Here is a 72,089-nt window from a genome sequence, read left to right as displayed (position 1 = left end):
TCAAAAAAAGAACTGATAATCCCAGTCACGGTCTTTTTGGAAGAAAGGAACTATGACCAACTCAGTCCTTGGTCCATGTATTAAATAAAAGTGAAATAGTTAATTAAAATTAAATATTCATTTGAAAACACTGGAAATCATTAATAATTAATTTTAATAAACTAAAGGCAGAATAGTAAAATTAATGCAATATAATGAAATTAGGAAGAAATGTAATAAAAAAAGGTGAATGCGGTAGTTTCCCTCCAAAACGACTAGCATTTCAAAATGGCTGTCACTGAGCTCTGATTGCTTTAGCTTGATCTCTTTCTGGAAAGAGTAGATCCTCTCCATGGCAGAACTGGAGGGTATAGGCTTATTGAATTTGATGAACAAATCCTTCAATGCCAGGCTAGAGAACAAGCCCTTGATGGATTTATGTTTGACAGGCCCCTCTCTGAGAAATTTCTCCAATTTAAAAATAGACTGTCCAGATTTGCTTTAAAAATAGGTTGTTGGTCCCCACTTTGATCCTTCTTGGAAAAAGGATCGCTGTTTCCAGTCACGGTCTTCATAATGGACAGAGTTCCAGGAATTAAAAACTTGGTCCTGCCCACCTTTGTCAGTACAGTACAACCTCAATTCAATGAAGTATATGGGACCAACTCCAATCTGTTGCAACCGGAGATGCCTCTAGGATTTATTTCCCATGTCCTGTGGGCTCATTTCTCTTAGCAAAATTTACATTTCAGCCTATAATATAATGGACAATTACTAAATGAACATTTTAGCAATAAAATTTAACCACATCTAGCTTATTTCTTACATCCTGAGCCTCATAACTCATGCCTGAGTAAACAAAAACCATGCCGGTCGGCCGAGCGGACAGCACGCTGGACTTGTGATCCTGTGGTCCTGGGTTCGATCCCAGACGCCGGCGAGAAACAATGGGCAGAGTTTCTTTCACCCTATGCCCCTGTTACCTAGCAGTAAAATAGGTACCTGGGTGTTAGTCACCTGTTACGGGCTGCTTCATGGGGGTGGAGGCCTGGTCGAGGACCAGGCCGCGGGGACACTAAAAAGCCCCGAAATCATCTCAAGATACTCAAGAAGATAACCCCAACACCACCGCCGCCACCCCAACACCACCGCCGCCACCCCCAACACCACCGCCGCCACCCCCAACACCACCACCGCCACCCCCAACACCACCGCCGCCATTCCAACACCACCGCCGCCACCCCCAACACCACCGCCGCCACCCCCAACACCACTGCCGCCACCCCCAACACCACCGCCGCTACCCCCAACACCACCGCCGCCACCCCAACACCACCGCCGCCACCCCCAACACCACCGCCGCCACCCCCAACACCACCGCCGCTACCCCCAACACCACCGCCGCCACCCCAACACCACCGCCGCCACCCCCAACACCACCGCCGCCACCCAATAGAACACTGCTTGGAAAACCTCACAAATCCAGCCCCGAACATCATCCTGCTTGGGGACTTCAACCTACGGCACCTGAAATGGAAGCACCTGGCTAATACAGTAATATCAGAAAGAATACCAGGAAGTAGCCTAAATGAACAGGCACATGCAAATGACCTGCTATGGATGTGTGACAGGTTTGCCTTAAACCAGCAAATAGTAGAACCAACTAGGAAGGAGAACACGCTGGACCTCATTTTCACTAATAATGATGAATTGATCAGGAACATAATGATTACAAATACCTGTTACTCAGATCACAACTTAATTGAAGTTATGACAACCATGGGGAGTAGACCTTCAAAACCAGTCCAGATTCCCGGTGGAGGAGATGTCAGCAAATTCAACTTCAATAATAAACAGATAAACTGGGAGCAAATAAACCAGGACTACACAGAAATAAACTGGGAAGAACAGCTAGAAAATGCAAACCTAAACCAGTGCCTGGAAAAAATAAGCTCAGTAGCACTAGAAATATGTTCAAACCGCATACCCCTAAGAAAAAAGAGGAAGAGATGCAGATTGGAACGGGAACGTCGTTACCTATATAGGCGAAGAAAACGAATCGCGGAACAATTTGAGAGCTCTGTTCAGTTAAAGTTGTGTGTGTTTGTGTAAACTAAAGTCTTTGAAAATGTAATAAGTTTTACGAAACGCGCTCAAGTGTCGCGTCAGACTAGAAATAAAAATGAATTTTGGAGAATTGATCTTTGAATTACCATCAACAGTGAAAAGAAACGTAAGAAAGATCGAGAAAATTTGTGTTAGAATTATTAATCTTACTTTTTCGGTCATATTTAATAATATATGTCTACAGGAAAGACTGCTACCAAAATATACTAATATATATATGTATATATATATATATATATATATATATATATATATATATATATATATATATATATATATATATATATATATATATATATATATATATAGGGAGATATAGGGAGAGGCCTAGGCCTCTCTAGAGAGGCCTATAGAGGAGAGGCCGAGAGGCCTAGCATATATAGGGAGAGGCCTAGGGGACGGACGTGTGGCGGAGGAGCTGCTGCCTTCTCAGCCATTACCCTGAGACATCTTGGCCTCACCGTACCAAGACTCAACCATATTCACCGTGAATACACCAAGCAGACGTGGGAGTGGCCGGAAGTGCCTTCGGTGTACCATCTATGTAAAAACTTATCAAAACAGGTGGGTTGGCAGTGTGGAGTCATGGAGGGTGGAGTGAGGGGCCAGGATGGACCCTGCAGGCCTCCCATAGTGAGGGGATGTGGGGGGTGAGTGAGGGGTGTTGTGTGGTCAGGAGAGAGAGGTGGGGGTTACGCGTGTGCCAAACAGTGTTTTGTGTTTTTCTTTTTTGAAAGTTTTGTTGAACAAGTTACGTTGTCAGCGATAATTGGCGCAACATATCTATCATATTGTGAGTACATCACACGTGCAGTGAGTCAGATTACAAGTGTGTGATTCATTCATTATTGTGCAGTGATATACGGGGAAATTATACCAGTGTTAGTGTCGCCCTGACCCCCGCCCCCACCCAGCGCCCAGGCCGGGAAGCACCTGCTCTCCCCCTCCTACCCACCCCACCACGTCGCCTCCCCACCCACGAGGCCACCTTGCCACCTGCCCATAGAAGCCGGGAGGCTCCCATGTGTGTCTACGCTACCCACCCACCCAATGTATACCCACATATTGTGTAGTGGGTGTATACCCACACTTTGTATAGAGGTGGTATATGTATTACCACTCACCTGAGTAGTAAGTGCCACGGCCAGCTGATCACCCCCCCAGCCTCCAACCGCAGCCCACCCTCCAGTCTCCACCCGCCGTCCACCTTCCCGCCCAGCGCCCGCCCAGCGCCAGCCCAGCGCCCGCCCATGTCGCAGCTCCCAACAGATAGCCAGGCTTCTCCAAGCCAAGATGAGTTATCAAACAGGGGTAGACAAGGTAGATGTCAGACGTGTGACCGGGTATGCTATATCCGGTTGAGTGACGATAATGTGCGCATTCATTACCACAACGGAGCCAGGTGTTTGGGTTCTGGGCGCCCTCCCAGGGAGAACACCAGACAACAGCCCACACCGCCCGTAAGGCAAAACACCTCCCAGACCTTCATTCCCACAGAAAATTTATTAGAAGCTATCAAAGCAACATCGGCTAGAACCTTGCAACACATCCCTAAAGCAGCCCGCCCCCATGCAGCAGCCAAATTATCTGCCCTCCTGAGAAAGGTCAACGACTCTCCTGGAACGACCCAAGCATGGCACAACCTCCTAATGTTTGGCAACATATGTCTAGCCACCCCTGCAAGGAGAGACAAAACCTTAGCTGCCTCAGTCATCAAAGCTATAAATGATTTTCCCAGGGAGGACAACCAGGTGCGCCTTCCCACTCGCGCGAGAAACACCCACGGCAGGAAGAGCAACAGTGGCATATCCGAGACATCAAAAATCAGAACATCAGTCACCAAGAAAATAGAAGAAGGAAACACTATTGGCGCAATACGAGTCATCACCAGTGAGGACTCAATTGCCGACAGAGATGCCGCAACAGCTCAAGCCCTAAGGGAGAAACACCCACCCAGGGCTCCGCGTGAGGACAACATTGTACAAGTGGGGGCTACCGGAGCAGAACCTCTCTGGGTGGCTGAATCTGTGGTCCATAAAGCAGCCATGTCCTTCCCTACAGGATCAGCAGGTGGGTTCACAGGACTAAAACCCAACCACCTCAAGCAAATGCTCAACCCTGCACTGGGTGACATTGCAAAGAACCTCTTGGTGGAACTAACCAGATTCACCAACACATGTCTAGCTGGCAACATACCAGCGTCCATAAGACCTATCTTTTTTGGACCATCTCTCTGTGCTCTAAAGAAAAAGGATGGAGGGATCAGGCCAATAGCTGTGGGCAATTCTCTCCGGCGTCTCGTCGCAAAGGCAGCTGCAAGAACAGTTAGTGATGCAGCGGCCAACATGCTGAAGCCAAAACAGCTCGGGTTTGGCATTCCACAAGGGTGTGAGGCGGCAGCCCATGCAGCTCGAGCCTTCATCGCCAACATCACAGACGAAAAGGCCCTTATCAAGCTAGATTTCAAAAATGCCTTCAATTTGGTGCGGAGGGATGCTGTACTCCGTGCGGTTCATAGTCATTTCCCGTCCCTCTACCCTTTTGTACATTCATGCTACAGTATGGATCTTAAGCTACTTTTTGGCGAACATGAAATTGACTCGCGAGAAGGCGTCCAACAGGGTGACCCCCTCGCTCCTCTCCTTTTCTGCTTAGTCATCAAACAAGTCACAGAGGTCCTGTCCAGCGAGCTTAACATCTGGTTCTTGGATGATGGTACCCTAGCTGGTTCCCAAGACTCCCTCCTGGAGGACATCAGAAAAATCCAGGAGCAAGGTGCAGTTTTAGGCCTCACCCTGAACCCTTCTAAATGTGAAATAATATGTTCCAACCAGGGCATCGTAGAGAGAATAGAGGGTCTTCTGCCAAATATCCATAAAACTAAACCTGAAGACAGCACACTCCTTGGAGCTCCCCTGGGGTTGAAAGCCATCGATGAGGTCCTTGATAAGAAAATCGCCGACCTTAAGAGGATGGATGGGAGGATTGAGGATATTGATGCTCATGATGCACTCTACCTCATCACCAGATGTCTGTCCCTCCCCAGGTTAACCTACTTTCTGAGGTGTTCACCATCTTACAGTAGCCAAAAACTAAGTGAGTATGACCGGTTACTGAAATCAATGCTAGAAAAAGCCCTTAACCTCTCTCTCGATGACCTACAGTGGAAACAAGCCTCTCTTCCCGTAAGACTTGGGGGCCTCGGAGTTCGAACAGCAACGCAAATCGCTGTTCCAGCCTTCCTGTCCTCCTTATCAGCATCCGACGACCTTGTGAAGGAAATTCTACCTGCCCACTTACATCAGCTGGCAGGTGTACATGATCCCAATTTTACACGCTGTGCCACAGAGTGGGCCTCTCGTGCAGGCCAATCACCTCAACCACCATCCCCAAAATCCCAAAAGCAATCCAGCTGGGATGGTCCCATTGTAGACCAAGTTGCTGCAGAGTGCCTGGGTGCTGCAACAACACAACACGACATTGCTCGCCTCACAGCAGTAGCAGCACCACATGCAGGGGATTTCCTGTTAGCAACCCCAATGTCGGCAACTGGCACGCGTCTCACACCACACGCCCTCCGAATTGCTGTGGCCCTCCGCCTTGCTGCCCCAATCCACACCAGATATAGGTGTATTTGCGGCGAGGTGGTGGCTGACAGGTACGGTCACCATGGCCTACTCTGCCAAAGCACAGGGGGATGGCACTCGAGGCACAGTGAAGTTAACGACATCATCAAGAGGAGCCTCACCACAGCTGGATGCCCAGCTGAAAGAGAGCCCCGTTACCTAACGCCCCGTAACTCTGATGCTCTTATTGGTCGCCCGGATGGTATCACAGTGAACCCCTGGAAGAATGGCAAGCAGTTGGTATGGGACTACACGTGCGTATCAACCCTGGCTAACACCTACATTAACCTCAGTGTTGCACAACCAGGTGGCGCTGCCACCCACAGGGAAGCAGCCAAATCCCGTAAGTATAGAGAACTGGATCACCACTACAATTTTGTCCCCATTGCTTCTGAGACGCTCGGCGCCTGGGGTAAAAGTGCTACCAGTTTTTTGAAGGAACTGGGTTCTAGGCTCATTGAAACAACAAGGGACCCGAGAGCTGCAAGCTTTCTTTTCCAGCGCCTCAGTGTGGCGATACAGAGGGGAAATGTGCACTGCATCCAGGGTTCCTGCCCGCCATCTGAGGAGCTGGAGGAACTCGACAACCTATGACAACCATCTTTGTAACCCATATGTAACTCCTTTTTTGTAACAAAGTTCAAATAAAGTAAATATATATGTGTACATACAAAAGAATGGGGGTGGTAGGAGAAGAAAATATTAGTGTTCAGTGAGAAACCACAAGGTCTCCTCTGAATACTTTTTATTTTCTTCTCCGAGGCTATGGGTCCCCACATTGGCACCAGAGGTGGTACCCTCACAAACTTTTATATATATATATATATATATATATATATATATATATATATATATATATATATATATATATATATATATATATATATATATATATATATATATATATATATATATATATATATTTGCGCAGTTTAAGGGTTAAGAGCATAGCTAAACCTAATGCCTCTTTCTCCACTGTACTGTATGCCCGTTGATACTTCTCAAATTTCTTGGAGTAGAGCACCACCGGCCTGTGTACTTCACTTCTTTCCTGGACCAACATTGCTCCTACTCCCAATTCGCTAGCGTCGACATATATTATGAATCCTGCGTCGAAATCCGGGGAAATTAACACTAGGGGCCTCTGTCAACAACTTCTTCGTTTCCTTGAATGACTCTTGACAGGCCTCCCCACACTTCCGTCTAAAATTCTTATATAGAAACTCTGTCAGAGGGTGTGCCACAGTCGAGAAATTCCTATAAAAAACCCTGTAGTAGCCTATCATTCCCAGGTAGCGTAGCAACTCTTTCCTCACCCTGGGCGCCGGATACTCCTTGATTGCAACCACCTTCTGATCAACCGGAGCTACCTTTCCTTATTTTACTAAAAACCCTAAATACTGTGCTCCAAAAAAGCCTTTCCGAATTCGCTTTTAGCTAAATTGACTGTCAGGTTCGCCTCCTCCAATCTTCTGAATAATTCCTTTAGCTGAGGCATATGCTCTTTCCACCTGTTGGCGTACACTACAATTTCAACGATATACACTGTGAAGCCTTCAGCTCCTCGAACCACTTCGTTCATCATTCTCTGAAAGCAGCTCCTGCTGTTCTTCATGCCAAATAGATGCACTTTGTACTGGTATAGTCCATCCAGTGTGACAAACGCAGAGATCTTCCTTGCACTTGGAGACAATAGTATCTGATAATAGCCTTTCAACAGGTCGACCTTTGAAACGTACCTGGCGTTTCCCACCTGGTCAGCGCAATCATTCACTCAAGGCATAGGGTGGGAGTCTGACATGGTGATGGCGTTTATCTTCCGATAATCTGTACAAAAATGGTACGAGCCGTCACCCTTCATCATCAACAATCAGGGTGAACTTCACTTTCTGTTGCTAGGCTCTGCAAGATCATTCGCTAACAAATACTTCACCTCTTGCCCATGAGCTTCCTTTTCTCTGGGGCTGACCCAATAAGCACTCTGCTTGATCAGTTTTTTGCTCCTCACTTCCACCTCGTGCATCACGCTCTTATGCCGTCAGGATACGTCCGTGAAGTGTGACTCATTCTCCCTCAGTAGAGTTACTAGGTCGTTCCTCTGTCTCACTTCCAGATATCGTAGTCTCTCCTCGATGTGTATTAAACTCCCGGTGTTGGAGAGACGAGTACCATTAGCACAGGCCCACTTTCCTTCCTCCGCTGGCAACTCTTGGCTCAACTTCATGCACATGGCTATCTTTTGCCCCTCCTTCTAGGCACGTTGTCTTCTTCCAGTCTGCGACTTCCTTCTCTTCTTGGAAGTATGGTTTCAGTCGGTTCACATGATGCACCAGTGTCTTGCGTGGGTGGTTTGGCTTGCTGATCTCATAATTCACCTTGTCTATTCTCTTGACGATCGAATAGGGACCGCCAAAGCGCGATTCCGTCACTCTATCCCTTCTGGGCAGTAGTATCATTACCTTGGTTCCTACTTCAAATTCTCTCGGGACAGCATTCCGATCGTACCAGGCCGACACATCTTCTGTGCTGTCCTCAGGTGTTCAGTCGCAAACTTCTTCGCCGTTTCTAACCGTTACCTGAACTTCCGTATCCACTTCTCCGCTGTTAGTAAGGTTTTCCCTGACGTCAGCTGCTCTTTCAACATTACTAAAGAACATCTCTCTTCATGGCTATACACTATATGGAATGGTGAGATTCCCAGAGATTCCACCACAGCATCTCTCATCGCAAACAAGGCTGGAACACAGCTTCGTTCTATTCCGCCCCCTGCTTATCATAGTATACTCAACACGGTTTTCAAAGTTGAGTGTAACCTCTCAATTAAACCCCCCCCCCACCCCCCCGCGTGCGACTGAGGCCTGTACGGCGAAGATCGTAATTGGGTTATACCCCAGCTCGCGATAGTCTGCCGAAACCATTTTGACTGTGTTATGACCCTGGGTTCCTCAGTGGAAACCAGAGGTCAAAAGTGAGCTATTAAACTTTCTTATAGTACAGTTGAACGCATCACGAGTTGAAATTGTTTGTATCTTCCCTGCCAGACGTAAGACTATTCTTGCTTCTCAAAGAGCATTTAAAGACTGAGCTTGGGGTTGATTATTAAATAATAACATAGGCACCAACTATGTTCACTAATACTTTAATCATTTGTAAAGTAACAATACGTTGCATAGGGGAAGATCTTTAATGTGCTTAGCTGCACGATCAATTAGGCTCCTTCCGGCACCACCACATGCGGGAGGCCTAAGCTGGTCGCTGGGAGCGTTCTTCTTCTGGCTGGCGTTCGTGGGGACGAGACCTACTCTGTGGCTGCACACCTACTCTCCTCCCTTCTCCTCTTACTTATTTCCCTTACCTTAAGTTCCTGTACCATTAAGTTAAGTACGGGGCGTTTTAAGTGTACCTACTCTGGTAGTAAATATTGGTGAGACCTGGGGGTAGTATTTGCCAGTGTTTTGGGTACCCCCTAAGTGTTGTGTTTTGTATTAGGGTCCCACGTGGTTTCATTACCCTAAGCTACATCCAGCTTCAGTGCTTATCCAGTAGTACTTTACCCTAGCTTGTTCTCTGTGTAAACCTTGTATCCTGCCTACGTGGACCAAGGCTTTAACGTAAGATAGGGTGGTACAGTAATTATTATTATTGTTATTGGTGTGAGTGTGTATGGGGGGTTGTTAAGGGGTTAATAAATAAGTACCTTAGAACAGAGTATCCTTTCTTCCTGTGTGGGAGTGTATTGGTCATCCCTTAGACTGACATGGTCTAGTAGCAAGTATTATTACTGTGGATAATTTAGTTTGGGGGCCGGGCCTTTTAACTCTCCCCTATTTGATAACTCTGTTTTCTAACTACCCTTACCCCTTAATAGTACCAGTTCCCCCATAGCAAAACCACATATTTATTTATAACAGACTGGAACACACTTCCACAACCTGACTGGATATTTTTGGGCACTTCTATCCAAGAAAAGAATTGCTGAAGATGTCCCATAACGGTTCTCGATGTCAGCTTATACACTGGGATCGCTTCTGGAAACCGTGTGGAAGCATACATGATGGTAAGTAAATAGTTGTTCCCCCTTCTTCGACCGGGGTAAGGGTCCCACAACGTCGATAAGTAGGTGCTCGAACTCCTGTTCGAAAGCAGGAACAGGTGCCAGAAGGGCCTTCAGTATAGCCGAGACGTTTTTCCCTGCTCTCTAACATGGGAAACATGTCTTGCAATGTCTTCTCATATCGGCGTCCATCTCGGCTAATAGAAATGTTCCCTGATCCGGTTCAGTGTCATGGTCCCCATCCATGCTCGAGTACCACGCCCCAACATCGCCTTGGCACTATCACTTGTCGCTTTACTCCCAACACTTTATCATCTACCTCCATTTGCACCGGTCTCCACTGTCTCATCAACACTCCTTGCTCTAAATAGATGTGTGTCGGCGACTCGAGTCTGGCGAGACCTCCTTCGGCCTCCCATACCAACTCGGGAAACTCCTCACGCTGCAGCTCGAATGAAAAAAAAATTCAAATTCAAATGTTTATTCAGGTAAAGTACATACGTACAAGGTGTGATACAAACATTGATGGATTTATAGGTAGAGCTAGTACATACAATGCCTAAAGCCACTATTACACAAAGCATTCCGGGCAGCTCATTCAGATGGACGCAATCCACTCCAATAGGACTGGTGAGAGTTACCTGGATACCTCTATCCGGACCTTCTCCACCTAATACTTGTCCTCCGGTCTCCTCCTTGAACAGACTATCGAGTCTCAGGTGATCTGGCATATCCTCTCCAGCATGACCAGACCTTCTCACATCGCCATCGACGCTCCGTCCTGACACATTGCGAATACTGGGAACGCCACCTTCGCATTTCCCATTGCTTCATCTTTGGTGTCTGTTGCGCTGCCTCCTCTCCAATAGGGCTCCACACACTTCTTGCCCCTGATGAGGTTTGGGAGAATGCATCCTGCACAGGGAGTCGTTTCCTAAAATTACTCGGGCCTCCATCCTAGGAAGTGAGGCACAGACCTCCTCATCATTAGGATCTGGCAACCGTAGTCTGAGTTCAGTGGCACTTCGTGGAGGGGCATTCTCATTGCCCCCCCCCCCCCACCATACCCACCATGGCTACTCCCACACTGGTGCTCTCAAAGCCCACAGGGAATAGGGTCTCACTAACTAGAGTAAAATCTGCCCCAGTTTCCCTCAACATCCTCACTGGGACTGGGTCTGCTGCACCTACTCTCACAGTACCCTCACCTAAAAATGGGTGGATCCTCTTCTCCCTCTCTATTTGGAGTCTTCCTCAAAATGTCGTCGTCTTTTTGGCTTACCACTCTGACCAAGGCCATGTTACCACCTTGCTTGGGGCGGCCACACTCTCGCACAAAGTTTATTTATTTATTTTGTATTTATTTATAGACAAGAAGGTACATTAGGGGTTAAGAGAGTGTCCTCGCCCTCCACAATTAAAACATCTGCCACCTCTCCAGGATGACTCCCCATTAGTCACCCTGGCTACACTCCTGGAAGACACCATTCCCTGGGTCCTCCTCCTTGGATCATTTGTCGCCATCTCCCTGGCAGCATTTCCTGCTCCTGAGTTAGATCCGACATTCCATCCTTGGGGTCTCCTCATCATTCAACCCGTTCTCACACCAGGCTGTTTAAAGCAGCGGCCGTCCTCCCAAGACGCATTCACCAATTTTAACATAATGTGTATTAAAAATCGGTGTGTTCTCATATATAAATTAATATTCTTATACATAAAAATTGTATGTATAGTTTGGTGTAGGTTAGGTTAGGTTTGGTGTTTAGGTTCTGTTGGTAATTATTTGTATTGATAAGTTCGTGGGTGAGGCATTTATAGAATTGTGGTTCGAATAGAAGACGTTAGCGAAGCACTTGTTCCGGAAGTGTTCGGACGTGCTGAATGCTTCCTCTAGCATGTACACCCTGTCCGCTGCGGTCTTCCTCTGATCCTCAGCTCTGGGTGGAGTACAGACATGAATTTCTCCATTACCATTAGCTGTTTGAGTTCCTCCTCCGTTTCCGCTCCCTCAGCTTTTAACCATTGTAAGAATTTCCATTCCATCTCTCTGACAGTCTCGGCGTACGTCCTTCCCGGCGCTCTAGTTCATTCCCTGAAACGCGTCCGGTACACCTCTGGAGTCTGCCAGAAAGAATAGAGTACTGTATTCTTTATCGCCTCATAGGTCGCACATTTTTCGAGATCCAGCATGTTGTAGGCCTCTCGGGCCTCAATGGTCAGCCTACTCTGCACCAATGCAGCCCAATCCCCTTCTGGCTATCCTTTTAGTGTCACAACTCTCTCAAGGTATTTGAAGACCCCCTCTGCCTCATGAGATATGAAGGCCAGCAAGTCACGCTCCTTCGATTTGAGGTCATCCCGCTGCGTAGGTAGTGAGGTCAGCCCGTACTCGACATGCCTAAAATTGACCGTATTTACCGCTATCTCCTCTTTCTTCACGTTGCAGCTGTGCCTCTCATTCTCGTTTTTCTCGCTGCAGCCATGCCACTCGTTCTTGTTCTTCTCGCTGCAGCTGTGCCACTCGTTCTTGTTCTTCTCGCTGCAGCTGTGCCTCTCGTTCTCCTCGCTGCAGTTGCGCCTCCCGTTCTTCCCAACGCAACTGGGCTTCCCGTTCTTCTCGCCGAAACCAATCTTCCCGTGCACGTTCTTCTCTCTGCATCTGGGCTTCCCGTTCACATTCTTCCCTCTGCAGCTGGACTTCCAGTTGCATCCTCGTCATTTCCAGCTTCATGCTCCTCTTACTGCCACTGGACCCCTCCGCTGCTTCCTCCTTCACTCTGGGTCCTCCCCACACTGGCAGATGCTTGGGACGGCTCTTCCCCAGTGGCCTCCTCTCGTGTCTTGAGGTGCACTATAATCTATCCGGCGCTTTGCTACCTTGGACGTCCTCAGGTGGATGCCGAAGTGGTTCACCACGAGTTGGAGCTTGGCCTTGATGCACTCCTCCAACACACTCTTTTCCCTTGTCTCAACAAACCTAGTCACCTTACCATCCTCCATCTGTATGTCACGAAGCAAATGACGGCACAACACTGCTTCACTAGCACAGAAATAAATTACCACTTAATGTCAGTTGTATTACACTGTATGGCACTCGTAATCCCTGGGCAATACTGTCACTGTGCACGATAATCCTTGACAATACTGTTACTCCTTCGACAATCCTGGTAAGTCGCCACTTCCTTATTATGCAGATGGCCTTGAGTGTCGAGAGTTATAGTCATACAACGGAGGAGCAATATTATGAAATACTTTAACTAATCGCAGCGGAACTTCACTCCCTCTTCTCGGGCGCCACTGTCCACCCTGGGAGCTCTCCAAGTCTTGCCACGAGTTGAATCTCTGCCCGCGACCTGGCATTGTACCCATGGGAAAGTGGAGAAAACTCAGCTCATCCTGCAGGTCCTCGAACCTGCAGCACCTCCATTGGGCTTGCCTGCCGCAGCACGAATAATAATACCGGGGCCTCCAATACTCACCTGAGATCTTCCCTTGTTCTGGTCGTCAGTTGGGTAATCTGTATCTGCGTCCCAGCAATACTTCACATTAATCTTATATAATATTGTCAACCAAGGGTATATTTCCAATAGTATAGTGTGGTGCAAATATAGTATCACTTTCATATAATGCCCAATGAGATGGAGGAAATATACAAAGCCTGGGGTAAAATACAAAAAAGTTTACTGAAGAAAAGTCTACATAAAGCATGAAAGGTAAATATAAAAGTAAACTGGCAGGTGTTGGCGGCTTCCCTCTCGCCGCCTCTGGCAACTCGATCAGCTGGGCGAATTTAAAGGGACCGGTGCTCCCTACTTGCAGCCCTGATACACTTCGCAACGGCGCTCTCAGATGGAGATCTCAGACACCGATATGAAATACTCAAGGAACTATATAAGGAGAACAACCTACCACCGTTTGTGATACCAGAGGCCATGTTCACCTTCTGCTCTACAACAACAGAGGCCAACCCTACACCAGCCACTCCTGCAAACCCGACTACGGCAAACGACAGCACCCCGACGGCTTCTCAACCGATCTCAACATCTGCTGAACCATCAACTGTCATCGCACCTGAACCCAAAGTGACTACCAGCATAGCAGCCCCGAAAATGTTCAACCCATACACTACTGTCGCGAGTTTTGTCGAAGAAAACTCTGACCCTAGAATGCAAGAATTCCATGTACCACTGCGGGACCCAGTATATGGACACGAGGACGGCGACGGCTTCGTATTGTCAGAATACGACCAAGAATCGATCTCCCCAGTAAGCCTAGAAGGTCTGCAATCCCCACGCAGATTCCTGATTCACGACCCCAAGGACACAGAAGAACCATTGTCAATCTTGGACGTGGAAGCAGGAACAATAACGAAGAAACACAGAAACGGCGAGGAAACTGTTACCAGGGTAGTAACTCACATGAAAACCCTGATGTACAACAGCGTATGGCGAGCAGCAAGAGAAGAACTGAACGAATATAAACTAGCGACAAGACCCACACCTTCACCAAGCACGCCAACAGACCAAACAACACGCAAGAGAACAAGGAAAAGTAACCAGCCTAGCTTCAGCACCAGACCCGCCCGAAGGTAGCCGCCTTCACCCCCCCCCCCCTCTTTAGGGGTATAGGGACCTAATTTTGCTCGTTTTGAGGTGGTGGAACCCCTGCAAGCTTCGGAGCAGACCAACGTGCAAGACAGAAGACGGAAGACTCCAGCTTCAAAGAAGAAAGAAGACTTCAGCTTCAAAGAAGAAAGAAGACTTCAACTCCTAAGAAGAAAGAAGACTCCACACATCATGAGGAAAGAAGACCTCACACCGCCGCCCCTCCCTTGGGACCCTGCCCACCAAGCCTAAGCCGATCAGGTGTTCAAGAAGCCTCATATTATGCCGCGCTGCTGGGTCTAGCACTGGCTCTATCTCTACAACTCAGACGCTTCCTCTCACCCAAGCTATTCTTCACCTATACCCACTTCAAAGCTCACCCGAAGGGTATCTTGTTCTATATTTAATTCGATTCGATTTACTGGTGTGACTCTGCTCCTCGTCGCCACACGGGAGACATCTCCCATCACGCAGGGTGCAGTCGCACCTCCACAGATCTACAGTATCATATTTTGATACTGGTAATGGCTCATAAGGGCCACCACTTACGGGCTATTCATGCCCGTGCCACCTTTTGGATGGCATAATCTTCATCATCATCATCGTCGCCACACTCCTGATTGGCTCTGCCACTCACCACCACACTGGTCGCAGCCTCCACACTGGTAATATATGTCTATATACTGGCCTACAGCCTAACTTACCTCTAAGATATATATATATATATATATATATATATATATATATATATATATATATATATATATATATATATATATATATATATATATATATATATATATATATATATATATATATATATTTATATATATACATATATATATATATATATATATATATATATATATATATATATATATATATATATATATATATATATATATATATATACATTCTCTGCCTTGCATATCTGATCACGAATCAGATCCTGGCGATATTTTATCGTGAAGACCTTTGAAATATGACCTTTTTCGGTCATATTTAATAATATATGTCTACAGGAAATACTGCTACCAAAATATACTAATATTAAAGCGCACGACCCAGCAGCAAGGAATCAAGCCTTTACGATAAAATATCGCCAGGATCTGATTCGTGATCAGATATACAAGGCAGAGAATGAAATCAAAGACAACAAAACGCAACTACTTCATGCTACAAACGAGTGGAGAAATAGCAACATCGACGAAAGTATCCGTACCCGCATTGAACAACACCTCGACATCCTCACAGACCGACATCACCTCAGCACTGAAACAAGGATTATCAAGAAACTAACAACATTATATGGAGGACCTATGGCAATTCCACGACCAAGAGATGGCTTCCTGAACCTTGCAGGAATTAACCTCACTGAGGACCAAGTCACTCTCCTAAATCTGGGCATAAACTGTCACGTTATGTCCAGACCGAGTGAGATGGCCCGGAAAGTAGAGTTGGAAATTCTGTTGGACGACATATTCGACCTCGAGACACAAAAGAAGGTCACTACCAAAGATACCTTACGAGCAGAACTTATTGCAGAAGGAGGAAAGAATCGAGGCAATTACAAAAGCACCATACTGTCCCCCGAGCTCAAAGCGGCAGCAAAAAGCCTTCGGGAGAACAAGGAGATAGATGTCAGGAGAGGTGACAAGTCGCCAATATATGTCATTCTTAAAAAAGACGAATATCTGGCGAAAATGAACCTCATACTCTCTGACCAAACTAAGTTCCAAAGGGTAACGAAGGACACTACAGCCGAATTGAAAGCAAAGGTCAACAAACTGATCGAAACTGTGAACGCCAAGAAATCCGGACTCCACCTGCTAAAGATCATTAGAGAATATAAACCTGGATATGCGTATGGAAATGTCAAGACACACAAACCTGGAAACCCACTTCGGCCAATCATTAGCCAGATACCCACACCCACGTACAGACTGGCGAAGCGACTCAATGGCCTGCTGACTCCTTATGTTCCTTGCGCCTTCAGCCTGAAGGTGCAAGGAATATATATATATATATATATATATATATGCAAACAAGCCTGAATGGTCCCCAGGACTATATACAACTGAAAACTCACACCCCAGAAGTGACTCGAACCCATACTCCCACAACTGGTATGTACAGGGACGCCTTAATCCGCTTGACCATCACGACCGGACATAAGGAAGTGATAGCCGAGGCTATTTGAACCACTTCCCCGCCGGCACTCGGATGGTAATCTTGGGCATAGCATTTTATCAAATCACCTCATTCTTTGGGGCACACGTGAGGAACACAAATGCAAACAAGCCTGAATGGTCCCCAGGACTATATACAACTGAAAACTCACACCCCAGAAGTGACTCGAACCCATACTCCCACAACTGGTATGTACAGGGACGCCTTAATCCGCTTGACCATCACGACCGGACATAAGGAAGTGATAGCCGAGGCTATTTGAACCACTTCCCCGCCGGCACTCGGATGGTAATCTTGGGCATAGCATTTTATCAAATCACCTCATTCTTTGGGGCACACGTGAGGAACACAAATGCAAACAAGCCTGAATGGTCCCCAGGACTATATACAACTGAAAACTCACACCCCAGAAGTGACTCGAACCCATACTCCCACAACTGGTATGTACAGGGACGCCTTAATCCGCTTGACCATCACGACCGGACATAAGGAAGTGATAGCCGAGGCTATTTGAACCACTTCCCCGCCGGCACTCGGATGGTAATCTTGGGCATAGCATTTTATCAAATCACCTCATTCTTTGGGGCACACGTGAGGAACACAAATGCAAACAAGCCTGAATGGTCCCCAGGACTATATACAACTGAAAACTCACACCCCAGAAGTGACTCGAACCCATACTCCCACAACTGGTATGTACAGGGACGCCTTAATCCGCTTGACCATCACGACCGGACATAAGGAAGTGATAGCCGAGGCTATTTGAACCACTTCCCCGCCGGCACTCGGATGGTAATCTTGGGCATAGCATTTTATCAAATCACCTCATTCTTTGGGGCACACGTGAGGAACACAAATGCAAACAAGCCTGAATGGTCCCCAGGACTATATACAACTGAAAACTCACACCCCAGAAGTGACTCGAACCCATACTCCCACAACTGGTATGTACAGGGACGCCTTAATCCGCTTGACCATCACGACCGGACATAAGGAAGTGATAGCCGAGGCTATTTGAACCACTTCCCCGCCGGCACTCGGATGGTAATCTTGGGCATAGCATTTTATCAAATCACCTTTTTTTCAGTTGTATATAGTCCTGGGGACCATTCAGGCTTGTTTGCATTTGTGTTCCTCACGTGTGCCCCAAAGAATGAGGTGATTTGATAAAATGCTATGCCCAAGATTACCATCCGAGTGCCGGCGGGGAAGTGGTTCAAATAGCCTCGGCTATCACTTCCTTATGTCCGGTCGTGATGGTCAAGCGGATTAAGGCGTCCCTGTACATACCAGTTGTGGGAGTATGGGTTCGAGTCACTTCTGGGGTGTGAGTTTTCAGTTGTATATAGTCCTGGGGACCATTCAGGCTTGTTTGCATTTGTGTTCCTCACGTGTGCCCCAAAGAATGAGGTGATTTGATAAAATGCTATGCCCAAGATTACCATCCGAGTGCCGGCGGGGAAGTGGTTCAAATAGCCTCGGCTATCACTTCCTTATGTCCGGTCGTGATGGTCAAGCGGATTAAGGCGTCCCTGTACATACCAGTTTTGGGAGTATGGGTTCGAGTCACTTCTGGGGTGTGAGTTTTCAGTTGTATATAGTCCTGGGGACCATTCAGGCTTGTTTGCATTTGTGTTCCTCACGTGTGCCCCAAAGAATGAGGTGATTTGATAAAATGCTATGCCCAAGATTACCATCCGAGTGCCGGCGGGGAAGTGGTTCAAATAGCCTCGGCTATCACTTCCTTATGTCCGGTCGTGATGGTCAAGCGGATTAAGGCGTCCCTGTACATACCAGTTGTGGGAGTATGGGTTCGAGTCACTTCTGGGGTGTGAGTTTTCAGTTGTATATAGTCCTGGGGACCATTCAGGCTTGTTTGCATTTGTGTTCCTCACGTGTGCCCCAAAGAATGAGGTGATTTGATAAAATGCTATGCCCAAGATTACCATCCGAGTGCCGGCGGGGAAGTGGTTCAAATAGCCTCGGCTATCACTTCCTTATGTCCGGTCGTGATGGTCAAGCGGATTAAGGCGTCCCTGTACATACCAGTTGTGGGAGTATGGGTTCGAGTCACTTCTGGGGTGTGAGTTTTCAGTTGTATATAGTCCTGGGGACCATTCAGGCTTGTTTGCATTTGTGTTCCTCACGTGTGCCCCAAAGAATGAGGTGATTTGATAAAATGCTATGCCCAAGATTACCATCCGAGTGCCGGCGGGGAAGTGGTTCAAATAGCCTCGGCTATCACTTCCTTATGTCCGGTCGTGATGGTCAAGCGGATTAAGGCGTCCCTGTACATACCAGTTGTGGGAGTATGGGTTCGAGTCACTTCTGGGGTGTGAGTTTTCAGTTATATATATATATATATATATATATATATATATATATATATATATATATATATATATATATATATATATATATATATATATATATATATATATATATATATATATATATTTTTATATATATATATATATATATATATATATATATATATATATATATATATATATAAAATAGAGAAAATATATTAATTCAGGAAAACTTGGCTTATTAGGCAAATCGGGCCTTGAATAGTAGGCCGAGAAGTGCGTTCTGGCTACTAGGTACGACATATATATATATATATATATATATATATATATATATATATATATATATATATATATATATATATATACCTATATATATATATGTACCTATATATATATATATGTACCTATATATATATATATACCTATATATATATATATACCTATATATATATATATACCTATATATATATATATATATATATATATATATATATATATATATATATATATATATATATATATATATATATATATATATATATATATATATATATATATATATATATATATATATATATGCGAACAAGCCTGAATGGTCCCCAGGACAATATGTATATAATGTATATAATATGTATAACAATATGTATATAAATAGCCTCGGCTATCACCTCATTATTGTCCGGTCGTGATGGTCAAGTGGATTAAGGCGTCTTGTACATACCAGTTGCGTGGCTCCTGGGAGTATGGGTTCGAGTCACTTCTGGGGTGTGAGTTTTCAGTTGCATATTGTCCTGGGGACCATTCAGGCTTGTTCGCATTTGTGTTCCTCACGTGTGCCCCAAAGAATGAGGTGATTTGGTAAAATGCTATGCCCAAGATTACTATCCGAGTGCCGGCGGTGGGGTGGTTCAAATAGCCTCGGCTATCACCTCATTATGTCCGGTCGTGATGGTCAAGTGGATTAAGGCGTCTTGTACATACCAGTTGCGTGGCTCCTGGGAGTATGGGTTCGAGTCACTTCTGGGGTGTGAGTTTTCAGTTGCATATTGTCCTGGGGACCATTCAGGCTTGTTCGCATTTGTGTTCCTCACGTGTGCCCCAAAGAATGAGGTGATTTGGTAAAATGCTATGCCCAAGATTACTATCCGAGTACCGGCGGTGGGGTGGTTCAAATAGCCTCGGCTATCACCTCATTATTGTCCGGTCGTGATGGTCAAGTGGATTAAGGCGTCTTGTACATACCAGTTGCGTGGCTCCTGGGAGTATGGGTTCGAGTCACTTCTGGGGTGTGAGTTTTCAGTTGCATATTGTCCTGGGGACCATTCAGGCTTGTTCGCATTTGTGTTCCTCACGTGTGCCCCAAAGAATGAGGTGATTTGGTAAAATGCTATGCCCAAGATTACTATCCGAGTGCCGGCGGTGGGGTGGTTCAAATAGCCTCGGCTATCACCTCATTATGTCCGGTCGTGATGGTCAAGTGGATTAAGGCGTCTTGTACATACCAGTTGCGTGGCTCCTGGGAGTATGGGTTCGAGTCACTTCTGGGGTGTGAGTTTTCAGTTGCATATTGTCCTGGGGACCATTCAGGCTTGTTCGCATTTGTGTTCCTCACGTGTGCCCCAAAGAATGAGGTGATTTGGTAAAATGCTATGCCCAAGATTACTATCCGAGTGCCGGCGGTGGGGTGGTTCAAATAGCCTCGGCTATCACCTCATTATTGTCCGGTCGTGATGGTCAAGTGGATTAAGGCGTCTTGTACATACCAGTTGCGTGGCTCCTGGGAGTATGGGTTCGAGTCACTTCTGGGGTGTGAGTTTTCAGTTGCATATTGTCCTGGGGACCATTCAGGCTTGTTCGCATTTGTGTTCCTCATGTGTGCCCCAAAGAATGAGGTGATTTGGTAAAATGCTATGCCCAAGATTACTATCCGAGTGCCGGCGGTGGGGTGGTTCAAATAGCCTCGGCTATCACCTCATTATGTCCGGTCGTGATGGTCAAGTGGATTAAGGCGTCTTGTACATACCAGTTGCGTGGCTCCTGGGAGTATGGGTTCGAGTCACTTCTGGGGTGTGAGTTTTCAGTTGCATATTGTCCTGGGGACCATTCAGGCTTGTTCGCATTTGTGTTCCTCACGTGTGCCCCAAAGAATGAGGTGATTTGGTAAAATGCTATGCCCAAGATTACTATCCGAGTGCCGGCGGTGGGGTGGTTCAAATAGCCTCGGCTATCACCTCATTATGTCTGGTCGTGATGGTCAAGTGGATTAAGGCGTCTTGTACATACCAGTTGCGTGGCTCCTGGGAGTATGGGTTCGAGTCACTTCTGGGGTGTGAGTTTTCAGTTGCATATTGTCTTGGGGACCATTCAGGCTTGTTCGCATTTGTGTTCCTCACGTGTGCCCCAAAGAATGAGGTGATTTGGTAAAATGCTATGCCCAAGATTACTATCCGAGTGCCGGCGGTGGGGTGGTTCAAATAACCTCGGCTATCACCTCATTATGTCCGGTCGTGATGGTCAAGTGGATTAAGGCGTCTTGTACATACCAGTTGCGTGGCTCCTGGGAGTATGGGTTCGAGTCCCTTCTGGGGTGTGAGTTTTCAGTTGCATATTGTCCTGGGGACCATTCAGGCTTGTTCGCATTTGTGTTCCTCACGTGTGCCCCAAAGAATGAGGTGATTTGGTAAAATGCTATGCCCAAGATTACTATCCGAGTGCCGGCGGTGGGGTGGTTCAAATAGCCTCGGCTATCACCTCATTATGTCCGGTCGTGATGGTCAAGTGGATTAAGGCGTCTTGTACATACCAGTTGCGTGGCTCCTGGGAGTATGGGTTCGAGTCACTTCTGGGGTGTGAGTTTTCAGTTATATATATAGGTATATATATATATATATATATATATATATATATATATATATATATATATATATATATATATATATATATATATATATATATGTCGTACCTAGTAGCCAGAACGCACTTCTCGGCCTACTATTCAAGGCCCGATTTGCCTAATAAGCCAAGTTTTCCTGAATTAATATATTTTCTCTATTTTATATATATATATATATATATATATATATATATATATATATATATATATATATATATATATATATATGTCGTACCTATTAGCCAGAACTCACTTCTCAGCCTAATATGCAAGGCCCGATTTGCCTAAATAAGCCAAGTTTTCATGAATTAATTGTTTTTCGACTACCTAACATAGCTAACCTAACCTAACCTAACTCTTTCGGCTACCTAACCTAACCTAACCTATAAAGATATGTTATGTTAGGTTAGGTAGGGTTGGTTAGGTTCGGTCATATATTTACGTTAATTTTAACTCAAATAAAAAAAAAATTGACCTCATACATAATGAAATGGGTTGCTTTATCATTTCATAAGAAAAAAATTTATGAAAATATATTAATTCAGGAAAACTTGGCTTATTAGGCAAATCGGGGATGCATAGTAGGTCGAAAAGTGTATTCTGTCTATTAGGTACGACATATATATATATATATATATATATATATATATATATATATATATATATATATATATATATATATATATATATATATATATATATATATATTGGCTGTTGATTGCTGGTGTTGACTTCTTGATGTGTAGTGCCTCGCAAACGTCAAGCCGCCTGCTATCGCTGTATCTATCGATGATTTCTGTGTTGTTTACTAGGATTTCTCTGGCGATGGTTTGGTTATGGGAAGAGATTATATGTTCCTTAATGGAGCCCTGTTGTTTATGCATCGTTAAACGCCTAGAAAGAGATGTTGTTGTCTTGCCTATATACTGGGTTTTTTGGAGCTTACAGTCCTTAAGTGGGCATTTGAAGGCATAGACGACGTTAGTCTCTTTTAAAGCGTTCTGTTTTGTGTCTGGAGAGTTTCTCATGAGTAGGCTGGCCGTTTTTCTGGTTTTATAGTAAATCGTCAGTTGTATCCTCTGATTTTTGTCTGTAGGGATAACGTTTCTATTAACACTATCTTTCAGGACCCTTTCCTCTGTTTTATGAGCTGTGGAAAAGAAGTTCCTGTAAAATAGTCTAATAGGGGGTATAGGTGTTGTGTTAGTTGTCTCTTCGGAGGTTGCATGGCTTTTCACTTTCCTTCTTATGATGTCTTCGATGAAACCATTGGAGAAGCCGTTATTGACTAGGACCTGCCTTACCCTACAGAGTTCTTCGTCGACTTGCTTCCATTCTGAGCTGTGGCTGAGAGCACGGTCGACGTATGCGTTAACAACACTCCTCTTGTACCTGTCAGGGCAGTCGCTGTTGGCATTTAGGCACATTCCTATGTTTGTTTCCTTTGTGTAGACTGCAGTGTGGAAACCTCCGCCCTTTTCCATGACTGTTACATCTAGAAAAGGCAGCTTCCCATCCTTTTCCGTCTCGTAAGTGAAACGCAGCACGGAACTCTGCTCAAATGCCTCCTTCAGCTCCTGCAGATGTCTGACATCAGGTACCTGTGTAAAAATGTCGTCAACATACCTGCAGTATATGGCCGGTTTCAAGTTCATGTCGACTAAGACTTTTTGCTCGATGGTACCCATGTAGAAGTTTGCAAACAGGACACCTAGGGGAGAACCCATGGCGACCCCATCTACTTGCTTATACATGTGCCCATCCGGGCTCAAGAAGGGTGCCTCTTTAGTACAAGCTTGGAGTAGTTTCCTCAGAATACTTTCTGGCATGTCAAGAGGAGTACAGGCTGGATCACGATACACTCTGTCGGCTATCATTCCGATTGTCTCGTCCACAGGTACGTTGGTAAACAGCGATTCTACGTCCAACGAGGCTCTTATCCCTGTGGCCCGTGCGCCCCGCAGTAAGTCCACAAATTCCTTTGGAGACTTCAGGCTGAAGGCGCAAGGAACATAAGGAGTCAGCAGGCCGTTGAGTCGCTTCGCCAGTCTGTACGTGGGTGTGGGTATCTGGCTAATGATTGGCCGAAGTGGGTTTCCAGGCTTGTGCGTCTTGACATTTCCATACGCATATCCAGGTTTATATTCCCCAATGATCTTTGGCAGGTGGAGTCCGGATTTCTTGGCGTTCACAGTTTCGATCAGTTTGTTGACCTTTGCTTTTAATTCGGCTGTAGTGTCCTTCGTTACCCTTTGGAACTTAGTTTGGTCAGAGAGTATGATGTTCATTTTCGCCAGATATTCGTCTTTTTTAAGAATGACATATATTGGCGACTTGTCACCTCTCCTGACAACTATCTCCTTGTTCTCACGAAGGCTTTTAGCTGCCGCTTTAAGCTCGGGGGACAGTATGGTGCTTCTGTAGTTGCCTCGATTCTTTCCTCCTTCTGCAATAAGTTCTGCTTGTAAGGTATCTTTGGTAGTGACCTTCTTTTGTGTCTCGAGGTCGAATATGTCGTCCAACAGAATTTCCAACTCTACTTTCCGGGCCATTTCACTCGGTCTGGACATAACATGACAGTTTATGCCCAGATTTAGGAGAGTGACTTGGTCCTCAGTGAGGTTAATTCCTGCAAGGTTCAGGAAGCCATCTCTTGGTCGTGGAATTGCCATAGGTCCTCCATATAATGTTGTTAGTTTCTTGATAATCCTTGTTTCAGTGCTGAGGTGATGTTGGTCTGTGAGGATGTCGAGGTGTTGTTCAATGCGGGTACGGATACTATGGTCGATGTTGCTATTTCTCCACTCGTTTGTAGCATGAAGTAGTTGCGTTTTGTTGTCTTTGATTTCATTCTCTGCCTTGTATATCTGATCACGAATCAGATCCTGGCGATATTTTATCGTGAAGGCTTGATTCCTTGCTGCTGGGTCGTGCACTTTAACATTAGTATATTTTGGTAGCAGTCTTTCCTGTAGACATATATTATTAAATATGACCGAAAAAGTAAGATTAATAATTCTAACACGAATTTTCTCAATCTTTCGTACATTACGCTTCACTGTTGGAGGTAAATCAAAAATCACTTCTCCAAAATTCATTTTTATTTCTAGTCTGACGCGACACGGGCGCGTTTCGTAAAACTTATTACATTTTCAAAGACTTCACAAATACACAACTGATTAGAACTTGCGTTTCCCTGATTTTATATCTACATTTGAGTGAGGTGGGAAGGGTGATGTGGCATTACATTTGAGTGAGGTGGGAAGGGTGATGTGGCATGTGTTTAAAAGAGACTAACGTCGTCTATGCCTTCAAATGCCCACTTGGGGACTGTAAGCTCCAAAAAACCCAGTATATAGGCAAGACAACAACATCTCTTTCTAGGCGTTTAACGATGCATAAACAACAGGGCTCCATTAAGGAACATATAATCTCTTCCCATAACCAAACCATCGCCAGAGAAATCCTAGTAAACAACACAGAAATCATCGATAGATACAGCGATAGCAGGCGGCTTGACGTTTGCGAGGCACTACACATCAAGAAGTCAACACCAGCAATCAACAGCCAATTATTGCACAACTATATTCTACCCACCTCAAGACTCCGCTCCAATATAGAAGCATCAAGAAATATATATATATATATATATATATATATATATATATATATATATATATATATATATATATATATATATATATATATATATATATATATATATATATATATATATATATATATATATGAGTTAAACAATGGTTTAACTCACCTAGTTCTCAAAGAACAATGGGAGGGAATTAATTATCTACCTTAACATTGCCGGCCACAAGACACCTTGACTCCGGTGGTCGAATATGGTTCTCGGTCCCCTGGGCGTTCCTTGGCATTCAGGACTGGAACATCAGGCCCTCAGGCATCGTGTAAAAACACGTAGATCTTCACCGTGCTCACTTTCCAGAATTGCAGTTCCTCCTACTGGTTCTGAAAGTAGTTCCTGCACTCTTCGTCTTCCCTCACTCGCGCCTTCACTGAGACTAATCCTCAAAGATCCAGTCGCAATGTCTTCCTTCCAATCGTCAGTGGACATGACCCGGTCACCGCAGATCTGCGTCGCGTTCGGGCCAGCCAGCGCACTTCCACACACTGCTCACACCGCATCACCATCCCTCCTCCGTTCAATAACGAAATCGTGGCGCCACGAATCAGCTACGAATTCGTGGCGCCCTCACGCCGTCGAAACTCGGCTTCCTCGTACTCACCGAAAGTACACTAATTTTCAGTAATAGCTATGGCATACGCCAGGCTGCATAAATCCACTGGGCGAGACTCCTAGACCTCCAATCTCGAGAGCTCACTTGGCGCACGTTTGCTCTCTACGCAGGGCCGTGTAACTCTGAGCTCCTGGCGCTCACTAGCCCTCAGGCGCCGCGGCCCGGCCCGGGGACTGGCCCCCCATTGGTCAGTATCAGCATGTGACCTGGGCTAGCCAATTGCCAAGTGGCTGGCGCCCTCACATCTTGGCAGGAGTCTGATTTATCTGCCGCCATCTTGTACACCTAAAGGGCGTAAGGCCTCTTGAAAGGACATTTTAGTCTTGGCATTTTCTCCTCAGATAAGTATTCTTGCTAATCGTCACCTACATCAAACGAATCCCTGCATCTCAAGCAACATGCTGGATGCAGAGATATGACTCTTCTTGCTGGATAAGGGAAGATATAAAAGAGGGCACCATAACACCTCGTTGAATGGATTGTATCACCAGCGGCCTTCAGCTCTAGTTAAGTACCCTTTGTTATTCCAGTGAGAGGCTAAAGAACCGGGACTCTGCCCAGCACTCTGCCGTTTATAACACAAACAGTCCCCCATAACCCTATGAACGTTGTCACGTGTTTATTCCCTAGTAACGTTCAGCCTCTCGCTAAGTCTCCTCCACCCTCATATGGCCCCAGATCATACTCCAGGACTAACCCTCCTCAGAATCCTCCATGCCCGCGAACATCAGAATGCTTTAACTGTGACAAACCAGACCACCATAAGGTAGAATGCTCATCAAACAACACTCGTTACGAACCACATGCCATACATAACAATGCAGGCCATATTAACTATCACAACCATCCATAATGCAATTTTCACCGTAGATCTAGCAATGACACGTCAGGATGCCAAGCTGCACGTGCACCATTCTGCACCTACCACCAGCTGCCGGCCATGACACTGCTGACTATCGAGCTCACAGCAATACTAACCCAGCTAACCACTATAGTCCTGCATCGTCCTAACCAAGCTAACCGCTATAATCCTGCTCCTCCTAACCAAACTAACCGCTATAGCCCTGCTCCTCCTAACCAAGCTAACCGCTATAGCCCTGCTCCTCCTAACCAAGCTAACCGCTATAGCCCTGCTCCTCCTAACCAAGCTAACCGCTATAGCCCTGCTCCTCTTGCCCATAACCAACCGCGTGCTGCAACCCATAACCAGCGCCGACTGAGCCCTGCACGTGCTCCTGCAACCCGACCTACTGTCCATGTTAGGTTCGCGACAACTGAAAACCACAATACAGACGGGCACTGTGACTCCCGGATGGCAAACAGTGCTACGGCCTTCATGAATAACACAGACCAGACCTACGGACACCCAGAGCAGACCTATGGACACCCAGAGCAGACCTATGGAGACCCAGAGCAGACCTATGACTCGCAATTGGGGGAAGGCATAGCAGAAATCGTAAACAGTATGACGTAGGGAAACGAGACGACCTCCCTGCATACTCAGTGAATACCCTTAACAGATTTAATGTATTAGCAGTGGAGGATACCATACATCACCTAGACGCTGACAGTATACACAGTCATGTGCTCCAGACACCACTTCGTCCACACTAGTTTCATAATAACATGCCTAACAAAGACACAGAAATACCTCTGATTTCAGCCACCCTGAAAGGTCGACAAGTTAAATTTTTTCTAGACTCAGGAGCTAGAATCAACATCATCAAAGAAACCACTTTGCATGGCATACATGACAAACTTATCGTACGCCCACTATGTCCCCAACCTTAGTGGAGTTTCTGGAGGAATGACGGCAGTGTTGGGGGAAGATGACAGTTGACGACAGATCACTCGCCATGACGTGTTTCCTAGTAGATAATATTCAATTCCCAGGAAACATCTTACTGGGACTGAACACTATGTGAGACTACCGAATTGCTATCGATGCTTACCGTTGGGAAACAAGAATTGATGACACAGTAGTACCTCTTTGTGGTGTGTTCGCAATGGGACACGAGTTCACCAACCAAAGGGATTATATCAGTTACATAAAAGACAGGAGTGACCAGGATACACTTTACCAATCACACCCAAACAAAGTTGCCACTCAGTCACCTACTGACACCAGTCCATCACGCAATCACACAGTCTCACAGGTTGGTGTAGTCAATGAATCTTTGCAGGGGGACCCCCCCCATCAATTGTTCATTACCTTACGTGCCTAGAATCTAACATCAATCAAGTCAGAGGCAACTTACACCAAGACACAATACTACATTCTCACCAACTAACAAAGGTTATTGTCAAAATTCCTGGTGTACCTGACCTAGATCACGTAATAGCAGACAGTGACAAATGTAAAATAAAGGGTACTTACAGAGAGCCGTTCTCTCATCAGATACAGAACGACACTATTGCTGTTTATGTTGCCAGTGTCACCAAGGCCAACATTCACTTCACATCAGGCACACATGTTGTAGACTTCACCCATTATTCGTTACCGGTGCGAGTAGTGGATGAGGCCTCTACTGAACAAATGGACATGCATTCTCTCATTCAACAAATCAAAATAAGTTAACGGTCTCAACTGAACGTCTTAGTCCCACTGACTTCCCAGACGCCCAAGCTCAGTTACTGACCATCCTCAACAAACATCGAATTGTTGTTGCTCTGACAGGAGAACAACTTGAACTGACACACCTCATCACTCACAAAATTCCTCTTGAACCAGGTACTCGACCAAATTATGTACCTGCATACAGATTGTCTCATTCTCAACGAGCTGTTGCAGACCGATTTATTAACGAGATGATATATGGAGGTGTTATTGAAGAAAGTACCTCTCCATGGAATGGTCCATTGATCTTAGTACCCAAGAAGAATGGCTCTTGGCGCCCCATTGTTGATTTCAGAAAACTTAACCAAGTGACGATTCCTGATAGATTTCCACTTCCCGTGCTCACTGATTTATTGCAGAACATAGGCCAAAATAAAGTTTGCTCTACACTTGATCTATTACAAGGATTTTGGCAAATACCACTTGACTCATCAGAAGGCCGAGAACTGACAGCGTTTTCAGTCCCTACCGGTCATTACCAGTACACACGCATGACTTTTGGCTTATGCAGCAGCCCTATTATCTTCTCTAGACTTATGACAAACATGTTCTGACGAATGATAGGTAATACTCTCGTGGTTTACCTAAATGACCTCATAATCATGTCCAAGGACGTACCAATCCAACTTCAAAGTTTAGAACGTGTCCTACAGAAACTATCTAAAAATAATCTGAAAATCAAACTTAGCAAATGTGTCTTTATGAAAAGAAATAAAGTTTCTAGGCCATAATGTCATCCCACAAGACATCACCACTCTTGATTCAAAGATAGAGACTGTGAAGAACTATCCTGTCCCTCATAAAGTTGAAGATGTACAAAAGTTCATAGGCCTAGCAGGATTCTACGGCCATTTCATCGCTGGCTACTCAGGGATTGAGTCTCCTCTCATTCACCTCCCTAAGAAAGACGTCCCATTCGTTTGTACAGCAGATCAGGAGAAAGCGTTTAAAAAACTTATAGAGGCTTTGATATCTGCTCCCATTCTCAAGTTCCCAGACTTCTCCAAACCATTTATCTTGGTCACCGACGCCAGTAATATTGGGTTAGTAGCCTTACTATCACAAACTTGCGACAGAAAAGAACATGCAATTGCATATGCAAACTGAGTCCTCTCCAGAGCAGAAAAGAATTACTCGACAACAGAACGTGATGCTTTAGCTGTAGTGTGGGCTCTCAAACATTACAGAGGCATCATCTACAACTACCCTGTCTATGTACTGACGGACCACCTAGCCATTATTCCCTTGTTCGAAGAAAAGAACTCAATAGGCAAGATTGCCCGTTGGTCGCTAACAATACTAGAGTTCCTACCCACGTTTGGATACTTACCTGGTAGACATAATGTAGTTGCCGATGCCCTCTCCCACTACGTTGCTTCTATTCAAATTGAATACCCTTAATTAGACTTGCAAGATGTAGAAATGGCACAACAACAAGACCCAATGCGGGCACCGATCATAAGCTTTCTTATTGTTGGAAATTTCCAGCACTGATACATTCCTATTGTATCATAATACATCTCTATCGTATACTAAGTACAGTAACTATTAACTCTACTAACTGTAGTGCTAACATAAATTAATATTTCTCTATCTGCGCATCATTTACTAAAATTCTCACGATATCGAGAGGTATATTGTGTCAGATAATGTCCAGCAGGACATAGTTATTATAATATGTTAAAGAATTGAATATTATTCTCAACTTTTACCAGTATTTTTTATAAGAATTAATCTCTGATAATATTATGACTAGTGATTCAATAATCACGAGTTGTTAACTTAAATTGCCTCTATATAACAGTTTTATCTGTTATATCCAAACTCTATGGAGGAAATAGAAATTCTCTCCATTTCTCGATTATCACCATTTAACGAGAATATTGGCTGGCTGAAACCTCCACTTAGTATACAGGACGTATGTTTACATAGAAGCGTCAGCTCTAGAGCACAAAGAATATTATGAGACCAACTGCTCCTGCAAGACTATATATATGGGCGATGCAGATGACGCTGGAGTCGTGTGAAGTCGCTGATTCACTAATGGGAAGAGCGTTGGCTTGAGCCACTTGGCTATCCTGGGAGTATGGGTTCGAGTCACTTCTGGGGTGTGAGTTTTCATTCGCATATAGTCCTGGGGACCATTCAGGCTTGTTCGCATACATATATATATATATACATATATATATTATTAAATATGACCGAAAAAGTAAGATTAATAATTCTAACACGAATTTTCTCAATCTTTCGTACATTACGCTTCACTGTTGGAGGTAAATCAAAAATCACTTCTCCAAAATTCATTTTTATTTCTAGTCTGACGCGACACGGGCGCGTTTCGTAAAACTTATTACATTTTCAAAGACTTCACAAATACACAACTGATTAGAACTTACGTCTCTCTGATATTATATCTACATTTGAGTGAGGTGGGAAGGGTGATGTGGCATTAACACAAGACAGAACAGGAGGGGATATTAATAGGGTATTAAAAGTATCAACACAAGACAGAACAGAAACAATGGGTATTGAATAGAAGTGTTTGTAGAAAGCCTATTGGTCCATATTTCTTGATGCTTCTATATTGGAGCGGAGTCTTGAGGTGGGTAGAATATAGTTGTGCAATAATTGGCTGTTGATTGCTGGTGTTGACTTCTTGATGTGTAGTGCCTCGCAAACGTCAAGCCGCCTGCTATCGCTGTATCTATCGATGATTTCTGTGTTGTTTACTAGGATTTCTCTGGCGATGGTTTGGTTATGGGAAGAGATTATATGTTCCTTAATGGAGCCCTGTTGCTTATGCATCGTTAAACGCCTAGAAAGAGATGTTGTTGTCTTGCCTATATACTGGGTTTTTTTGGAGCTTACAGTCCCCAAGTGGGCATTTGAAGGCATAGACGACGTTAGTCTCTTTTAAAGCGTTCTGTTTTGTGTCTGGAGAGTTTCTCATGAGTAGGCTGGCCGTTTTTCTGGAAACCAGAAAAACGGCCAGCCTACTCATGAGAAACTCTCCAGACACAAAACAGAACGCTTTAAAAGAGACTAACGTCGTCTATGCCTTCAAATGCCCACTTGGGGACTGTAAGCTCCAAAAAACCCAGTATATAGGCAAGACAACAACATCTCTTTCTAGGCGTTTAACGATGCATAAGCAACAGGGCTCCATTAAGGAACATATAATCTCTTCCCATAACCAAACCATCGCCAGAGAAATCCTAGTAAACAACACAGAAATCATCTATAGATACAGCGATAGCAGGCGGCTTGACGTTTGCGAGGCACTACACATCAAGAAGTCAACACCAGCAATCAACAGCCAATTATTGCACAACTATATTCTACCCACCTCAAGACTCCGCTCCAATATAGAAGCATCAAGAAATATGGACCAATAGGCTTTCTACAAACACTTCTATTCAATACCCATTGTTTCTGTTCTGTCTTGTGTTGATACTTTTAATACCCTATTAATATCCCCTCCTGTTCTGTCTTGTGTTAATGCCACATCACCCTTCCCACCTCACTCAAATGTAGATATAATATCAGAGAGACGTAAGTTCTAATCAGTTGTGTATTTGTGAAGTCTTTGAAAATGTAATAAGTTTTACGAAACGCGCCCGTGTCGCGTCAGACTAGAAATAAAAATGAATTTTGGAGAAGTGATTTTTGATTTACCTCCAACAGTGAAGCGTAATGTACGAAAGATTGAGAAAATTCGTGTTAGAATTATTAATCTTACTTTTTCGGTCATATTTAATAATATATGTCTACAGGAAAGACTGCTACCAAAATTTACTAATATACATATATATATATATATACATATATATATATATATATATATATATATATATATATATATATATATATATATATATATATATATATATATATATATATATATATATGTCGTACCTAGTAGCCAGAACTCACTTCTCAGCCTACTATGCAAGGCCCGATTTGCCTAATAAGCCAAGTTTTCATGAATTAATATATTTTCTCAATTTTTTTTCTTATGAAATGATAAAGCTACCCATTTCATTGTGTATGAAGTCAATTTTTTTTTATTAGAGTTAAAATTAACGTAGATATATGACCGAACCTAACCAACCCTACCTAACCTAACCAAACCTATCTTAATAGGTTAGGTTAGGTTAGGTGGCCGAAAAAGTTAGGTTAGGTTAGGTTAGGTAGGTTAGGTAGTCGAAAAACAATTAATTCATGAAAACTTGGCTTATTAGGCAAATCGGGCCTTGAATAGTAGGCAGAGAAGTGCGTTCTGGCTACTAGGTACGACATATATATATATATATATATATATATATATATATATATATATATATATATATATATATATATATATATATATATATATATATATATATATATATATATGTCGTACCTAGTAGCCAGAACGCACTTCTCAGCCTACTATGCAAGGCCCGATTTGCCTAATAAGCCAAGTTTTCCTTAATTAATATTTTTTCTCTATTTTTTTTCTTATGAAATGATAAAGCTACCCATTTCATTAAGTATGAGGACAATTTTTTTTTTATTGGAGTTAAAATTAACGTAGATATATGACCGAACCTAACCAACCCTACCTAACCTAACCTAACATATCTTTATAGGTTAGGTTTGGTTAGGTAGCCGAAAAAGTTCGGTTAGGTTAGGTAGTCGAAAAACAATTAATTCATGAAAACTTGGCTTATTAGGCAAATCGGGCCTTGCATAGTAGGCTGAGAAGTGCGTTCTGGCTACTAGCTACGACATATATATATATATATATATATATATATATATATATATATATATATATATATATATATATATATAACTGAAAACTCACAACCCAGAAGTGACTCGAACCCATACTCCCAGGAGCAACGCAACTGGTATGTACAAGACGCCTTAATCCACTTGACCATCACGACCGGACATAATGAGGTGATAGCCGAGGCTATTTGAACCACCCCACCGCCGGCACTCGGATAGTAATCTTGGGCATAGCATTTTACCAAATCACCTCATTCTTTGGGGCACACGTGAGGAACACAAATGCGAACAAGCCTGAATGGTCCCCAGGACAATATGCAACTGAAAACTCACAACCCAGAAGTGACTCGAACCCATACTCCCAGGAGCAACGCAACTGGTATGTACAAGACGCCTTAATCCACTTGACCATCACGACCGGACATAATGAGGTGATAGCCGAGGCTATTTGAACCACCCCACCGCCGGCACTCGGATAGTAATCTTGGGCATAGCATTTTACCAAATCACCTCATTCTTTGGGGCACACGTGAGGAACACAAATGCGAACAAGCCTGAATGGTCCCCAGGACAATATGCAACTGAAAACTCACAACCCAGAAGTGACTCGAACCCATACTCCCAGGAGCAACGCAACTGGTATGTACAAGACGCCTTAATCCACTTGACCATCACGACCGGACATAATGAGGTGATAGCCGAGGCTATTTGAACCACCCCACCGCCGGCACTCGGATAGTAATCTTGGGCATAGCATTTTACCAAATCACCTCATTCTTTGGGGCACACGTGAGGAACACAAATGCGAACAAGCCTGAATGGTCCCCAGGACAATATGCAACTGAAAACTCACAACCCAGAAGTGACTCGAACCCATACTCCCAGGAGCAACGCAACTGGTATGTACAAGACGCCTTAATCCACTTGACCATCACGACCGGACATAATGAGGTGATAGCCGAGGCTATTTGAACCACCCCACCGCCGGCACTCGGATAGTAATCTTGGGCATAGCATTTTACCAAATCACCTCATTCTTTGGGGCACACGTGAGGAACACAAATGCGAACAAGCCTGAATGGTCCCCAGGACAATATGCAACTGAAAACTCACAACCCAGAAGTGACTCGAACCCATACTCCCAGGAGCAACGCAACTGGTATGTACAAGACGCCTTAATCCACTTGACCATCACGACCGGACATAATGAGGTGATAGCCGAGGCTATTTGAACCACCCCACCGCCGGCACTCGGATAGTAATCTTGGGCATAGCATTTTACCAAATCACCTCATTCTTTGGGGCACACGTGAGGAACACAAATGCGAACAAGCCTGAATGGTCCCCAGGACAATATGCAACTGAAAACTCACAACCCAGAAGTGACTCGAACCCATACTCCCAGGAGCAACGCAACTGGTATGTACAAGACGCCTTAATCCACTTGACCATCACGACCGGACATAATGAGGTGATAGCCGAGGCTATTTGAACCACCCCACCGCCGGCACTCGGATAGTAATCTTGGGCATAGCATTTTACCAAATCACCTCATTCTTTGGGGCACACGTGAGGAACACAAATGCGAACAAGCCTGAATGGTCCCCAGGACAATATGCAACTGAAAACTCACAACCCAGAAGTGACTCGAACCCATACTCCCAGGAGCAACGCAACTGGTATGTACAAGACGCCTTAATCCACTTGACCATCACGACCGGACATAATGAGGTGATAGCCGAGGCTATTTAAACCACCCCACCGCCGGCACTCGGATAGTAATCTTGGGCATAGCATTTTACCAAATCACCTCATTCTTTGGGGCACACGTGAGGAACACAAATGCGAACAAGCCTGAATGGTCCCCAGGACAATATGCAACTGAAAACTCACAACCCAGAAGTGACTCGAACCCATACTCCCAGGAGCAACGCAACTGGTATGTACAAGACGCCTTAATCCACTTGACCATCACGACCGGACATAATGAGGTGATAGCCGAGGCTATTTGAACCACCCCACCGCCGGCACTCGGATAGTAATCTTGGGCATAGCATTTTACCAAATCACCTCATTCTTTGGGGCACACGTGAGGAACACAAATGCGAACAAGCCTGAATGGTCCCCAGGACAATATGCAACTGAAAACTCACAACCCAGAAGTGACTCGAACCCATACTCCCAGGAGCAACGCAACTGGTATGTACAAGACGCCTTAATCCACTTGACCATCACGACCGGACATAATGAGGTGATAGCCGAGGCTATTTGAACCACCCCACCGCCGGCACTCGGATAGTAATCTTGGGCATAGCATTTTACCAAATCACCTCATTCTTTGGGGCACACGTGAGGAACACAAATGCGAACAAGCCTGAATGGTCCCCAGGACAATATGCAACTGAAAACTCACAACCCAGAAGTGACTCGAACCCATACTCCCAGGAGCAACGCAACTGGTATGTACAAGACGCCTTAATCCACTTGACCATCACGACCGGACATAATGAGGTGATAGCCGAGGCTATTTGAACCACCCCACCGCCGGCACTCGGATAGTAATCTTGGGCATAGCATTTTACCAAATCACCTCATTCTTTGGGGCACACGTGAGGAACACAAATGCGAACAAGCCTGAATGGTCCCCAGGACAATATGCAACTGAAAACTCACAACCCAGAAGTGACTCGAACCCATACTCCCAGGAGCAACGCAACTGGTATGTACAAGACGCCTTAATCCACTTGACCATCACGACCGGACATAATGAGGTGATAGCCGAGGCTATTTGAACCACCCCACCGCCGGCACTCGGATAGTAATCTTGGGCATAGCATTTTACCAAATCACCTCATTCTTTGGGGCACACGTGAGGAACACAAATGCGAACAAGCCTGAATGGTCCCCAGGACAATATGCAACTGAAAACTCACAACCCAGAAGTGACTCGAACCCATACTCCCAGGAGCAACGCAACTGGTATGTACAAGACGCCTTAATCCACTTGACCATCACGACCGGACATAATGAGGTGATAGCCGAGGCTATTTGAACCACCCCACCGCCGGCACTCGGATAGTAATCTTGGGCATAGCATTTTACCAAATCACCTCATTCTTTGGGGCACACGTGAGGAACACAAATGCGAACAAGCCTGAATGGTCCCCAGGGCAATATGCAACTGAAAACTCACAACCTCAAACTCAAACTCATGAGGTGATTTGGTTAAATGCTATGCCCAAGATTACTATCCGAGTGCCGGCGGTGGGGTGGTTCAAATAGCCTCGGCTATCACCTCATTATGTCCGGTCGTGATGGTCAATTGGATTAAGGCGTCTTGTACATACCAGTTGCGTTGCTCCTGGGAGTATGGGTTCGAGTCACTTCTGGGTTGTGAGTTTTCAGTTGCATATTGTCCTGGGGACCATTCAGGCTTGTTCGCATTTGTGTTCCTCACGTGTGCCCCAAAGAATGAGGTGATTTGGTAAAATGCTATGCCCAAGATTACTATCCGAGTGCCGGCGGTGGGGTGGTTCAAATAGCCTCGGCTATCACCTCATTATGTCCGGTCGTGATGGTCAAGTGGATTAAGGCGTCTTGTACATACCAGTTGCGTTGCTCCTGGGAGTATGGGTTCGAGTCACTTCTGGGTTGTGAGTTTTCAGTTGCATATTGTCCTGGGGACCATTCAGGCTTGTTCGCATTTGTGTTCCTCACGTGTGCCCCAAAGAATGAGGTGATTTGGTAAAATGCTATGCCCAAGATTACTATCCGAGTGCCGGCGGTGGGGTGGTTCAAATAGCCTCGGCTATCACCTCATTATGTCCGGTCGTGATGGTCAAGTGGATTAAGGCGTCTTGTACATACCAGTTGCGTTGCTCCTGGGAGTATGGGTTCGAGTCACTTCTGGGTTGTGAGTTTTCAGTTGCATATTGTCCTGGGGACCATTCAGGCTTGTTCGCATTTGTGTTCCTCACGTGTGCCCCAAAGAATGAGGTGATTTGGTAAAATGCTATGCCCAAGATTACTATCCGAGTGCCGGCGGTGGGGTGGTTCAAATAGCCTCGGCTATCACCTCATTATGTCCGGTCGTGATGGTCAAGTGGATTAAGGCGTCTTGTACATACCAGTTGCGTTGCTCCTGGGAGTATGGGTTCGAGTCACTTCTGGGTTGTGAGTTTTCAGTTGCATATTGTCCTGGGGACCATTCAGGCTTGTTCGCATTTGTGTTCCTCACGTGTGCCCCAAAGAATGAGGTGATTTGGTAAAATGCTATGCCCAAGATTACTATCCGAGTGCCGGCGGTGGGGTGGTTCAAATAGCCTCGGCTATCACCTCATTATGTCCGGTCGTGATGGTCAAGTGGATTAAGGCGTCTTGTACATACCAGTTGCGTTGCTCCTGGGAGTATGGGTTCGAGTCACTTCTGGGTTGTGAGTTTTCAGTTGCATATTGTCCTGGGGACCATTCAGGCTTGTTCGCATTTGTGTTCCTCACGTGTGCCCCAAAGAATGAGGTGATTTGGTAAAATGCTATGCCCAAGATTACTATCCGAGTGCCGGCGGTGGGGTGGTTCAAATAGCCTCGGCTATCACCTCATTATGTCCGGTCGTGATGGTCAAGTGGATTAAGGCGTCTTGTACATACCAGTTGCGTTGCTCCTGGGAGTATGGGTTCGAGTCACTTCTGGGTTGTGAGTTTTCAGTTGCGTATTGTCCTGGGGACCATTCAGGCTTGTTCGCATTTGTGTTCCTCACGTGTGCCCCAAAGAATGAGGTGATTTGGTAAAATGCTATGCCCAAGATTACTATCCGAGTGCCGGCGGTGGGGTGGTTCAAATAGCCTCGGCTATCACCTCATTATGTCCGGTCGTGATGGTCAAGTGGATTAAGGCGTCTTGTACATACCAGTTGCGTTGCTCCTGGGAGTATGGGTTCGAGTCACTTCTGGGTTGTGAGTTTTCAGTTGCATATTGTCCTGGGGACCATTCAGGCTTGTTCGCATTTGTGTTCCTCACGTGTGCCCCAAAGAATGAGGTGATTTGGTAAAATGCTATGCCCAAGATTACTATCCGAGTGCCGGCGGTGGGGTGGTTCAAATAGCCTCGGCTATCACCTCATTATGTCCGGTCGTGATGGTCAAGTGGATTAAGGCGTCTTGTACATACCAGTTGCGTTGCTCCTGGGAGTATGGGTTCGAGTCACTTCTGGGTTGTGAGTTTTCAGTTGCATATTGTCCTGGGGACCATTCAGGCTTGTTCGCATATATATATATATATATATATGTCGTACCTAGTAGCCAGAACTCACTTCTCAGCCTACTATGCAAGGCCCGATTTGCCTAATAAGCCAAGTTTTCATGAATTAATGTTTTTTCGTCTACCTAACCTACCTAACCTAACCTAACCTAGCTTTTTTTGGCTACCTAACCTAACCTTACCTATATATATAGGTAAGGTTAGGTTAGGTAGGGTTGGTTAGGTTTGGTCATATATCTACGTTAATTTTAACTCCAATAAAAAAAAATTGACCTCATACATAGTGAAAAGGGTAGCTTTATCATTTCATAAGAAAAAAATTATAGTAAATAAATTAATTCAGGAAAACTTGGCTTATTAGGCAAATCGGGCCTTGAATAGTAGGCTGAGAAGTGAGTTCTGGCTACTAGGTACGACATATATATATATATATATATATATATATATATATATATATATATATATATATATATATATATATATATATATATATATATATATATGACGGTAAAGTATATATATATTTATATATATATATATATATATATATATATATATATATATATATATATATATATATATATATATATATATATATATATATATATATATATATATATATATATATATATGACGGTAAAGTGTTTGGGTGTTGATGTTCGGCAGTCCTCCAATGGCAGGTGTCAAAGCCTTGTCACAATTACAGAACTGTTGGCAGGATGTCGACTGATGTAATCAGCAGGATTGCCTGCACCCGGCTTGTATTTCACCGTAAAGTAGTATGGTTGCAGACGAAGAGCCCATCTCTCAATGCGAGCTGGTGGTTTGGACTTTGGATTATTGAAGATGGTCTCCAACGGTTTGTGGTCAGTGACTATCGTGGTGAAGGGTGCACCAAGCAGATACACACAGAAGTGTTCACAGCCCCATACAAGAGCAATAGCTTCCTTCTCTGTCTGACTGTATCGTGTGTGTGAGAGAACGGCTGGCGTAGGCAATTACTACTCTGGAATCTGGTTGACTAGGTTTGCGTTAGGCTAACACAGCACCTAAGCCAACAGGACTAGCATCCACCGTTAACTCAGTGTCCATTGATGGATCAAAGTACGCAGCAGTCGCATTTTCTACTAGTGCATCTTTCACAGCATCAAATGCATTTTGCTCGATATCGCTATACCATGATGCATTTTTCTTCAGGAGCTCACGCAGAGGCTTCGTAATGGTAGCAAAATCTGGAATGAAGCGAGAACAGTAGTTTGCCATTCCCAGAAAACTATGTACTTCAGTGGACGTTGAAGGAGGTGCAGCATTCTTGATATCTGCAACTTTCTTAGGATCTGGAGACAAACCTTTGTCACTAAGTACATGTCCAAAGAATTCAATTTTATGTTGATTGAACTCGCAATTTGCTCGGCTTAGCGTCAGATTTTTGTCTCGTAGGCGTTGCAATGTTGCACGAAGAGCTTTGTCGTGTTCAGCTTAGGTACGGCCATAAACAATGATGTCATCAGACATGTTGTCAGCATGTCTGATGACATCATTGGGTATCAGCCGTAGATACCCGGCTGATGACATCAGCCGGGTATCTTGCAATACCCGGCTGATGATGTGCTGGAATACCTTGGCAGCACTGTTAATACCAAAACTCAGGCGCTTGTACCTATACAGACCTCAATGTGTCGTAAACGTTGTGATGAATCGACTCTCATCATCAAGTTCAAGCTGATGATAGCCCTTGTTTAAATCTAACTTGCTGAATACAGTTGCACCATTCAAACGGTATATTATATCATCTACAGTGGGTGTAGGATGGCGTTCACGCATTATTGCCTTGTTGGGAACACGCATGTCCACACAAATGCGTATCTCATCTGGATTCTTCGACTTTGGTGGAGTGACAATTGGGCTTACCCATGGTGTTGGGCCTGTTACTGGTTCAATGATATCTAGTTCCAACAGGACTATCCAGTTCGGCATCGACTTTCTTCTTTCTTGCGAGTATGGAATGGCTGTCGGCGATGTGGTTGGGCAACTGGAATTACATCTGGGTTGATGTGCAGATGTACTTTGCTATCAGTATAACAACCTATGGATTCAAATCGATCAGAAAATTCAGCAACAATAGCATCAACATTGTTTGCAGATTCCACTGCTACAGCATTAGAAAGCTGAAGTAGCCCCAATTTGGTTGAAGTCTTGTAACTGAGTAGAGACTCCTTTGCATTCATAACAACATGGAATGAAGTAGTGAGCATTGCATTCTTCGACTTAATCTCTGCAGTGACAGTTCCAATCATTGGCAAGGCTACCTTTGAAGCATAGGCAGTGGCTTTGCGATTGTAGTTTTCAAGCTTTGGGAACTGTTTTTTTAAATTTCTCATAGTGACATTCAGCAAGGTGTCAATATTTGATACAGTGTCAATGAGAACTTTGAGACAAATACCAGCAATGTATACTATAGTCTCTGGGTTGCTTGGAAGATCATTCCATTCTGTGATTGCTTATACTCCATAAGTGTAATCACATTCACTGTCATCTGAGACTGATTGTAATGAAATGTTGTCTTGTACATTATTAACACTCTGGATATGAGGTGCAATACTGTGTTTACCACCTCCACACACCTATGATCTGATCCTCGTACAGTGCTTTTATTCATTGATTGTGGTTTCTTTTGTGCAGAATGACACATAGCACCAAAATGACCTAGTTTTCCACACTCATAGCACTTCTTACCTTGAGCAGGACAAACATTATCTTGGTGTGGGTAGTCTCCTCCACAATTGTAACATTTATTGTTGACACCCTCTGATGTGGGTCGTTGTGACTGCTTGAGTCTTGTTCCTTGACCCCATTTGTGATGTGGTTCTCGGTTCAAATTGTTGTTGGGTTTGCCATGATATCTTCTTTGATTACGGTGTCCTCCCTGAACCTTAAGTACCTCATCACTGTTAGTAACAGTGGCAGAACCGTTGTTTGCACTGCACTCCATGAAACGAGCATCACGTGCAGCATCTTCCATTCAACGAGCCATATCCAGTATCTTGGTAAGAGAACTTTCATCATCAACAAATTCTAGAGCTCTTCGACGGAGACGTGTAGATGAGCATGTTTCAATTATTTGCTGTTTGATTTCTTTGTCAACATCAGCAAACTCACAATGGGCTGCTAAACCCTGCAGACGTGTGTGGTATTGATCAACGGTTTCATTAGAGAGTTGTTTTGCTCTCCTGAAATGCATAATTTCCATTGCAGTATTTTGCCTTGGTTTGAAGTGCTATGTTAGTTTGGCTTTGGCAATGTCATAATCTTTGGCACCACCAGTTTCTTTCAGTGTATCAAAAATGTCACAAACTCGATCACCTGCATAATGAAGTAGAAAGGCACGCTTTCTTTCAGCACTTTTGATGTCTGAAACTATCAGCAAATTTTCAAACCTTTTAAGCCATTTGGTCCACCTCTGTGACAGGTTTGTCTGGTCACAGTCAGGATCAAATGCAGGAAACTGAGGTATATTTGCCATTTTTTACTGAATAAATGTAAACTTATCACTTAAATTTTCCTCAGAATATTAAACACTTACTGCACTGTATATGTTAGTTAAGAATTCACTGTAATTACTTTAATATTGCAAAGCACACAAGCATTTTAATGCAAAAGTTCACAACAGTGCACAATATAGCAGCAACTGACTTCTTACCTAGCTCTGTATACATGTGGTGTTGTTCCTACCTACAGCTGCACAGCAGTTGTCAGCAGTTGGCACAGCAGTTGGCAGCAGTTGGTACAGCAGTCAGTTTACAGCGTGAAGAATTGTAGTATATAGCGCGTTTCGTACACAAAACATCGGGTTTTGTATACAGCATCAAAGCATCGTTTCGTACACAGCGTCGGCAGATTCCCAGTACACAGCTTCAGTCAGCACATAGCTTGGGTTAGCACACAGCTCTGGATAGCACACAGCATCAGTTAGCACACAGCATTGGTTAGCACACAGCATCGGGTATGGTGCTCACAGACAGCACGACTTCCCTTCCTCCTCCGGGGGCGAGACAGCATGTTTCTCCTTGTGTTTTAAGCTGAACAAATACCTGCGTTCACTGTTCATCCTTGTCGCCAGTGTGGTGTTGTGTGTTGCTGAGGAAGTCTTGGTTGTAGGGTTGATATAAAGCCATTGCTTGGTTACTGACTTTAATACTTATAAACGATTACATGACTAGTAGCTACCAAGCTTCTTCTTCTTCTTGAGAATAGGTGCAGTTTGCATGAAGGGGTAACCCTCCCGATGACTGCACCAGGACAGAGGTAAGGAGACGCGTTGATGGTAAGGAGAAGAAAGTCAAAAGCGGTAGATGTGAAGGGCCGTAGAGAGAGGAGTGGCGACGAAAACAGAGGCGAACGTTAGAGTGAGACTCCCCGCACCGGGGGGCGGGGCGTCATGGTCACGGTGGCAGCTGAGCCAGGCACGGCGTAGCGGTGTGCGCAAGACGGGAACTAATACTTCTCCGGAAACTTACGTATCGGAAAGCGCAAGCAGTACGCTTCCCAAATCACCCACAGGTCGGCGGGCAGCCGGCCATCAGGCAGTGCCCTCGGCTGAGACATCCTATCCGGCACCCTATAAACAAACTCCTTCTTTGACGATACCCAGATAGTGGACGAGCACCACGGGATCGGAAGCACCCGGGCATCCCGATAAGGGCCCAACTCCGGACCTTCACAGGGCACGACCCCAGCAGACGGGACTAGGCAACCCCCAGACCGGGGCAAGGAAGGAGGGGGAACTGCAGGCGCGGCAGCGACCCCACCACAAGGCACAGGAGCCGAGGCCCCCTGGCGCACATCTTTCCGCAACATCACGACGAGGTCCCGACCATCAGGGACAACCCCCCCCTGTTGGGACCCAACAGCAGGAGACGCAGGAGGGGGGGCACAGGTAGCAACTTCGGAGCCCCTCACAGCACCATCATCCTCGGCGGGGGACGCCAGCTGAGCACCATACTCCCCCACCTCCTCCCAAGGCACACCACGAAGGGGGGAGACACTCCGAGCCCGCCGCGAACGCTTCGAGACAGGCCGCACCACACCACGCCCAGCAGGCCCCGCCGCAGGCACAGCCACCATCGTCATATCCACACAGGCCACACCCGCACCGTCCGAAGAGTCCACAGAGGCCACATCACCCACACTGTCTACATCATCCACGGAAACAGCCTCAGAACACCGACGTGCACGCTTCTGCAAAGGAATGGGAAGAGCAGAACTACAGTAGTCAACACACACAGGCACGGCAGGCACCTCACCATGCCGAAGCACCCCCTCCAAAACAGCAGAACCCGCGTCCCCGGGAGCCGGTATCACATCCACAGGCGGGGGCGGAACATGAACCTCCACTGGGACACCTTTCACTACACACAGCTCAGGCGACAGCCCGACACCCTCACACACCGGCTGAACAACCCCAGGGGCCACAGCTGTCACTAGACGTGTCGCACAGGCCGTAGAGCTCGCCTCAACAGGCGGAGCAGCAGACAGGCAGTCAGGCGCCTCAGGCACAGCACCCACACCGCCCGAACGCAACAGGGGCGGAAAATCCTCCGCACGAAGAACATGCACACGACCAGTCGCTCCCACGTCGCACGCAGCAGCCAGATGACCCTCGTGACCACACCTATAACAGGTGCGCGGTTGACCCCGGTACTGGCAGCGGAGCGTGTATCCCAACACGGACATCGACGACGGCACACTACACTTCAGCGACATCGTCAGGGTGCGGGAGCCGTCAAGCATACCAACACAGTGCCCGGCAACGACCTTGTTCCAACGAACACTTAACACTGTCCCAAACCGTTCGAAACAGGAGGTTAAAAAGTCGTCCTGAAATTCGAAGGGGGCACCATGCACAGCTACAGACGTCAAGGTGACACTAAGATTCTCTACCTTAACGGAGCCAGCAGTATCAGGGAGAGGGTAAACACGCCCCTCACACCGCTCGAGAAACGCCTGAAAGGCAGCCTGGAGGCGGAACTTGACCACAGCACGGTGGCCCTGAAGCAGCTGGATGCCCACCAGGTCAGACAGCTGCACATGCAGCACGTCCACTAGGGCGACACCAACCAATGGATGGTCCACCGGCACCGTAAACGCCAGACCAGCTGACAGCGTCCTCTTCATTGGAGGGCAAGACGTCCCCATGGCGAAGCAAACGTCACCCTGTCAGTGGCAAACCACCACCAGCAGGGCAAACAAGCGATCACCCAACGTAAACACTAGCCAGTGCGGAGAGACCTCAGGAACGTCCGACCTGGCCGGCGGTCACCACGCAACCCTACCAAGCTTGGCAGGCGTCCTGTACGCTCTTTGTTTACCTTCTCTCGGTGTCTGAGCCGCAGCACATAGAAAACGGATGGTACCCTTTTGTGAACATGACAGTAGGCACACTTATCAATTCCGTAGGATGCCGTTTGGTTTAAAGACAGCGCCTTCGTCGTTTCAGAGGGCCATCAACTTCACACTTAGTCCGGTCCTGGGTAGGCATTCTTTAGCGTACCTGGATGATGTTGTGATATATTCCAGGACGTTTGAAGAACACCTAAGGGACTTGACTGAGACTTTGACGTTGTTAGATCAGGCAGGTTTCAAGCTAAGCGTTCAGAAATGCACCCTGGTGGCCCAGAAATTCAAATTTCTGGGGTTCCAGGTGCGCCCAGACGGTATCCGACCTGACCCAGATTCTTGCCGCGCCATTGCTGACATGCCTACTCCAAGGACAGCATAGGACGTGCGTAGGTTTTTGGGAGCGGCCGGATATTTTCGTCGTCATATTGAAGGTTTCGTTGGCATTTCAGCACCCCTGACTGATCTGGCAAAGAAAAATGCGAAGTTTGTGTGGAAATCTGAGCATGACGAAGCCTATCGCAAACTGAAAGACCAACTAATCATGACACCGGTATTGGCTATTCCTGATTTTGAGAAAGAGTGGGAGGTGCACACTGACGCCAGCGGTATAGTTATTGGTGGGTGCTTAATTCAGCGAGATGCGGATAATTTACCCCATCCAGTACCCTATTTCAGTAGGAAGGTCAAAGGACCTGAAGTTCGTTATTCAGCTACGGATCGGGAGGCACTGACAGTAGTAGAATCAGTTAGGTATTTCGAGCCTTACCTATTTCAGCGGCACTTTGCAATTTACACAGACCATCGAGCATTAACACACATATTTAAGAAACGAACAAAATGCCCACGAATGTCACGCTGGTCTCACGAACTTTTGGCCCACTCTTTCTAGATCTTGTACAAGCCTGGTCCAGCACATGTTGTGCTAGATACGCTAAGTAGAAACATAGCGGCAGTTCAAGTTAATGAAAATATTGAAACCATTCCATCAGATAAAATGAGAGAATACCAGATGAGCGAACCTAGATGGAAATAAATTATTGAGTATTTAGAAGCAGGAAAATACACGAAAAAGAAAAAGAATTTACCTATTCATGATTTTGAAATGAAACAGGGCGTCCTGTATTATGTTAATAGCCAGAATAATAGGGCAGTATTTCAACTAGTTATTCCGGACGCGTTGGGGTCATCAGCGTTAAAGCTTGCGCATGCATCTAAAATTGCAGGGCATCCGGGGGTCTTTAAAACCCACTTAAAGGCAAAGTCTCTATTTTATTTTCCAGGATTACTTTCTGAAGTAATCAATTTCGTGAAGTCGTTCAATCGTTGCCAGAGGAGGAAAGGCACCCTTAAGGTACAAGCCCCACTTCAGGAATTTCCTGAAATTCGTGAACCTCTAGACCGTGTAGGGGCCGATTTGATTGATTTACATCAGTCATTCAGGGAATAGATACGTGTTGGTGCTGGTTGACCATCTGTCTAGGTACACTACACTAGTTGCATTACCTCAGAAGGATTCTCGTACGGTTGCAGATGCGTTCTTTCGCAGGTTCGTTACTGTATTCAGACCTCCTAAAGTTGTAGTCTCTGATCGGGGTCAAGAATTCAATGGGAATATATTTAGGGAAGTTTGTAAGATTTTAGAGACAACTTCGGCTTTTACAACAGCCTACCACCCACAAGCAAACTGAATGACGGAACGGATTAATGGTTCAGTCAAGGATATGCTTGCAATCCTTGCTGAGCATGATGCAAACTCTTGGGATGAACTCCTACCCTATGTTCAATTAGCCTTGAATACTGCCATCCACCAATCAATTAACACCAACCCCTTCATTTGTTTACTGGTAATTCATGCAATTTCCCCTCAGGTCTGCTTAACAGACATAATGTTGCATACGGGGAGGACTATCCTTCAGAGGTCCTCGGAAAAATGAGAAATGCATGGAACATTGCAGCTGAAGCGTCCAAGAAGGCACGGAATCGGTATGCTCATTTTTATGACAAGAAAGTGCGCCCCCTTGAGTTGAAAGAAGGAAGCCTCGTATTGAGAGTGAATGAGGCTGCGCCCGCCAATCAGAGTAGGAAACTTGCTCCGAGGTGGCGAGGACCATATAGAGTAATTAAAAGGGCGGGGCCGGTTAATCTTGTTATAAAAGGAGTATTCGAGGACCATGTGGAAAGGACAATTCATGTAAATAAATTGAAACAATATCATGCGAGAGAGGAATTAGAATTGCCTTCAGCGGGTTTAGTTCCTGACTCAGCAGTGCTAACTCATGGCTTCACCGACGAGTCGGAAGATGAGGATGACCCTCTGTCATCGCTCATCAGTAGTCAGGTGCACTCTCGCCACCCTATGGTGACGAGATCTCGAGCTATACAGTAAAGTAACTTCCTTGGTTAGTATAAGAACATAAGAACAAAGGCAACTGCAGAAGGCCTATTGGCCCATACGAGGCAGCTCCTATTCATTACCACCCAATCCCACTCATATACTTGTCCAACCCGCGCTTGAAACAATCGAGGGACCCCACCTCCAGCACGTTACGCGGTAATTGGTTCCACAAATCAACAACCCTGTTACTGAACCAGTATTTACCCAAGTCTTTCCTAAATCTAAACTTATCCAATTTATACCCATTGTTTCGTGTTCTGTCTTGTGTTGATACTTTTAATACCCTAATAATATCCCCTTTGTTATGTCCATTCACCCACTTGTAAACCTCTATCATGTCACCCCTAACTCTTCGCCTTTCCAGTGAATGCAACTTAAGCTTTGTTAATCTTTCTTCATATGAAAGATTTCTAATTTGGGGAATTAACTTAGTCATCCTATGCTGGACACGTTCAAGTGAATTTATATCCATTCTATAATATGGCGACCAAAACAGAACTGCATAATCTAAATGGGGCCTAACTAGAGCAAGATAAAGCTTGAGAACCACACCGGGTGTCTTGTTACTAACGCTGCGATTAATAAATCCAAGTGTCCGATTTGCCTTATTACGAACATTTACGCATTGATCCTTTTGTTTTAAATTCTTACTAATCATAACTCCCAGATCCCTTTCGCAATCCGACTTCGCAATCTCAACACCATCTAGCTCGTATCATCATTACCTAACCTCAGAACTTTACACTTATCAGCATTAAACTGCATCTGCCAATCCTTTGACCATTTCCATTTTTTTTTACCATTCCATTCTGACCATTCCATTTCCATTTTCCTTTGACCATTTGACCATTTTTTTCCTGCCCGAAACGCTTTGCGTAATAGTGGCTTTAGGCATTGTATGTACTAGCTCTATCTATATAGCCAACAAACTTTGTAAAATCTCTTTATGTATGTACCTTTACCTAAATAAATAAATAAATAAAATAAAATAATTTCAAAACCTTATCTAGATCAACTTGAAGTGATAGTGAGTCCTCCTCCGAATTAATTTCCCTACCGATTTTCGTATTATCGGCAAATTTGCAAATGTTGCTACTCAAACCTGAATCTAAATCATTTATTTATATTATAAACAACAGAGGTCCCAGGACAGAGCCTTGAGGCACTCCACTTACAACATTTTCCCACTCTGACTTGATTCCATTTGTACTAACTCTCTGTTTCCTTTGGTATAGCCATGCCCTAATCCAGCTTAATATAGCACCCCCAATACCATGAGACTCTTTAATCAGTCTTTCATGTGGCACTGTATCAAAAGCTTTGCTAAAGTCAAGGTACACAACATGACAATCCTTACCACTATCAACTGCCTCAACTATGCTAGAATAAAAAGATAACAAGTTTGTTAAACATGAACGGCCATTTATAAAACCATGTTGCGACTCAATTATTAATTTATGTTTTTCAAGATGAAGACGAATTTTATTTGCTATTATAGATTCGAGTAACTTTCCCACAATAGACGTTAGGCTAATTGGTCGATAGTTAGACGCAAGTGATCTATCTCCTTTCTTAAAAACTGGTATCACATTAGCAACTTTAAAAAATTCTGGCACTCTGCCTGACTCTATTGATTTATTAAATATGGTTGACAGTGGGTCACAAAGCTCCTCTTTGCATTCTTTATGCACCCTGGCAAACACTTCATCCGGCCCTGGGGATTTGTTTGGTTTGAGTTTTACTATTTGTTTAAGAACATCCTTCCTGGTAACTGCTAAACTCGTCAACCTGTCCTCGTCCCCACCCACATAGACTTGTTCGGCTGAAGGCATATTGTTAAGTTCCTCTTTAGTAAATACAGATACAAAATATTTATTAAAAATACTACTCATCTCTTCATCACTATCTGTTATTTGACCTGTCTCAGTTTTTAATGGACCTATCCTTTCCCTAGTCTTAGTGCGATATAACTGAAAAAACCCTTTGGGATTTGTCTTTGCTTGCCCTGCTATGCGAACTTCATAGTTTCTTTTTGCTTTCCTTATCTCTTTTTTAACATTTCTAACCAGTTGTACGAATTCCTGTTCTAAAGTGACCTCCCCATTTTTAATCCTTTTGTACCAAGCTCTCTTTTTACCTATAAGATTCTTCAAATTCTTTGTTATCCACTTTGGGTCATTAGTATTCGATCTATTCAATTTGTATGGTATACTACGTTCCTGTGCTTTGTTTAGAATATTCTTAAATAAGTTATATATTAAATCCACATCGAAATCCCCATTTAAGTCACCTATCGCTGGGTTCATGTCTCGCTCCAAGACCGGCCCACACCCCATACCCAAGACTTTCCAATCAATTTGACCCAAAAAATTTCTTAGGCTATTAAAATCAGCTTTTCGAAAATCTGGCACTTTAACAGAATTTTCTCCTACTGGTCTATTCCATTCTATGCTAAATCTGATTTCTTTGTGATCACTGTTCCCTAGCTCACTCCCTATTTCGATGTCATTAATTTGTGTTTACCTGTTAGTTAACACTAAATCTAAAATATTTTTATCCCGTGTTGGTTCCTTAAGTGTTCCTTCGGAACACTTCTATGGAAGAAATGAAATGTATGCTCGTGATGGGGTGCATCTATCGAGAGCTGGGGTTGTTGCTGTTGCGAACTCGCTAGAAGAAGTGGTTAGAGGTGTTTGTTTGGGTTTAAACTGTTAGTAGATAGAGGTATGGGAATTGATTTGGAGGAAGGAGGTAATAAAAGTATGTGTTTGTGGGAGAAAGGAATTGGCAAAACGATCAGGGAAAGAGAAGGTCCGCAAAATAACAATTCACTTAGGGTATATTACACTAACAGTAGAAGTCTAAGAAATAAAATTAACGAATTAAATGCTCTTGTCTGCACAGAAAAAATAGATATTATTGCACTTACCGAAACGTGGATGAATGTAAAAAATAGAGAACTATTAGCTGAATATCAAATATATGGATTTAAACTATTTCACACAGATAGATATATTAGACGAGGAGGTGGAGTAGCCATATATGTTAGGGACAATTTGAAATGTAGTCTCAAAGAGGGAATCAAAACAGAGCCACTCACAGAAACTATTTGGATTGAATTAAACGAAAAAGCTAATAATATTATAATAGGAGTAATATATAGGCCACCAAATTTAGACAGAATGGAAGCAAAGCATCTATGGGATGAAATATCTAGAGCATCTAGATCTAACAGTATTTATGTCATGGGTGACTTTAATTTTAGCGGAATAAACTGGTTGAACAAAACAGGGAATAGTGAAGCAGAAGATTTTCTAGAATTAATTGACGATTGCTTTCTTACGCAACACATTAAGGAACCAACACGGGAAAATAATATTTTAGATTTAGTGTTAACTAACAGGGAAACGCAAATTAATGACATCGAAATAGGGAGTGAGCTAGGGAGCAGTGATCACAAAGAAATCAGATTTAGCATAGAATGGAATAGACCAGTAGGAGAAAATTCTGTTAAAGTGCCAGATTTTCGAAAAGCTGATTTTAATAGCCTAAGAAATTTTTTGGGTCAAATTGATTGGAAAGGCTTGGGTATGGGGTGTGGGCCGGTCTTGGAGCGAGACATGAACCCAGCGATAGGTGACTTAAATGGGGATTTCGATGTGGATTCAATATATAACTTATTTAAGAATATTCTAAACAAAGCACAGGAACGTAGTATACCATACAAATTGAATAGATCGTATACTAATGACCCAAAGTGGATAACAAAGAATTTGAAGAACCTTATAGGTAAAAAGAGAGCTTGGTACAAAAGGATTAAAAATGGGGAGGTCACTTTAGAACAGGAATTCGTACAACTGGTTAGAAATGTTAAAAAAGAGATAAGGAAAGCAAAAAGAAACTATGAAGTTCGCATAGCAGGGCAAGCAAAGACAAATCCTAAAGGGTTTTTTCAGTTATATCGTACTAAGACTAGGGAAAGGATAGGTCCATTAAAAACTGAGACAGGTCAAATAACAGATAGTGATGAAGAGATGAGCAGTATTTTTAATAAATATTTTGTATCTGTATTTACTAAAGAGGAACTTAACAATATGCCTTCAGCCGAACAAGTCTATGTGGGTGGGGACGAGGACAGGTTGACGAGTTTAGCAGTTACCAGGGAGGATGTTCTTAAACAAATAGTAAAACTCAAACCAAACAAATCCCCAGGGCCGGATGAAGTGTTTGCTAGGGTGCTTAAAGAATGCAAAGAGGAGCTTTGTGACCCACTGTCAACCATATTTAATAAATCAATAGAGTCAGGCAGAGTGCCAGAGTTTTGGAAAGTTGCTAATGTGATACCAGTTTTTAAGAAAGGAGATAGATCACTTGCGTCTAACTATCGACCAATTAGCCTAACGTCTATTGTGGGAAAGTTACTCGAATCTATAATAGCAAATAAAATTCGTCTTCATCTTGAAAAACATAAATTAATAATTGAGTCGCAACATGGTTTTATAAATGGCCGTTCATGTTTAACAAATTTGTTATCTTTTTATTCTAGCATTGTTGAGGCAGTTGATAGTGGTAAGGATTGCGATGTTGTATACCTTGACTTTAGCAAAGCTTTTGATACAGTGCCACATGAAAGACTGATTAAAAAAATAGAGTCTCATGGTATTGGGGGTGCTATATTAAGCTGGATTAGGGCATGGCTATACCAAAGGAAACAGAGAGTTAGTATAAATGGAATCAAGTCAGAGTGGGAAAATGTTGTAAGTGGAGTGCCTCAAGGCTCTGTCCTGGGACCTCTGTTGTTTATAATATATATAAATGATTTAGATTCAGGTTTGAGTAGCAACATTTGCAAATTTGCCGATGATACGAAAATCGGTAGGGAAATTAATTCGGAGGAGGACTCACTATCACTTCAAGTTGATCTAGATAGGGTTTTGAAATGGTCAAAGGATTGGCAGATGCAGTTTAATGCTGATAAATGTAAAGTTCTGAGGTTAGGTAATGATGATAGAGTTACAAGATACGAGCTAGATGGTGTTGTGATTGCGAAGTCGGATTGCGAAAGGGATCTGGGAGTTATGATTAGTAAGAATTTAAAACAAAAGGATCAATGCATAAATGTTCGTAATAAGGCAAATCGGACACTTGGATTTATTAATCGCAGCGTTAGTAACAAGACACCTGGTGTGGTTCTCAAGCTATATCTTGCTCTAGTTAGGCCCCATTTAGATTATGCAGTTCAGTTTTGGTCGCCATATTATAGAATGGATATAAATTCACTTGAACGTGTCCAGCGTAGGATGACTAAGTTAATTCCCCAAATTAGAAATCTTTCATATGAAGAAAGATTAACAAAGCTTAAGTTGCATTCACTGGAAAGGCGAAGAGTTAGGGGTGACATGATAGAGGTTTACAAGTGGATGAATGGACATAACCGGGGGGATATTAATAGGGTATTAAAAGTATCAACACAGGACAGAACACGAAACAATGGATATAAATTGGATAAGTTTAGATTTAGGAAAGACTTGGGTAAATACTGGTTCAGTAACAGGGTTGTTGATTTGTGGAACCAATTGCCGCGTAACATTGTGGAGGTGGGGTCCCTCGATTGTTTCAAGCACGGGTTGGACAAGTATATGAGTGGGATTGGGTGGTTATAGAATAGGAGCTGCCTCGTATGGGCCAATAGGCCTTCTACAGTTACCTTTGTTCTTATGTTCTTAATGTGTTGCGTAAGAAAGCAATCGTCAATTAATTCTATAAAATCTTCTGCTTCACTATTCCCTTGTTACGGCCCTCTCGGGACGCAACAGGGTTCTTACTCTGATGTAGTTAGTTGAAGATATATATCCGGCCCCAAGCCAGTAGAGGCTATCAAGGGATGCGATCCGTGACGCAAGTAACTTAAAGGGAGTAGGGAAAGAAAGGTAAGAACTTAATATAATATAATATAACCTTCACCATTTAAATATATAAAAGTAAAACGTACACAAGGGGGAGGGGTATTAACACTTTACAAAGGGGATCAACACTGTAGTCTTCTGCTGGAGACTATGGATCCTTGAAGCTAGGTGCTGAGTCCGCGGTGCTTTCTTCGTGGCCTCAAGACGTGTCCTCGGAGAACGCCGAGCCTACCCTGGCCACAGGTCAGCCACAACACAGGTCCACTGGGGGCACCGTCGTGGAGGCCGTCAACCACACGTCCAGCAGGTCTGCTGGCAGGTACTGAGCCACCAAGGCTGGTACGGCCACTCCACGAACGATATAAGGGGTACGCCCTAGACAGGAGTCTCGTGTGATATCACCAATCACCCTCCTGTCCTCAATACCCCAGTGGATTATCGTCTCCAACCGTCGGTCCCGGGTAAATCCTTCCACTGCCACTCCACTGGCAGGCTTAACACACCACAGTGTTCTTCCGGGGGGACGACGTCACGACAGCTGCAGCAAACTTCACTGTATGGAGACTGGCTGCCTCGGGTAGACTGACTTCACCTTCAACACAGTGGGCCCAGGTCGGCTCTGTAAGCAGACACGTCATTAATAACCGGGACACTAATACACCACATTCACAGGCTCAGATACAAACGCCCGACATATCCAGTCCATAGATGGCGCTGTCGTCGGAGCACCACCTTACCAGAGGTCAGGAGCGGCGGTGTTGAGCGCTGAACCAGACTGGAAACTGGTCCTCGAGGCCAGTACACGCTGTCCTCACTAGGTGTCGTCGTCCGTTTTGGCGGGGGTTTCGGGAGCCGACCCACAGATGGCGTAGTTGTTACTGCTCCTTGCTCGGATGCTGGATCCGGGTTCGTAACACCTCCCCACCAAAAAGAATTTGGTTTGGGGTTCTATAAAAAACACAAACCAAATTAGCAGGGCGACACAACTCCAAATGGACTTGCTTATCCTATGAACTGGAGTGATGAGGCTGTCTTGTCCACAGAACTTTTCTACCGAGAAACTCTGGCACAAAGGGAGCTTGAAAATGGAAGGCAATGATCTGCCTGACGTAATCTTCCACACCTCCTCTGCGATGGCAATCAGGGGCATCATCTCACATCTCTCGAGTAAGGATCGGTGTAGACACGATCTGGGGCGACTCGACACTTCCCTGTGTAGTGGCATCGATGATGGCTGATCACAGACGGCATTTCTGGTACCGGTCCGATGGTCCTTCAGGGAGACAGGAACCTGGAATACAGGGGTCTGATAATTCAGAGTGATAGCGACCGCGAGTAAAACAGTACTTACAGCATACTCTACTAGATCCACACCTAGTCCCAACGGGGCTGTTCGTACGTCGCAGGTGGCATTCGCTCTGCCACCGTCAGGTCGACCAACGTTCCACATAACGCTGCATTGAGGCTCAGCAGTCACGCGGGGGGTGTCAACCTGTCGGAAACAGTCACTCATTTTATCACATGTCGTACCTCCTGTATCAACCATCACCTTCCAGGTCCCTTCTTCAACTGCAACGCCTGCAGTACAAATCTCCAATCCCTGGGACCTCTGCGCGATGTTCATGGGAGCCATCATTCGTCGGGTCGTCCACTGATCCTTACTGAGAACACAGAGAATACATAGGAGAATAAAACAAAATATCGCTAAGAAACATGAGGCCAATTGAGGGATAAGTTTCCTGAGCTTGTCATGTCCATAGCCGGCCACATCCACACGCCTGGCTTGGACCGAAGAGGGCACTAGACCTTTTGAACACACCGCACCTACCTCTGACGTCTGGGGAATCTCTGGCTGGTTCACTACATGCTGTAACTTGCCATACCGCAAGCACACATCCGCCTTCGCTCCAGACTCGTTGGTATCCGTGGGTGCCCGCACACAAGGCCTCTCTTCTTGCTCAGGTACCTCTGCCTTCTTAACTTCATGTTCCTCGTCGAGAGAATCAGGAGACACTGCTAGATCGTTCTCAATCTGTAGGCGAGAGGACAAATTAAACAGTTACATCCGGGTCTGTCTTTACCTGGACATTACCATTGCCTGTTACCTCAGACCTTGATGTTCTGGCAGACTCGTCCGCTATCTTGGGATGATTGGTGCTCCAATCGGTCACCAGGTCGTTGGCTAGTACCACGTCAATCCCAGCCACAGGGAGGGTATCGACTACTGCCAACTCACATGTGCCGCTGAAATAAGGCGAGTCAAGATGTACTGGCACTAAGGGGGCGATGTACTGCGTCCTAGGAAACCCAACCAGGATAACCTCTGGTCTCCCATCCACACTTACTCCCTCGGGTAACGAGCTCTTCACGATCAGGGACTGGGCTGCTCCACTATCTCTGAGCACTACAATTGATCTACCAGTATGATCACTCGTTACATACCCGGTTGAAGTGTGAGGGGCCAACAAACTTGGTCCTTCCTGTGTCGTCGTAGACTGGTTTCCTACTGGTGATGTAACACAGCTCATCAACATCACCTCCCTTCGTGCGCTGCCACCTCTTCTGCCTCGGCACCTAGCAGCTATGTGTCCCTTCTGCCCACAAGTCCAGCACACCATGTTCCTCCTCGGACTACGGTGTTTCGGACTACTAGGACTTGTTCTTCGAGGGCTACTTGGGGGCGTCTTCTTAGCGCTTCGTGGGACGGGTCTTTCTTCTTCGTCGTGAGGTCTGTCAAACCGGCGCTGGTAATTCCTCGGGACGTACTTAGCAGACGGCCTATGAGTCAGGATATACTCTTCAGCCATGGTGGCTGCTGCACTCAAGGTCTCTACCTGCTGTTCCTCTAAGTACGTCTTCAGGTCTACAGACAAACAATCCTTGAAGTCCTCGAGCAGAATCAGCTGCTCGAGGTCTTCCTTGGTCTCCACCTTCCGAGATGCACACCATTCTTGAAAAAGTCGCTCCTTGATGGTGGCGAATTCGGTGAAAGTGTGCTCTGAGGTCTTCTTCAGGTTTCTGAACTTTTGCCTATATGCCTCAGGTACCAATTGGTACGCCATGAGCACCACTTTCTTCACCATATCGTAATCGCCGGAGTCGTCAAGGGATAACGTAGAGTAGGCGATTTGGGCCTTCCCAGTCAAGACTGACTGTATCATGATGGCCCAATTCTCCCTTGGCCACTCCAAAGAGGCAGCGACTTTCTCGAAGGCTGCGAAGAACTTCGAAACTTCTCTCTCGTTGAATTTGGGGACCATTTTGATATTCCTTACCGGATCGAAACCGCTTACTCCAGTTTGTCTCTGTCCAGCGCCTAATCGTAATACTTCTAGTTCATGTTGTCTCTGTCTTTCTTCTCTCTCTCTTTCTCGTTCTTCTCTCTCTCTTTCTCGTTCTTCTCTCTCTCGTCTCTCTTCTCTTTCTCGTTCTCTTTCTCGTTCTTCTCGTTCTCTTTCTCGTTCTCTTTCTCGTTCTTCTCTCTCTCTTTCTCGTTCTTCTCTCTCTCTTTCTCGTTCTAATTCTAAACGCCTCATCGCCAATTCTTTATCTTGTCTTTCTCTTTCCATTTCTAATTTCTTCCACTCTATTTCTCGATTAATTTCCAAGGCACGCATTTTGACAGTTAGCAAGCTTATATTCAGCTCACCTGCATCACTGTCAACGTCGCTGCCCTTATCTTCCTTTTCCATGGAAGCTATCTCCTCACCTTCCCTTGTACTAGGAGTCTCGCCTTCCTGTTTCTCTTCTGCCTTCAGGTGCCGGTGAACCTTGGACAAGATCTCCACACGGGAATCACTGGCAGGGATCTTGATCTCCAGGTAGGCGCTCACTAGTACAAGTTCCGGTTTGCTCAGATACTTTAATCTGGCAAGACAGTCCACTCTGTTCAGAAAAGCCTGAACATCGTCCAGATCATCGATGGTAGCTTTGTCTGCCATTGTCACAGATGGAACACTTAGCACTTAACACAATGCTTACACGTTAGCACTTAACGCACCGAGCACTGTTCTACGCCAATATTGCACTTTATCGCACCAAACACTGCACTTGCCAATATTGCACGTAATCACTTCGGGCACCGCACTACCCAATATTGCACTGAGTCCAAGCGAACACTTCGCTCTACAATAGTACACTGAATCACTGAGCACCGCACCAGTCAATATTGCACTTAATCGCTTAATCACAGCGTGCACCGCACTGCACAATATCGCACTTAGTCACTCTGAGCACCGCACAGGACGTATAACGTCACAATCGTCACACAGGGGGAATTATTTACAGGGATTACGCCACTTCACCACCCCTGTCAAACATACTTAACAAGGGGACGGATCCCGCTGGGGATGCCAATTATGTTACGGCCCTCTCGGGACGCAACGGGGTTCTTACTCTGATGTAGTTAGAGGAAGATATATATCCGGCCCCAAGCCAGTAGAGGCTATCAAGGGATGCGATCCGTGACGCAAGTAACTTAAAGGGAGTAGGGAAAGAAAGGTAAGAACTTAATATAATATAATATAACCTTCACCATTTAAATATATAAAAGTAAAACGTACACAAGGGGGAGGGGTATTAACACTTTACAAAGGGGATCAACACTGTAGTCTTCTGCTGGAGACTATGGATCCTTGAAGCTAGGTGCTGAGTCCGCGGTGCTTTCTTCGTGGCCTCAAGACGTGTCCTCGGAGAACGCCGAGCCTACCCTGGCCACAGGTCAGCCACAACACAGGTCCACTGGGGGCACCGTCGTGGAGGCCGTCAACCACACGTCCAGCAGGTCTGCTGGCAGGTACTGAGCCACCAAGGCTGGTACGGCCACTCCACGAACGATATAAGGGGTACGCCCTAGACAGGAGTCTCGTGTGATATCACCAATCACCCTCCTGTCCTCAATACCCCAGTGGATTATCGTCTCCAACCGTCGGTCCCGGGTAAATCCTTCCACTGCCACTCCACTGGCAGGCTTAACACACCACAGTGTTCTTCCGGGGGGACGACGTCACGACAGCTGCAGCAAACTTCACTGTATGGAGACTGGCTGCCTCGGGTAGACTGACTTCACCTTCAACACAGTGGGCCCAGGTCGGCTCTGTAAGCAGACACGTCATTAATAACCGGGACACTAATACACCACATTCACAGGCTCAGATACAAACGCCCGACATATCCAGTCCATAGATGGCGCTGTCGTCGGAGCACCACCTTACCAGAGGTCAGGAGCGGCGGTGTTGAGCGCTGAACCAGACTGGAAACTGGTCCTCGAGGCCAGTACACGCTGTCCTCACTAGGTGTCGTCGTCCGTTTTGGCGGGGGTTTCGGGAGCCGACCCACAGATGGCGTAGTTGTTACTGCTCCTTGCTCGGATGCTGGATCCGGGTTCGTAACATCCCTGTTTTGTTCAACCAGTTTATTCCGCTAAAATTAAAGTCACCCATGACATAAATACTGTTAGATCTAGATGCTCTAGATATTTAAGAACATAAGAACATAAGAACAAAGGTAACTGCAGAAGGCCTATTGGCCCATACGAGGCAGCTCCTATTCTATAACCACCCAATCCCACTCATATACTTGTCCAACCTGCGCTTGAAACAATCGAGGGACACCACCTCCACCACGTTACGCGGCAATTGGTTCCACAAATCAACAACCCTGTTACTGAACCAGTATTTACCCAAGTCTTTCCTAAATCTAAACTAATCCAATTTATACTCATTGTTTCGTGTTCTGTCTTGTGTTGATATTTTTAATACCCTATTAATATCCCCCCTGTTATGTCCATTCATCCACTTGTAAACCTCTATCATGTCACCCCTAACTCTTCGCCTTTCCAGTGAATGCAACTTAAGCTTTGTTAATCTTTCTTCATATGAAAGATTTCTAATTTGGGGAATTAACTTAGTCATCCTACGCTGGACACGTTCAAGTGAATTTATATCCATTCTATAATATGGCGACCAAAACAGAACTGCATAATCTAAATGGGGCCTAACTAGAGCAAGATAAAGCTTGAGAACCACACCGGGTGTCTTGTTACTAACGCTGCGATTAATAAACCCAAGTGTCCGATTTGCCTTATTACGAACATTTACGCATTGATCCTTTTGTTTTAAATTCTTACGAATCATAACTCCCAGATCTCTTTCGCAATCCGACTTCGCAATCTCAACTCCATCTAGCTCGTATCATCATTACCTAACCTCAGAACTTTACATTTATCAGCATTAAACTGCATCTGCCAATCCTTTGACCATTTCCATTTTTTTTTACCATTCCATTCTGACCATTCCATTTCCATTTTCCTTTGACCATTTAACCATTTTTTTTCTGCCCGAAACGCTTTGCGTAATAGTGGCTTTAGGCATTGTATGTACTAGCTCTATCTATATAGCCAACAAACTTTGTAAAATCTCTTTATGTATGTACCTTTACCTAAATAAATAAATAAATAAAATAAAATAATTTCAAAACCTTATCTAGATCAACTTGAAGTGATAGTGAGTCCTCCTCCGAATTAATTTCCCTACCGATTTTCGTATTATCGGCAAATTTGCAAATGTTGCTACTCAAACCTGAATCTAAATCATTTATTTATATTATAAACAACAGAGGTCCCAGGACAGAGCCTTGAGGCACTCCACTTACAACATTTTCCCACTCTGACTTGATTCCATTTGTACTAACTCTCTGTTTCCTTTGGTATAGCCATGCCCTAATCCAGCTTAATATAGCACCCCCAATACCATGAGACTCTTTAATCAGTCTTTCATGTGGCACTGTATCAAAAGCTTTGCTAAAGTCAAGGTACACAACATGACAATCCTTACCACTATCAACTGCCTCAACTATGCTAGAATAAAAAGATAACAAGTTTGTTAAACATGAACGGCCATTTATAAAACCATGTTGCGACTCAATTATTAATTTATGTTTTTCAAGATGAAGACGAATTTTATTTGCTATTATAGATTCGAGTAACTTTCCCACAATAGACGTTAGGCTAATTGGTCGATAGTTAGACGCAAGTGATCTATCTCCTTTCTTAAAAACTGGTATCACATTAGCAACTTTAAAAAACTCTGGCACTCTGCCTGACTCTATTGATTTATTAAATATGGTTGACAGTGGGTCACAAAGCTCCTCTTTGCATTCTTTAAGCACCCTGGCAAACACTTCATCCGGCCCTGGGGATTTGTTTGGTTTGAGTTTTACTATTTGTTTAAGAACATCCTTCCTGGTAACTGCTAAACTCGTCAACCTGTCCTCGTCCCCACCCACATAGACTTGTTCGGCTGAAGGCATATTGTTAAGTTCCTCTTTAGTAAATACAGATATAAAATATTTATTAAAAATACTACTCATCTCTTCATCACTATCTGTTATTTTATCATAGCAATATGTTATATTATCATAGCAATATGGAAGTTGTAGTGAAGTGTTATATTATCATAGCAATATGGAAGTTGTAGTGAAGGACCTGGTGACTCTAGTGGGAGCCCTGAGGACAGAGTTGGACTCTCTGCGGGAGGAGGTGCGTCAGCTTAAAAAACAACGAGAAGTAACGATGGAGGAGACCAGCAGTAAAGGGACCTCGTCTTGGAGAGTTGCGAAAGACAGGGGCCTTAAGAAGACTTTGATAAAGCCGCCTTCAAACGCCATAGCAACTTCAAATTCATTTGACGTTTTGGAGGACGAGTGCTGTGGAGAGACTGTGGATCGCGCAAAAGGGAAAGCAACGAAGAGAAAGGAAGCGCAGGCCCCTCAGAAAGTAAAGGAAGTACCTAAGCAAACATTAGTTGTGGGAGATTCCCAGATAAGGTATTTGGATAGAACGTTTTGTGCTAGAGATAGGGGGAACAGGTTAAGGGTTTGCTATCCCGGAGCTGGCATTGGTGATATTATAAACAACATGAATGATATTATGGCTGGTAATGGGAACAATCCCATTATTTGCATTAGCGTGGGAGGAAATGATGTTGGTCGAGTCAGGAGTGAGGAAATGATTCAGAGGTATAAAACAGCCATAGAGTTATTTAGGAGCAAGGGAGGAATCCCGATCATATGTGGCATTCTTCCAAGAAAGGGAATGGGAAATGAATGGATATCGAGGGCACTTGGTGTCAATTGCCGGCTGGAAAGATATTGCAAATCAAATGCAATATCTTTCATAGACAACTGGGAACACTTCTATGGAAGAAATGAAATGTATGCTCGTGATGGGGTGCATCTATCGAGAGCTGGGGTTGTTGCTGTTGCGAACTCGTTAGAAGAAGTGGTTAGAGGTGTTTGTTTGGGTTTAAACTGTTAGTAGATAGAGGTATGGGAATTGATTTGGAGGAAGGAGGTAATAAAAGTATGTGTTTGTGGGAGAAAGGAATTGGCAAAACGATCAGGGAAAGAGAAGGTCCGCAAAATAACAATTCACTTAGGGTATATTACACTAACAGTAGAAGTCTAAGAAATAAAATTAACGAATTAAATGCTCTTGTCTGCACAGAAAAAATAGATATTATTGCACTTACCGAAACGTGGATGAATGTAGAAAATTAGCTGAATATCAAATATATGGATTTAAACTATTTCACACAGATAGATATATTAGACGAGGAGGTGGAGTAGCCATATATGTTAGGGACAATTTGAAATGTAGTCTCAAAGAGGGAATCAAAACAGAGCCACACACAGAAACTATTTGGATTGAATTAAACGAAAAAGCTAATAATATTATAATAGGAGTAATATATAGGCCACCAAATTTAGACAGAATGGAAGCAAAGCATCTATGGGATGAAATATCTAGAGCATCTAGATCTAACAGTATTTATGTCATGGGTGACTTTAATTTTAGCGGAATAAACTGGTTGAACAAAACAGGGAATAGTGAAGCAGAAGATTTTCTAGAATTAATTGACGATTGCTTTCTTACGCAACACATTAAGGAACCAACACGGGATAAAAATATTTTAGATTTAGTGTTAACTAACAGGTAAACACAAATTAATGACATCGAAATAGGGAGTGAGCTAGGGAACAGTGATCACAAAGAAATCAGATTTAGCATAGAATGGAATAGACCAGTAGGAGAAAATTCTGTTAAAGTGCCAGATTTTCGAAAAGCTGATTTTAATAGCCTAAGAAATTTTTTGGGTCAAATTGATTGGAAAGTCTTGGGTATGGGGTGTGGGCCGGTCTTGGAGCGAGACATGAACCCAGCGATAGGTGACTTAAATGGGGATTTCGATGTGGATTTAATATATAACTTATTTAAGAATATTCTAAACAAAGCACAGGAACGTAGTATACCATACAAATTGAATAGATCGAATACTAATGACCCAAAGTGGATAACAAAGAATTTGAAGAATCTTATAGGTAAAAAGAGAACTTGGTACAAAAGGATTAAAAATGGGGAGGTCACTTTAGAACAGGAATTCGTACAACTGGTAAGAAATGTTAAAAAAGAGATAAGGAAAGCAAAAAGAAACTATGAAGTTCGCATAGCAGGGCAAGCAAAGACAAATCCCAAAGGGTTTTTTCAGTTATATCGCACTAAGACTAGGGAAAGGATAGGTCCATTAAAAACTGAGACAGGTCAAATAAGAACATAAGAACATAAGAACAAAGGTAACTGCAGAAGGCCTATTGGCCCATACGAGGCAGCTCCTATTCTATAACCACCCAATCCCACTCATATACTTGTCCAACCCGTGCTTGAAACAATCGAGGGACCCCACCTCCACAATGTTATCCACAAAGTGGATAACAAAGAATTTGAAGAATCTTATAGGTAAAAAGAGAACTTGGTACAAAAGGATTAAAAATGGGGAGGTCACTTTAGAACAGGAATTCGTACAACTGGTAAGAAATGTTAAAAAAGAGATAAGGAAAGCAAAAAGAAACTATGAAGTTCGCATAGCAGGGCAAGCAAAGACAAATCCCAAAGGGTTTTTTCAGTTATATCGCACTAAGACTAGGGAAAGGATAGGTCCATTAAAAACTGAGACAGGTCAAATAAGAACATAAGAACATAAGAACAAAGGTAACTGCAGAAGGCCTATTGGCCCATACGAGGCAGCTCCTATTCTATAACCACCCAATCCCACTCATATACTTGTCCAACCCGTGCTTGAAACAATCGAGGGACCCCACCTCCACAATGTTACGCGGCAATTGGTTCCACAAATCAACAACCCTGTTACTGAACCAGTATTTACCCAAGTCTTTCCTAAATCTAAACTTATCCAATTTATATCCATTGTTTCGTGTTCTGTCCTGTGTTGATACTTTTAATACCCTATTAATATCCCCCCGGTTATGTCCATTCATCCACTTGTAAACCTCTATCATGTCACCCCTAACTCTTCGCCTTTCCAGTGAATGCAACTTAAGCTTTGTTAATCTTTCTTCATATGAAAGATTTCTAATTTGGGGAATTAACTTAGTCATCCTACGCTGGACACGTTCAAGTGAATTTATATCCATTCTATAATACGGCGACCAAAACTGAACTGCATAATCTAAATGGGGCCTAACCAGAGCAAGATATAGCTTAAGAACCACACCAGGTGTCTTGTACTAACGCTTCGATTAATAAATCCGTGTCCTATTCGCCTTATTACGAACATTCATGCATTGATCCTTTTGTTTTAAATTCTTACTAATCATAACTCCCAGATCCCTTTCGCAATCCGACTTCGCAATCTCAACACCATCTAGCTCGTATCTTGTAACTCTGTCATTATTACCTAGCCTCAGAACTTTACATTTATCAGCATTAAACTGCATTTGCCAATCATTTGACCATTTCAAAACCCTATCTAGATCAACTTGAAGTGATAGTGAGTCCTCCTCCGAATTAATTTCCCTACCGATTTTCGTATCGTCGGCAAATTTGCAAATGTTGCTACTCAAACCTGAATCTAAATCATTTATATATATTATAAACAACAGAGGTCCCAGGACAGAGCCCTGAGGTACTCCACTAACAACATTATCCCACTCTGACTTAACCCCATTTATACTAACTCTCTGTTTCCTTTGGAATAGCCATGCCCTAATCCAAGTTAATATAGCACCCCCAATACCATGAGCTTTTATTTTTTTAATTAGTCTTTCATGTGGCACTGTATCAAAAGCTTTGCTAAAGTCAAGGTACACAACATCACAATCCTTACCACTATCAACTGTCTCAACTATGCTGGAATAAAAAGTTAGCAAATTTGTTAAACATGAACGGCCATTTGTAAAACCATGTTGCAACTCATTTATTAATTTATGTTTTTCAAGATGGAGACGAATTGTCTTTGCAATTATTGATTCAAGTAACTTTCCCACAATAGACGTTAGGCTAATTGGCCGATAGTTTGACGCAAGTGATCTATCTCCTTTCTTAAAAATTGGTACCACATTAGCTACCTTCCATGACTCTGGCACTCTGCCTGACTCTATTGATTTATTAAATATGGTAGACAGTGGCTCGGAAAGCTCCTCTTTACATTCTTTAAACACCCTGGCAAAAACTTCATCCGGCCCTGGGGATTTGTTTGGTTTTAGTTTTTCTAATTGTTTAATTACATCCTCCCTGGTAACTGCTAAACTAGTCAACCTGTCCTCATCCCAACCCACATAGACTTGTTCGGCTGAAGGCATATTGTTAAGTTCTTCTTTAGTAAATACAGATATAAAATATTTGTTAAAAATACTACTCATCTCCTTGTCATTATCCGTTATTTGACCTGTCTCAGATTTTAATGGACCTATCCTTTCCCTAGTCTTAGTTCGATATAACTGAAAAAACCCTTTAGGATTTGACTTTGCTTGCTCTGCTATGCGAACTTCATAGTTTCTTTTTGCTTTCCTAATCTCTTTTTTAACATTTCTAACCAGTTGTATGAATTCCTGTTCTAACCTGACTTCCCCATTCTTAATCCTTTTGTACCAAGCTCTCTTTTTACCTATAAGGTTCTTTAAATTATTTGTTACCCACTTTGGGTTATTAGTATTCGATCTATTCAATTTGTATGGTATACTACGTTCCTGTGCTTTGTTTAGAATATTCTTAAATATCCACACATCGAAATCCCCTTTTACGTCACCTATCGCTGGGTTCATGTCTCGCTCTAAGACCGGCCTACACCCCATACCCAAGAGTTTCCAATCTATTTGACCCAAAAAATTTCTTAGTCTATTAAAATCAGCTTTTCGAAAATCAGGCACCTTAACAGAATTTTCTCCTACAGGTCTATTCCATTCAATGCTAAATCTGATTACTTTGTGATCACTGTTCCCTACCTCACTCCCTATTTCGATGTCATTAATTTGTGTTTCCCTGTTAGTTAACACTAAATCTAAAATATTATTTTCCCGCGTTGGTTCCTTAATGTGTTGCGTAAGAAAGCAATCGTCAATTAATTCTAGAAAATCTTCTGCTTCACTATTCTCTGTTTTGTTCACCCAGTTTATTCCACTAAAATTAAAGTCACCCATGACATAAATACTATTAGATCTAGATGCTCTAGATATTTCATTCCATAGGTGCTTTGCTTACATTCTGTCTAAATTGGGTGGCCTATATATAACTCCTATTATAATATTATTAGCTTTTTCGTTTAATTCTATCCAAATAGTTTCTGTGTGCGGCTCAGTTTTGATTCCCTCTTTGAGACTACATTTCAAATTGTCCCTAACATATATGGCTACTCTAACTCCTCATCTAATATATCTATCTGTGTGAAATAGTTTAAATCCATTTATTTGATATTCAGCTAATAGTTCTCTATTTTCTACATTTATCCACCCTTCGGTAAGTGCAATAATATCTATTTTTTCTGTGCAGACAAGAGCATTTAATTCGTTAATATTATTTCTTAGACTTTTACTGTTAGTGTAATATACCCTAAGTGAATTGTTATTTTGAGGCCCTTCTCTTTCCCTGATCATTTTGCCAATTCCTTTCTCCCACAAACACATACTTTTATTACCTCCTTCCTCCAAATCAATTCCCATACATCTATCTGCCAACAATTTAAACCCAAACAAACACCTATAACCACTTCTTCCAACGAATTCGCAACAGCAACAACCCCAGCTCTAGACAGATGCACCCCATCACGAGCATACATTTCATTTCTTCCATAGAAGTGTTCCCAGTTGTCTATGAAAGATATTGCATTTGATTTGCAATATCTTTCCAGCCGGCAATTGACACCAAGTGCCCTCGATATCCATTCATTTCCCACTCCCTTTCTTGGAAGAATGCCACATATGATCGGGATTCCTCCCTTGCTCCTAACTAATTCTATGGCTGTTTTATACCTCTGAATCAGTCCCTCACTCCTAACTCGACCAACATCATTTCCTCCCACGCTAATGCAAATAATGGGATTGTTCCCATTTCCAGCCATAATATCATTCATGTTGTTTATAATATCACCAATGCCAGCTCCGGGATAGCAAACCCTTAACCTGTTCCCCCTATCTCTAACACAAAACGTTCTATCTAAATACCTTATCTGGGAATCTCCCACAACTAAAGTTTGCTTAGGTACTTCCTTTACTCGCTGAGGGGCCTGCGCTTCGTTTCTTTCCCTTTTGCGCGATCCGCAGTCTCACCACAGCACTCGTCCTCCAAAACGTCAAATGAATTAGAAGTTGCTATGGCGTTTGAAGGCGGCTTTATCAAAGTCTTCTTAAGGCCCCTGTCTTTCACAACTCTCCAAGACGAGGTCCCTTTACTACTGGTTTCCTCCTTCGTTACTTCTCGTTGTTCTTTCAGCTGACGCACCTCCTCCCGCAGAGTCCAACTCTGTCCTCAGGGCTCCCACTAGAGTCACCAGGTCCTTCACTACAACTTCCATATTGCTATGATAATATAACAACACTCAGGAGCTCCGGTTAACACACCCTCTCACTGAGACTGTCTGCGCCTGACTGACTTTACTCTATACTTTAGTATTCATTAGATTTTCCTGTAGAGGCAATGAGATGAACTATTACTATACTTAACTCGGGTAGCAGCTTTTACCGTGCTCTGGGGTTAGACCTCCACCAAACCCAGAGTATATCTATGCTTCCGGTGTGTTGTGTTTCTGTTCCCAGATCTGATTGGTACACCGACCCAGTTGTTCCAGCCACACGTGAACCCTTCTCTGTAAAGACCGAGGGGGAGGCACGTTACACAAAACCCTTCCCCCCCCCCCCACCAGACCCAGTAACCCATGCATCAGTTACTTTGGGGATGAGTGACTATCCAAGAGTCACCCGGCCGACGCCTCACGTCACTAAACGAGGTTGTCAGGGCCAGCTGTCCACATATAGCAGTCACCGGAGGTGCCATACAACGCCGGGGTAGCTGTCTCGAGATCACCACTACCCACTTGCTGCGTCATCAAGACTGCAGCCATTCCAGTAGTGATGGAGGAGAGGTCAAGAAATGGAAAGCACGTAGCAGCACTCAAGAGTTTCGCCGGAAGATTAATGATTACGTCATCTGAAGCAACAGGAACGCGGAACTAAGGCGATCACAGGTGGAAGGTACGGTTTCCCTACAAGAGTTCCGGGACTCGCCAATAGAACATAAGAACAAAGGTAACTGCAGAAGGCCTATTGGCCCATACGAGGCAGCTCCTATCTATAACCACTCAATCCCACTCATATACTTGTCCAACCCGGGCTTGAAACAATCGAGGGACCCCACCCCCACCACGTTACGCGGCAATTAGTTCCACAAATCAACAACCCTATTACTGAACCAGTATTTACCCAAGTCTTTCCTAAATCTAAACTTATCCAATTTATACCCATTGTTTCGTGTTCTGTCTTGTGTTGATATTTTTAATACCCTATTAATATCCCCCTTGTTATGTCCATTCATCCACTTGTAAACCTCTATCATGTCACCCCTAACTCTTCGCCTTTCCAGTGAATGCAACTTAAGCTTTGTTAATCTTTCTTCATATGAAAGAGTTCTAATTTGGGGAATTAACTTAGTCATCCTACGTTGTACACGTTCAAGTGAATTTATATCCATTCTATAATACGTCGCAAAATTGTCTCCTTTGGCCTAAAGTCGGCGGTACGAGGGTATACACAATTGGTGTTTACGGCCTGGTAACCTGGTGCCATCAAGAAACGCCTGAGATGTCGTGAGCAATGATGGAAGACGAAATTCACCTGTTCTGCAAACAAGCAACCCGCCTCTATGACCTTCTGACATCACTCCTGTTACGAGACACCGTTGGTACATCCAGTCCTGCTGTGCTGTGGTCATCTGCGCAGTCAAGTTAACATCAAGATTGCCGTGTGAACTGTGATTGATATGAAGGCGTGTGGACTGTCGGGAGCAAGATCAATGGCCGAAGTAACAGTATTCTACAGCTGTCACTTGGCACTCCGCTCTACTACACTCTGTCGTCATTCAAGAGTACCGGATGGGAGTACAAGAGAACCAGGTATCGATGTTTACGCATGGGAGAAGCAAGATCGACAAAATCATCATCAGCGACTACATTCAACGTCCATCAGCATCGATTTTTTTTTACTCAATATAAACAGTTGGTACAAAAGACAAAGTTGGCTCTGAACATCTGTATAAAGAATATCTGGACACTTTTGTTTAAATGTTAAAAAACAGATTTAGAATCACAATACTTTATAAATGTTGGAAAACAGATTTAAAATAATTATTCTGGTACCCCGTGCTGATATGTAAATCTTACTCTATAAATTGGTCAGTGATTAAAATCGAAGCCCCTGTGTATTTGTCTAAGCCCAGAACAAACGGTTATGGAAAATTATGTTGTGTTTTTTTTCATAATGTTTGAATACAGCAGAGGCGGACCAATATAAACATTGACACTTTCGGTGAGTGCGAACACTTGGCTGTACAGTCAGCTGAAACCTGTGATATACTACAGTAGGATTTTTTTATATATTTTAGATACATGTAATAAACGTTAGGTGTGTTCCTTAGCATGTCAAGGTTGACATTGATTGGGGAGTGGATAGTACACGGATGTGAACTTGTTAGAGTTCAGTAGTACGCTCCCGGATGACGGAAAGTTCACTCTGTAGATATAAGAACATAAGAACATAAGAACAAAGGTAACTGCAGAAGGCCTATTGGCCCATACGAGGCAGCTCCTATTCTATAACCACCCAATCCCACTCATATACTTGTCCAACCCGTGCTTGAAACAATCGAGGGACCCCACCTCCACAATGTTACGCGGCAATTGGTTCCACAAATCAACAACCCTGTTACTGAACCAGTATTTACCCAAGTCTTTCCTAAATCTAAACTTATCCAATTTATATCCATTGTTTCGTGTTCTGTCCTGTGTTGATACTTTTAATACCCTATTAATATCCCCCCGGTTATGTCCATTCATCCACTTGTAAACCTCTATCATGTCACCCCTAACTCTTCGCCTTTCCAGTGAATGCAACTTAAGCTTTGTTAATCTTTCTTCATATGAAAGATTTCTAATTTGGGGAATTAACTTAGTCATCCTACGCTGGACACGTTCAAGTGAATTTATATCCATTCTATAATATGGCGACCAAAACTGAACTGCATAATCTAAATGGGGCCTAACTAGAGCAAGATATAGCTTGAGACCAATATAAGCTATTAAAGCCAGCAAAGCCAGCAATAACTTTTATGTTTTATGATTGAGCGTGTCCGGCTCTAGAGGACACATGAACTTGGCTAGTGAAGAGCAAAGAGATTTTAATAGCTCTTTGCTGGCTTTAATAGCTCTTTTAATAGTCTTTGCTGTTAGAGTAGGGATGTTTTATTCAGCTATGTCAGTAAGAGTAGGATGTATGTTTCCTGATGTTGGAGGATTGCTGTCAGTTGACAGCAGAGACATTTATGAACTTAACATATTTATTATGATGTTGTTGGACAATCTAATGATTGTCAAATTTTCTTAGTTAGGTTAGCTTTTGTTTGTGGCATGAGTTGAGTTTATTGTGGGTTTGGATACTAAACCTCGTTATTTTTAACAAATTAACAAGGTTTACTAAGTTGCTTGTGCGGGGGGAGGGGGTTGTAACAAACTAGGTTTGTTGTAAGAATTATCCAGTATTGTTCTCTCAGACATGGAAGTTTGGGAAGATTGGAGTCAAGTGGTAGTGACCTGACCCGGGAAGCACAAGGCGCATCCACTGGGAATTAGCAAGTCTGGGTCACAAAATGGCTGGCGCCCTTTGTCTCATAGCAACCAATAATGAATCATTCTATAGTATTCACTTATTTAGAGAAATTAGTCTTCATTCAAATTATATAATATTACTAGTTATAGTATCGAGAATATCCTAATTGTCAGGATAATGAGTTGAGTCACCATCAGTGACATCACGAGCCAGGACTAGGCCGTAGCGCGGAGTGACCTCGGCGACCTGGCGGTCACAGGCCGAGTTTTCATTAGGCCGCGAAGCCTAACACCAATTCAGAATTCATTATTCCCTTTGATTGTTAATTACTTCCACACGTAACGTAAAAATGACAACCCTCCCATATATTACTAGTGGGGATCAAGCCCCAAAGTTATTGATTGGCATGATCGGCCCAGACCTTGGTCATTGCTCAGTGTTACTGGTCTGGTGGTGGCAGCGAAAAGGCGACCCTAGGGTTTTGCTAGAAGCCTATGTCACGTCATACGGGTTGTAGAATCTTAAGTCGGTCAATCGTCTTAAGACCACGTGGCGTGGGGTCGACTCGAGTAAAAGTTGTGGGGTCCCTTGGATAGAGAGTTTAAGTCAGAATACGGGTACAGAGAGGGGTAGAGAGAACAAAGATATAAAGTACAGAACGAATACTCCTCCCCGTGTTACACCTACCTTCAAAATAGTAATAGAAAGTTTCCCCAATGAAAACGGCTGCCTATGATCCAACAATCCTAAGGCGCATAATAGAAAAGCAAATAAGAACAAAGGCAACTGCAGAAGGCCTATTGGCCCATACGAGGCAGCTCCTATTTATAACCACCCAATCCCACTCATATACTTGTCCAACCCGTGCTTGAAACAATCGAGGGACCCCACCTCCACCACGTTACGCAGTAATTGGTTCCACAAATCAACAACCCTGTTACTGAACCAGTATTCACCCAAGTCTTTCCTAAATCTAAACTAATCCAATTTATACCCATTGTTTCGTGTTCTGTCTTGTGTTGATACTTTTAATACCCTATTAATATCCCCTTTGTTATGTCCAATCACCCACTTGTAAACCTCAATCATGTCACCCCTAACTCTTCGCCTTTCCAGTGAATGCAACTTAAGCTTTGTTAATCTTTCTTCATATGAAAGATTTCTAATTTGGGGAATTAACCTAGTCATCCTACGCTGGACACGTTCAAGTGAATTTATATCCATTCTATAATATGGCGACCAAAACTGAACTGCATAATCTAAATGGGGCCTAACTAGAGCAAGATATAGCTTGAGAACAACGCCAGGTGTCTTGTTACTAACGCTGCGATTAATAAATCCAAGTGTCCGATTTGCCTTATTACGAACATTTATGCATTGATCCTTTTGTTTTCAATTCTTACTAATCATAACTCCCAGATCCCTTTCGCAATCCGACTTCGCAATCTCAACACCATCTAGCTCGTATCTTGTAACTCTATCATCATTACCTAACCTCAGAACTTTACATTAAT

At 44.0% G+C, this 72,089-nt stretch overlaps 1 protein-coding gene across 1 annotated transcript; it reads left to right on the top strand.

Moving 5' to 3' along the window:
• Positions 1 to 13,492: 13,492 nt before the first annotated feature.
• Positions 13,493 to 27,902, top strand: LOC123750664 (uncharacterized). Its single transcript, XM_069321508.1, has 5 exons — positions 13,493 to 13,499; positions 13,606 to 14,374; positions 25,750 to 25,866; positions 26,933 to 27,518; positions 27,762 to 27,902. The coding sequence occupies exons 1-5, from the start codon at positions 13,493 to 13,495 to the stop codon at positions 27,900 to 27,902; spliced, it is 1,620 nt and encodes a 539-aa protein (XP_069177609.1).
• Positions 27,903 to 72,089: the final 44,187 nt, after the last annotated feature.

This window comes from Procambarus clarkii, chromosome 9, assembly GCF_040958095.1.
Source record: "Procambarus clarkii isolate CNS0578487 chromosome 9, FALCON_Pclarkii_2.0, whole genome shotgun sequence".
Taxonomy (NCBI): Eukaryota; Metazoa; Arthropoda; class Malacostraca; order Decapoda; family Cambaridae; genus Procambarus; species Procambarus clarkii.
Note: the sequence above shows the minus strand (reverse complement) of the source record. Positions and strands in the feature narration are given on the sequence as shown.

Excerpts from the sequence above, each read along its gene's own strand:
- LOC123750664 (XM_069321508.1), top strand. Across the intron at positions 25,867-26,932 it reads GCAATGTCTTCCTTCCAATC|ATCTAGCAATGACACGTCAG; the intron begins GTCAGTGGACAT and ends TTTTCACCGTAG. Across the intron at positions 27,519-27,761 it reads GGGAAGGCATAGCAGAAATC|ACTCAGGAGCTAGAATCAAC; the intron begins GTAAACAGTATG and ends AATTTTTTCTAG.